The sequence below is a fragment of the Tachysurus vachellii genome, chromosome 6 (genome assembly GCF_030014155.1).
Source record: "Tachysurus vachellii isolate PV-2020 chromosome 6, HZAU_Pvac_v1, whole genome shotgun sequence".
Taxonomy (NCBI): domain Eukaryota; kingdom Metazoa; phylum Chordata; class Actinopteri; order Siluriformes; family Bagridae; genus Tachysurus; species Tachysurus vachellii.
The window spans coordinates 11,297,145-11,353,954 of record NC_083465.1 but is presented as its reverse complement, the minus strand read 5'-3'; the positions used below and the strand labels follow the sequence as shown (position 1 = coordinate 11,353,954).

Below are 56,810 nucleotides of genomic sequence, written 5' to 3'. Positions count from 1 at the left end.
TTATCTTTATGAGTACTTTTATGGCTAAAATGGATCCGATTCAAGCTGATATTAAACGCAAACCAAAAGTTAACTCAAATTAACTTTATTAACTAAACTAACTAACTTCTTAATGACCTTTAATCAAGTTTAATGATGTATACATTTAAAAAGACACAATTTTGCTGCTAATAAATGACATGGAACCATCACAGTGGTTATTAATTAATTTGACTGCCCTACTATGACCACTCTGTTCACATAAAAGTTAGGAACGCAGCTCCCATGTCCAAGAAATTACCCACATACCCCTGCAGCTTCCTGTCTCAAAGGCTCAAGAGGGATTTTGGATTATCCTGCTTGGATTTAGGGATTGGAGTCATATTGTGCTGGATGACAAAAAATTATAATTCTACATGGTAAATATATTACTGGCCATGTATGGGGGCTGACAGCATGTTAATGAATTGGGATGTGTGGGTGTGTTTGCATATGTTTCTTTTTCCTCTTTGCTTAGTCACAGTGAGGCAGTGAGACTGAAGGGAGAAAGAAAAGACAGGAGAAAAGAAGTAGGCATTAGACAGCATGCTAGAAGCATAGCGCTCTTGTGTTTGCTTGCTGTTAGAAATCAGCGCCTTTGGCCATCTCTGTTTCGGACGATTCCTGGCGAACATTCTGGGAACTCATACTTTCTTGTAGAAATCATCAAAGGGTTTTATCCATTTAAACTCACAGGACCAGTAACTACATTTCTTTCTTAAGTGCAGTTACTGAATAATTCATAAGAGTTACTGAATAATAATTCAGGGGCCAAAGTGGAGACTGATAGAAATGGAAACAGCAGGTGTTTTTTGTTACTTAGTCATATTTTATTATACATGACTTAGTCATAATAATCAGAAAAAGATGGTCCCTGAACTATGACTAAAAAAGATGTCATAGTAAACGTTAGATAGTTGTGGTTGAATGTGTATAAAATGAACCTGGATTCTCCAGAGAGAATCTCAAATCTTAATATTCACAAATCCTATGTACCAACAACTAATAATAATGAACTAGTGCCAATGTCTGCCATATGCATTGAGTGAATAGCATGGCAAAGATTAGACAGGCAATATTGTCAGCCTACACCACAGCCTGTCATCTTTCAATCACACAAAGGTCTGTCAGATAACCAACAGCTCTTGATCTACTGTATAAGAAGCATGCTTGCAACAACACATCTATTCCGAAGAGCTACCTTTAAAAAAACAATAGCCCTCCCCCAAACAACTATCCAAGTCAGAAAAGAAGGTTGCATACAGTTGCAGACATGGTTTAATAATGCATGTTAAAGGAGGGGAGAGCTCATAGCAAATTCTCTTTAATCTGATCAGCTGTCACATGTGACACTTCATTCAGCCCAGAGAAGGACTAGAAGTCTGAAGAAGGACTTATTTATTGTGTAAATTTGGGCTACAGTGTACTGGACAGCAAAGAGACATCCATTGCCTGTGATGGCAGAAACAGTCCAAAAGGCCCTGCAGTTGTTCTACCAATACATATACACATTTATCTTTTTCTCATGCTCTTGATAGTACATCTACGCTCAAGCATGGAACGAACACAAATAACAGGCAACAGTTTATATAGTTTGATCTGTACTCAGGGTAGGAGAGGTTTTAGGAGTCTTAACAGACATTATCTGTTCTCTCTAGCCCTTGTGAAATATGACCAGCAATCACATGCAAAGAGGAGCCTTGCTGTGTTTTGCAATCAATCCTTCTGGAAGCCAGAGTCCTCCCACGGGCTGTAGTCGGTCTGCTTGAGCAGCCAGCACGATTAGCATCATGGGACAGTAGAGCTATGAAAAACAAACCCATTGTGGAATACTTAGAGCATATGGCGTGTCCACCCACAGCAAGCAGAAAGGAGACAAAAAGAAAAAAAGACTATGAATATTTGTTCAGATTGCTAATTGGTCACAATGTGTTGGGGTATTGTGTGTGTGTGTGTGCACTGAGTGCAGATGCGAAGGGCAGTGGGAGGAGAAGGGCAGGAACGTTACACTCCATAAATAAATGATGAGCTACTCTTGGAGACTGATGACTTTCCCTTTCTCCATCTTCCTAGTGCTGCCTCTCTCCCACCCCCAAAATTCCACGGTGCTGTAAAAGGGCTGTGTTCCATGACATGACATATCACAACCTGTAACTGTCAAGCCACATCTAAAACCGACAGCAGAGAAGAGCTACAACAGGACTGTAAGATTTGAGATGACCCGCTGCCGTTATTGTGGTGCATCTTGATTCAGTATGATGAAGGTATGATGGCAAACAAGGGCTGTGTATTTTTGTTGTACAGGAAGGCCAGATATACGTCACAGCTCATGAAGCTCAAAGAACATTAACTATATATTCTCAAAGCCATAAACAAATGATTAAATGGCCTGGCAAATGATTAACTGTTTCTCAAACATAACCCCCAACCTGTTGTATTGAATCAAGGCTTTGGTGAGATCAACAACTCACTGAGTATATGGTTAATTTGAGTATATGGTTCATTTTATATGTAGTAGAAATAATTTATATGTAGTAGAAATATGTCTTGCATTAAGAATTAAGAATTTTAACAGCAAACATTTCATTGTCTATTCTAAAACAGCTAATATAAGTTGACCTATGAATATTTCTGTTGTAGTCAAGGAGATACCGCAAGATTAAAGTGAGTCTTATGAGTTTAAAGTGCAGATAGACAGATAAAGACATTATTATGGAAAAAAAAAGCTTTCTTGAGGTAGGCAGCATATTTGCTTATAGGACGACGAACAAAATAATCGGCATACACATTCAACAATAGCAGTGAATTTCTGGACAATGGCAATAGGTTGAGCACCTGGATGAAGGTAACTCATGTAACAGCAGAGGATCAGCTTGTTGTCCAGACTCTGAGGCAGGATTTTATGCTTTGTGTCAAAGCTGAGCAACACTGACAGTTCCACCGTCCAGGATGATAACTGTATGAAACAGAGAGCAAAAATGGTCTGTCGACTCGTTCAATAAGCTTGATAGAACGCTGGGATATTATAGAAATTCTAAATTTGGGATGATTTGGAACAGCAAGTGAAACACAAAGTTACACATCATTCTTTGAATTGGAATAAAAATGGGATACATTTCACAGGAACTCACAGGATCTTAAGACAGAAGTTGCTTCCTACCAGATAATACTGCAGCTGTTATTAACGGGAGTAGAGTATATTAAGTTTATGCTAATTAATATACGACACTTTAACCAATTTTGTCTAGGGAGTTTCTCCTTCTTCTTATTGTTATTATTATTATTATTTATTTATTAGATTTTGTGAAAATAACTACACTGAACCAATCAACCAGTCACCCACAAATACTATATAGATGGAGCTGTACATCCCGTGTCCTTATCTATTCCATCATTATATCAGAGCTAGAAACCGTATTCATTTCTGTACATCAGACCCATTAAAAACACACAAACCTGACTCCATTAACTGCTCTTTATTTATTTATTTTTTTTAGATTAGAGCCACACTTTTGTGTTGCACAAAATATGTACAAAAAGACTGTATGTGTTTTAAAACATTTAATACTCTTTTGAAGCACAATGAAGCAAATTATAGAGGTTCAGTAGTCCATTTTTTTGGGTACAAAATATGTGGGGAAAAATGTCAATAACTGTTTTCTATTCAGGTTCAGCGTAAAACCTTAGAGTTCATGGAAAATCTTTCTGGACTGCTTCAAGTTCCAAACAGGAAGTCAACAGATTTTCAGCATGTTCCTGACAATCAGCACTGTGCAGTGATCACACAAACCCACTGGGTTCCACTGGAGCTGACAACAGTTTCAAAGAGGAAGGATACCACATCTGTATAATTGATCAATGATTAAATATTGAGTGTGTTTGCTGATCGTCGTGAACATGCCTTTCTTGTGCTTTGATTCAGGAAGGTTCCATACTTGACAGAAAGCAAAATCCAGGAAAAATTGGTTTAGGTGCAGTTATTAATTAAGTTTCAGAGAAGTCTAGGAAAGACACGTGGAATATGTGAGAGGTTCTCATGGAGGCTTCCAGGATTCGAATTGCTATTCGAATTGAATTCTTCTTGGGTGATTCTTCCACTAAGATTAAGACACTAATGCCAGTCAAACCATAAGAAATGCTAATATGTAATTGTAAACATGATACTAGATCCTGTCACCTTTTAGGCATTTACATAAAAGCTCAATCCCAGCTTGTCCCATGTTAAACATGGTTTTAACCTTGGGCAATCAGCCACACAGTCATGGTTAATCTTTTTACCTCTTTCCTATAATAGACCGCAACCCTTTTCAACCTTTACCAACCCTTTCTCTTAACAGAAATAAAAGTACTTTTAAGCATCATATAGATGCAGTCAATGGTTGTTTCCCCCAGTTACATAGAGAATTACAGACCAAATTTATGATAAAAAAGATGCCACCTCCTTCTCCCCAGACACACTAAAGGCTGGAAGATGGGACAGAGGAAGCTGGGCTTGTGCAAAGCTTAATATTATCTGCTTTGGGTCAGCAGCATCTACAATTATCCAAGGCCTGTTCTCAATTTTAAAAGGACAGCCACAAATTCCATTTTCCCTTCAAAAGACTGTACAGTGGCAGACAGCGATTTTATAGCCTTGAGAAAGAAGATATGTGGCTGGGAGGGCCACAAGGCTTACCTTGACTAATATAAAATGAGACAAAGTGCCATTTGAATGCAATGGTTGTTGAGAGAAAATAAACAGAGAGAAAGCAAAAAGAAAAGAAGCAAGAGAAAGAAAGAAGGAATGGATAAAGAACGGTTAACTGGTGACATAGTGTTTAGTAGAAGGTTCTCCATAGAGGCTGTAGAAGTCGGGGTGCCTATGGCTCTGTGAGGTGCCAATCCAGTTCCCACGCACTGAGATGTTCTGTATTGGCTGGGACATGGAGGGAGCTGGGGGGGGCATTGGGTGTGAGAACTCCTGAGCCCAGGCGAAAGAAGGTGAGCGCGAGTAGGAAGGGTGGCCATGGTGTCCAGACACAGAGGGCATGCTGGAGCAGTAGCAGTTGTCCACTGTACACATGAGAATCTTACGGCCATTGTACTGTGGCAGCATAGCCTGTTGTGTGGAACCCGCGTTGGGGTAGTGGGCAGGACTGAACACTGAGCTGGAATGATGGACAGGCTGAGCATCGCTCACTTCTACGCCACTCACGATGTGTCGAGCAGAGCTGCAGGAAGCCACAGATGGCCCTTCGTCGGAGCTGGTACTTGGAGCCAGGAACTGCTGCTTGTTCACAGGACCTGATGCGGATTCCATGAAGTTTGTACTGCTCTCAGGAAATGCAGTCGAGTGCTTGCGCTTTTCTGATCCTGAACTGCTCACTCTGCATTGGTACACAGGAACACTCTGGAAAAAGTGTGCAGGAGCGGCGAAGGGTGCTGGACACAGGACATACAAAGTCAGAACAGAACAGGTCAAAGGGGTTTCTAAAACAGTTGACTTGCAGCAGCGATATACCTTCCAGCATTTTGCGTAGGTTCTTCTCCTTTTTAGAAATTTCAGCAAGAAAGACTTTAGAGTTAAGGTGACCTGCATTGTAGGGAGGTAGTGCACTGTCTATAGATGTCTGAGATCTGAAAAGAGAAAGCGTTCAAACATTCAGCCTCATGTTTTAAACACATGAATCTTAGCATTTTAAAATGCATTACCTAGTGAATATCTTACCTATCTAGGAGGATTTTTATAGGTTTTGTGTTCTGGAAACAGAAAGAAACAGAAAGAAACATTAAAGGAAAATAGCCTGTAAGCTGTTTTCTTACTGCCTTATTGTCTACGAGCATGGAAAAATCTGGAAGCTCAGATATTTTGACAAACACACTGAACTATTTCTCACAGGTATGGCCACATTCACACTGTGCATTTATGTGACTAAATGTGAGAATGTGGGCGTTGGCGTCTGCGGGGGAGATTTACAGCACTGAGCAAACAAGAGACACAGATAAAGGGAAAAAAAGAAGGTGGGGGCTGAGGGAAAGAGAAGAAAGATGCCTGACCTTCATAAAGTTGATATTTTCTGCCTTGTCAAACAAGACCTGGACAGAGCTGAGCATCTTCTTGGCCTCCTGGCGCCGCTCATTGAGCTGCAGGACCTGTCTGGAGTTTTCCTGGCAGAACTTCGACCATGACTTCTCCAGCACATTCAGAGCCTTTCCCAGGTCCTCCTCTAGGAGCTGTTGCATTTTCTGATATTGCAGGCGCACCTCTTGTTTCAGCTGATCCACCTTATCCTGCACACAACATACACAAAAGGCTTTAACAAAACAAACGTGCAGTACTTTACAAAACTATTTTTTAAAATTTATTCATTAAGTTTTGTTCAGTCTTTATTATCTTTTTGTAAAACTGCATGAAAACCTATGACGGTCTGTATGCATGCATGCAACTCTGAATAGGAGACCTTTTGTTTGAACCCAAAAATATATCCATGATTATGTAACTGACAGGTGTTACTTGTCCAGGTGTGCCATGCTAGATCGATTGGTTAAACAATGAATACTTTTGGGTTGAGCCCTGAGTTTCTCCTGTGAAGGCTGCATTTGTTGGTAACAGAAAGGATAAACCAGAATGAAGACCAGTAAACAAACCATTTTGAAGCTGAGAAAAGAGGAAAAATCCATCAGAGCCATTGCACAAGCATTGGATATCATTTGGAAAGCAACCACTGGGGTACTAACAACCAGACGTTAAACAAGTCGGCCAAGGAAAATAACAGCAGTTGATGACAAAAAAAAAAAACTGTGTGAGAGCTGTGAAGGAAAACCAATCGTCAGTAAAACCACCAACAGCAAGGCAGAGCGAAACGTGATGGAAAGGCCAAAATATAAACAGATTTGCTCATGATCCAAAACATACGAGCTCATCTGTGAAACATAGTGACGGTAGCGTCATGGCTTGGGCTTGCAGGTCTACTTCTGGAACGCTCAAGAATCTTTAATGATGATGTAACTCCTGATGGTTGCAGCAGAATAAATACAGGCAAATGCATGCCAATCTAACTGCAGGAGGAACTTCAACATACAGCAAAACAATGACCCAAAAATCACACTGCCCACACAACAAAGCACTTCATCAGGGGGAAAAATTGGAAATTGATGTCAGTGGGTTGATGCATTGATGCAGTTACTGCAAGCAAGGGATATAAAATATACTGAATATTAAATGTTATTTACTTTAATACTTTAAAACACTAAAATCTGTTTCGGTAGTTTTGCTCAACAGGAAATTGGTGGTATGTCACTAAAAGTGCCATGTTTTGATCATGATGCCATGTGCCATAGCTTGACTTGAATTGATGTTCTAAAGCATTTTTTTAAACTCAGGGAATATCCAGATTTGGCCAAAACTCTCTTTTGTGCACAGGTACTTTGATTTAGAACTTTCAAGTCAAGTCAACTCAAGAAACTTTTATTGTCCTTTCAACCATATATAGCTGTTGCAGTACACAGTGAAATGAGGCAACGTTTCTCCAGGACCAGGGTGCTACATAAAACAAAGACAGAGCTAAGGACATAAGTTAGTCCTAGCCATATAAAGTGCATCTGTAAACATTGCAAGACAAAATACAAAAAGACAGTGCAGGACAAAAAGTCAGTTCAAACAAAAAATACAAGACATTACACAAAAGCAGTACATACTGTGTGTTCTATATTGCATGAGCAGAAATACTGGAATTGTAATGTATTGTGCAAAACAGCAATCGACTGAAATGTGAAAGATAGCATGGGCAAAGAGAAAAATCAGTGTACAAAACAGCATGTAAACAGTTTGATATAGTGGTGCTGTGTACATGAATGTATACTGGAAGAGTGTGTATTTGGTGTAGGTTAGTGCAGTCCATACAGTTGTGTGTGTGTGTGTGTGTGTGTGTGTGTGTGTGTGTCATGTGCTGAACAGTTCCGTTCAGTATTGAGGAGTCTGATGGCTTCATAAAAAATCATAAAAAAGCAGCATGCACATACTGATATTTTTCCCTAAGCTGGGCAGAAATAAACATAACAAATCCCAAAAGGCAAAAAGCTCTACCATTGGCTGATCACGATATACAGAAAATGTATTACATGAGACATGTGGGATGTGAGGGAACAAAGGGAGAAGGGAGATTGTGTGTGGGTGTATCTATATATCTTATATCATTACCTCCACCTGCCGTTTGTCTGACTCGAGCTTGTACAACAGCTCTTCGATGTCCTGCACTCGATCATCAATTCGATCCTGTTGCTTCATCAGCATGTGCTGAAAGACAATGAGAAATCCAACATTTTATTTCCCCTGTCACAAAGAGACTGGATAACTCTGTTATTAATAACAGACACTTATATTTTAAAACAGTAGGTGCATATGACTTCATATGGGAATGAAGTAAACAGCATATTTAGTCTGGACAAATTCTGAAGGCATTTTAATGGGGAAGAATCCAAAGCGGAAATAACATGCACGGAAATCAGAAAGTATAAGGGTCAGTTCTCAAGAGAAGACCTGCAGAAAGAACCAAACATAAACACAGTATATTCAGTCACCCCTGCAGAGCAACCTCCAATATCCTACTGCCTGTTTCAGCATCTCTATGACAACCAATCCAAGCAAGCATATTAAAGCAAATGAGGAAAACAAAAGCTGCCAACAATGAGACTAATTAATCCAAAAATACTGTTTTTTAAGCATGCAAGCACACTTGTCCATCTGATTCTGCCTCTTATCATTAGGTGTCTGGACGAGTTCTAAATTGGATCTGGAAGAAGGCACTAACCCCCAAACATTCCCCATCCCCCAGCCAAATCAAAGCATGTCAAAGCCTGGCTTTTATAATCCTCTCCATTCTCTCTCACTCTTGCCAGCATGAGTGAGGGAGAAAACACAGCACCTAAACACCACACAGAATTCACAAAATACAACACAAAATGTTCCAATTCAGTTTCGGTCTGATAACAGTATACGCCATACGGGAGTTGTGCCATGGAAAAATGGAAGGTAGCTTGTCATGACAGCTCACGTGTGCTCACGTGTGTTTACATTAATCAGCTTGAACAGACAGACAGACAGACAGAAAAAAAAGCATGGTTGTCTTTTTGTTTGTGCTCATCTCAGTGTTAGTAACAGACTGTTGGTTGTGCAGACTGTACGAGCCCTGGGCTCTGTGCTATAGCTAGTGTGTGTGTGTGAGAGAGATGGCTGTAGGGTCACTGCTTTGTGAGAGAACACAAATTCTTTAGGCCTCCAGCAACTCAGCCTGTGAAAACCTCAGCAGTCCCTAAGATAGACTTTTTACAAAAACACAAAAATATTTTGAAGAAAATGAGGCAGATTATTTTAATGTTTAGTAACCTAAACCTCTGTAGTCCTTTAACTAAGGGCTGAGCCTGGTGTCGTGTGTGGTATCAGAACTAGAATTAGTCAACAGGGTTACTCAATAACCATAAAAAAGAGCACAGGAAATCATATATCAAGAGTTCAACAAAGGCCAAACCCCACAACATGACAAGTACGCTCTGATTGTGACGGGAAGTACTGCAAATGACTGCTCTCCTGTTAACACACATAGCAGCATGCTTCTAAAAGAAGTCTGAATATTATTGTACAGTTAGAATAGGCTGTAAGTATTGAGAGTGTATCCATATACCATATTTCCATCTGTCCCACTTTCTCCTGTTTCAAAACCTCACAGATGTGCAGATATTCTCTAAGCACTCCTTTTGTTCACATGGCTGAAGGTAACATCCAAAGACTATTTAAAGCATCCAAGAGTAAAAGCTGTTTTTATGATAAAGATAAGCTTTTTAATTGCAGTGATGCAATGAAAAGGCTTTTTGTAGTGTTTTTAAGCTCTTAAAGCTGAAGTACATGGAAATTCAGGCACAGACCAGAATAATCTGGTTGCTATGAGTGTTTGAGGGGTGCCTGTGAATTTCACACTTAAATGCTGAGAGAGGAGGGTTGATTTATTTCTATAATTTGTCAGAGAGTGCCCTGTGACTCAAAACAGCCCCCTTACATTGCGGACAAAGACAAAAGGTCACGCATCAATACAGTGAAAAGCTCTGAAGAAGGAGAGCGAGTATACAGTAGGACTGAACACTTTTACTGTACACTCTATAGTGTCTTCAGTCATAAGGTGTTCCTGGACATGAGAGATTAGATACTTTATGACTGTTCTCTAATAAATAGCGTCCATGACTCTCTGCACAAAACATGTCCAGAGCCCAGTGCGGAATCAAAGGAAAGGTCAACACATTTCAGGCTCTTCCTCCTCACAGCAGGCCTGTGGGAAGAATCCCATCGATCAGTGAGCTCAACTGACTGCATTCTTTGACAGGCATGCTGTGTATTCATTGCTTTACAAAAGCTTTTAGAGTAGAATCAAAATGGAAAGTTCTACTATTTCATCACTGATTGGATTTTCAATCAGGTTGCTCCTGTCCGTGAGATCACACCGAATCAACCGAACCGACGTGTGGCTACTGAGATGAAGGTGACATGATCACAGGCAAAAGAACTGACCACGTTCATTAAACCAGAAAATATAGGCCATGCTAAAAATACAGCATTGCATTTAGCGCTGATTGACACTCTTATAAGATTAGAATGGATGTGCCCAATGAGTAGGTTAAGCAATGAACATCTAAGCTCTCCTCACTTACTGATACACTGTATAGTACATGAAGGTCCAGACAATAAATATACAGTCAGGTCCATGTTTATTTGGACACTCACAAAGTTATTTTAAATGCCTACCGCAGTATTATATGTATTATACTGTATATATTTAATATGAACTAAAATAAAACCCTTTAGCTTTAGTTTTAGGTATTCAGTTCTGCATTAGGTGAATGCTGTGGGAATTACAGTGATTTTTATTTTTGGTCCAAACCTTTTTAAAAGACCAAAAGTAAGTGGACAATTAAGTGCCCAGCATTTTAGTCAACATCAATAACCAAGTATTAAAAATGACTTATTTTGTCCAGTTTACATTTGGTCCATTAAAAAAAGTGTTGTCAATGCTTATATCCGGTAAACAGCTATAACAACAATAACGTTGTCATTGTAGTAGTAGCCTTTATTGTCACTGTTCACAGGTACCAGCGAAATTAGCCATCAACCTGTCCATACATACAATACATACAATATGACAAGGGGGGACAGGACAGGAAGACAGAGGATTGAAAAGAAATACAGCATAACATGAAGGAAGGGAAATATGTACATATTTATGGCTGATGAGCTTGTATGCATGTTCATTTCTCCTGCATCATCCTTATTTTCCTCTATGAGTCTGCAGTATTTTACTTTGCGTTCCAAGGAAACAAATAGAAAAGTGAAAGAATCCTTATTAGTTTCCAAATCAAGGCTCGCTTGCCCCTGGATATGACAAACTGCAGAGGAAGATGATACCCCTCTCATATTCTTTGTAATAGAAAACTGTAAACTATGGTATACTATATTATATTATATTATATTATATATACGATATAGTAAACTATATTATCTGTGAATCTTGTACAGATGTGAGTTCACTGCAGATGTGAGTTCAAAATGTTCTTTATATGTATTTATATTAAAGATGAAAAAATGGAAGCGATCTAATCTTGATCCTTATCCATGTAGAATAATAATATATTGTTCATAAAATAATAATAATAACATTGATTCAAAATCATAACATGCAATAAAAGCACAATAGTTATTTTTTTAAATGGCTGAACAAAATAACTGTTAAACTTTAAACTGGTATTAAAAAGAATACTAAAAAGGTATCAACAATGGAAAATTTTATACCAAGGAAATGCAAGGTGCAAAGTGCAGCATGCTTAACCTTCCCACACCCAACACCTAAGCACTATCTTTTATTTATGAATAAAAAGCTTACCTCAGTCTTACTTTTTGAGGTATCTGAAATCTTTTCAATATTGCATAGTGCTTACCAGGACAAGTGCAATGCTGTTTGGACTTGTTTGACTGTAGATTTCATTAATTCCACTGAAACAATCCTGTGAAGCATAAATCATGTTTCTCAAGCTATTGGAAATCCTATTAAAATATGATAACGGCTCAGCTGACAAATGATCGAACTGATGCAGAACTGGCTACCCACCAGCATCAGAAATGTCTTATAGTACCATGTATTTCAAATGTCTATGTTAAGGGTTAAAAGTCAACATCTTCCACAAGGTTTTAAATCATCTTTCCTGTTATTCCGACAGACTTCCTACTGCAGCCGCATGCAAAACAAGTAGAATTGAAAAACAAGAAGATGGGTCACAAAGAAATATGACAAGGGCAAGGGTTCAGCAACATAAACCCCACTTCCTCCAGGGTCTCTCGTGTGATGTCATCCTTAACAGGAATGAGAAGGCACTTGTGTTTGAGAGAGGAACTTCCTGCCTCTGCCTGGAACTCACACTCTTATCCCCCACCACTGTACAACTACTTGGGTTTCTCTCTCCACACACACACACATATGTACGCATGTATGTACGTATGCACGTATGTACTGTATAGATAGATAGATAGATAGATAGATAGATAGAGGTTAACGAAGACAGAACAGAGGGATGTGTGTGCCTTCCAACAGCAGCTGTGAGTAGCACAACTTCGCCCCCCTAACTCACCCCACCCCACCCCAATTTGCTGAGTCTTGGCTGCCTTAGGACGCATGACACATCGCCCATCTGAAAAGCATTCCTCCACACATCCAGGAGTCACGCCTGCCAAGTCCGGCAGCAGCTCACCTCACAATAGCTCATTATTCTTTGTAAAGCAGCTGCTGAACCACCATGAAGTCTTCCTCATACACCTTAGCGTGTGTGTTAGCTACTTTTCACCACTACACATCTGTCACACGACTGGATAAGTGAACACTAAGAAATTTTATGTGTTTAACCCGACTTCAATTTTCATTAGAACTACAGTATGTGATTCTACAACTTCAGGCACAATTCAATATAGGTGTATCATTACATAGGATACTGGTTTGTGATCTCCAGTTTATTCAGTATTTAATAACTCTCTGTAAAGCACTGAGATAGAAGGGGCTAGTATGTACCGTGCTGTTCATACTTGTTTTTTGTTTTTATTTTTTTAAATACATTAGCAGAAGCAGGCCCATTAAATATACAGGATATATATGGCTTTTTTTATTTAATACCTGATTGTATAGCGTAAGAAGTAATTAGAGATTCAGACATAAATAGAAACAGTAAATATGTTATCGTTGTTGTTGTTGTTAATGATGACGTGTTGACAAAGAGGAAGCATGGAAGGTCACACAAGCCAACAATGATTAAAAAAGTGCCAAAACTACTTCTGCACTATATTTCTCCAGTTATTAGTAAAAATATGTTTATTGTAATCATTTCCCTTATAATTATAAAAACAGAGTAAAGATTATTAGACAGGTACCACAGTACTGAAGTGGGTAGCCTTGTTGCCTCACAGCTCCAAGTTTCTGAACTTGTGTAAAACTAGAGTTATTAATTTCTGTATATGTGCTACCTGTCAGCAAGAGTTTCTTCCTGCTTCTCTAGTTTCCCTCCCACTTCCCAAAAACCTGTCAGTAGGTGTATTGGCTACACTAAATCGCCCCAATGTGTAAACTGATGTGTGTATGAAGGCCTGTGAAGGACAGACATCCTATTCTGGGTGATTCGATGTTCCCACATGTCCTGTGATCTAGGCAAAGCTACTGCCCTGGCTTACTTTAACATAGTTCTTTTTTTATTATTATTTCTCAGAAGACTAAAGAATTAGAAGTATTTAGCTTGGCAGTGCTTGTGTGTCAGTGCTTGTGTGTCAGTGCCTGTGTGTCAGTACCTGTGTGTCAGTGCCTGTGTGTCAGTGCCTGTGTGTCAGTGCCTGTGTGTCAGTGCCTGTGTGGGAGTGCCTGTGTGTCAGTGCCTGTGTGGGAGTGCCTGTGTGTCAGTGCCTTTGTGTCAGTGCTTGTGTGTCAGTGCTTGTGTGTCAGTGCCTGTGTGTCAGTGCCTGTGTGTCAGTGCTTGTGTGGGAGTGCCTGTGTGTCAGTGCCTGTGTGTCAGTGCCTGTGTGTCAGTGCTTGTGTGTCAGTGCCTGTGTGGGAGTGCCTGTGTGTCAGTGCTTGTGTGGGAGTGCCTGTGTGTCAGTGCCTTTGTGTCAGTGCTTGTGTGTCAGTGCTTGTGTGTCAGTTCCTGTGTGTCAGTGCTTGTGTGGGAGTGCCTGTGTGTCAGTGCCTGTGTGTCAGTGCTTGTGTGTCAGTGCTTGTGTGTCAGTGCCTGTGTGTCAGTGCTTGTGTGGGAGTGCCTCTGTGTCAGTGCCTGTGTGTCAGTGCTTGTGTGGGAGTGCCTGTGTGTCAGTGCCTGTGTGTCAGTGCCTGTGTGTCAGTGCTTGTGTGGGAGTGCCTGTGTGTCAGTGCCTGTGTGTCAGTGCTTGTGTGTCAGTGCCTGTGTGTCAGTGCCTGTGTGTCAGTGCTTGTGTGGGAGTGCCTGTGTGTCAGTGCCTGTGTGTCAGTGCCTGTGTGTCAGTGCTTGTGTGTCAGTGCCTGTGTGTCAGTGCCTGTGTGTCAGTGCTTGTGTGGGAGTGCCTGTGTGTCAGTGCTTGTGTGTCAGTGCTTGTGTGTCAGTGCCTGTGTGTCAGTGCCTGTGTGTCATTGCCTGTGTGTCATTGCCTGTGTGTCAGTGCTTGTGTGGGAGTGCCTGTGTGTCAGTGCTTGTGTGTCAGTGCTTGTGTGTCAGTGCTTGATCAGAAAATGTGCCCTCTTTCCGTGAACTCACAGCTCAAGCCAACATTTTGGTTGGGCAGTTATGGAAATGCCTGCATGTAAGCCAGACCATATTCAGAGAAGTGAGACGGACGACTTCAACTCACCCTTATATCATTCTGACGCAGTTCCACGTCGCAGATGCCATGTCCATGGCCGACTGCACATCTAGAGAAGCAGCAGTAACGACACACGGCCACCTGCTCGGTCTCGCAGTGATACAGTCTGTATTCATCATGTTGGGGGCAACTCCAGGCCCGCACATCTTCGACATCTACCAGCAGGTGCCCGGCATTTGAAGAAGGTTGCTGAAGGTGTGTTTGAATGTGCGATTGGCAGCAGGGCGCGTTGCAGCGTAGGCAAACCTTCTGCGCGGGAAGCCCGGGTCCCCGTCTGCACAGTATGCACTGCAGCACGGTCGGCTCTTTCTCTGTGTTCAGGGCGTTGAACTTCTCCACGATATTGATTAGCTTGATGTTCTTGTCGAGACTGGGCTTCTGTTTGTAGGGCTGATTGCACTCCGGGCATCGCAGGATGCCCACGTCTTTGGCCCAAGCCTCGCTGATGCAGCCGTGGCAGAAGTTGTGCTTGCATGGCAGCTGCACGGGGTCTACGAACACATGCAGACATATGGGGCAGATGAGCTCTTCCTCGAGACAGTTCTTCCAGGCCTCAGCCATCTCAGCTGCTTGGGTAGAAGACATGCAGGCCGGTTTTAAGTTGAGAGCCTGTTAAACTATTTAAAATAAGTCGGGCATTCTCGTTCCCCTTTTATAAAACTAAGCGTATGACTCTGCTTGTCCACACAGGCATACAAGTCTGCACAAACAGCTGTTGATAAGTCTCCATGAAAGGTCCAGGGAGCGCCTCTTCCGCCCCTGTTCAAGTTCCGCAGCTGAGACACAAATCAGGGATCTGAATGTTGCAATCGGATCACGACGGACATGAAAACCTTCTAGGCTTAAAACAGACCAAACCGAAGTCGTACAGCTCTTCAGGCTGAGACGCTCCTCTCCTTGCTTCTTTTAGAAGAATGAATGTGCCCAGATTATTACACTGATTCCAATCAGTTATACAGATAGTCAGAAGTTTGTAGTTTGCGCCTGAAAACCTTTATAGCTGAACTGAACTGTGCTTCAGGATGCAGGGAGAAGAACAAGGGGCATCTCTGCTGGGTGACTTGTACATACTGATGTGCGCTGGAAGTTGCAGACTGATGATAAATAGCTACACAGTCCATAAAAACAGGGCATTAAATGTAAGCCATGCATCCAGTCATCAGTAAAGTTTAACACACACGTGAGGCGAGTTTGTGTCCTGCGCAGTAAACGTGTATAAGCGCTATGACACTTACCTCAGCAGTACAACAGGCCTCTTGTACAGTGTGAGTGTCGCACAAAGTGCCCAAAATATTACTTTACAAGAATCAGAACGAGAAAAAGACGGTGTTTTAGTGTAAAATCTAACTAGGTCTAATATAGAAGCAGTTGTACAAGTCGTTCGGTAAAAAAAAACGGGAAAGAAAACCGAATCTGTGGTCCGACACGGGACAATTTACAGCAAGCAACAAAAAGCGTTTAAGTGAATTAATGTGCGTTATGAAACATTTCCAGAGCTCTCTCTCTCTCTCTCTCTCTCTCTCTCTCTGTCCGTCTCTCTCTCTCTCTCTCTCTCTCTCTCACGCTCTCTCTGTGTCGCTCGCGCTCTCGCTCTCTCTACCGCTCTCACGCGCGCTCGCGCAAATCTCTTGATCAAACTCTCTCTCTCTCTCTCTCTCTCCCCTGTAAATGTATTCTCTCGCTATCTACAGTCGTTAAATGTTAAAGTGTTTTCCGAGCTGTCCTGCCTGTCCATGTCGACCTGCTCGCAGCTGATTGCGGCCGTCTCGCGATCCTTTCACTTAAAAATAGCAAACAGTGTAACAGTGTCAAGCCTTTTATTTCTTCCAGCTCTTAAATATTGATGTATTTCAGACACAGTTCTTGTTCTTAAAGGGGACACCGGCGTGTTGCCCTTGTTATGGTTTACTGTCACCAGCCATCTTGTTTTCCTGCTTTTAAAGCGCATTTAAAGCAGCGTATCTGTTTATTTCTCTTCTCATGTCTACACTCCTTTATTAAGCTCCATCCGTCCGAGCCACAAATACCCCAATTACTGAGCGCTGGACTGCAAACAACACCATCAGCCTTTAAAGTGATATTCCGTCAGCGATCCGGATGATTTCCGCCGTATTCCAGTCTGTGTCCGTGTTATTATTTATGATTTTTTTCCCCCTCTTAAGCAGATCCTTGATGAGGAATGCAGACACAGGACTGCAACTCAGGATACAGTTCACATTTACACCCCCTCCTTTCCCTGGTCACGTGATCCGTCAGGGACGCGATTCATAGAAAGGGGCGGGACGTATGGGTGGTAGGCGGAGCCTAATTTAAAACGGCAACGTCTCTTGATAACTTCGAGGTCTGTTCAGAAATATCCGGCTTTTCGAGAGTTAAAAGTCGTAAACGGAGCAAAAAGCCGACGTGAGCTAGTTATATTAAATTCCGTGAGTTTTTAGTGTTCATTTAGATGCTATTGAACTCTTTTATAAAACGTTAGGAACGATAACAAGGACGCTGTTCGGTGTAAACTGTCTGTGGGCCCCACCAGAGCTACACTGAGCTACACCGAGCTTTGTGTGTATACAATACACACTCACCGTCCATAAGCATTGACTGCTTTACATTGTTGTTTAAATATTTCATCAACTGCTGATCTCCTTCACAGTTCACATACAACAGTCACTAGAGATTACACACAGCAGGGTTAAAAACTAAAACAAAAAAAACTGGAATGAAAATCTTGAGAGAGTTCAGAAGAGAATGACCAGGAAGTCTGTAGTAAGCACTAAAAAATAACCAGTGTTTACATCCATGGTGAGCAGAAAAGCATTGGTCCAACAGTCCAGTTTGTGAGCCCATGATACCCCTGATAGCACCTAATGTGGCCTTTTGGAGTTGTAGATCAAACATATCAAGGTTTGATGTTTTGTGCTGAGATGCTTTTCTGCTCACCACGGTTATAAAGAGTGATTATGAGCTTTCGTATCCTTCCTGCTAGCTCAAACCTATCTGGACATTTTCTTTTCTCTGAAATCTTTTATCATTAAGGCTTTTCCACACACAGAACTGTCACTCAATGAGTGGTTTACTCAAACCAGCCCATCTGGTACTAACAATCATGCCATGGTTAAAGTCACACAGAACACATTTTCCAGTACAGCTTCATTCTGATGTATGATGCAAACTTTAACTAAAATTTTTGACCAGTATCTGCATGATTCACATGATTGGCTGATTGAAAACTACTTAAATCAGCAAATATTCTATTAAAGTCTATTAAAAAAAATAAAGTGGACAATGAGTGTAAATATTAATTGCATACAGTAATTACATATTTGTAAGATTAGTAATTACATATTGTAATTACATTTTTCTCTAAATTGGAGAAACTCCTTACAATTACATTGAAAAATTTTTTTTACATGAAGTTCTTTAAATAATAGTTGTTTTTTTTAATACACATGGGACAAAATGATTGACCATATAAAACAATATTGACTAATTAATATCAAAACCTGCCCAAAGCCTGACTACCCCTGCCAAAAGGTTTAGAATTGAAAGGGAGCCTGACACATTATACATAGCATATATTCAGTTCTGCTCGTCATTACAGTCTAAAACATATTTTTATTTAAATTAGCACTCTGTGCAAGGGTTTACAATGAAAGCATTTTACTACATACTTCTTTCTATATTAAAGGCTGGGCCTAAATCTTTGGAATATTCTTTTTTTTTTAGTTCAACTGACACCAGGGATTTAATGGCCTGTTTAACAAAACACCTACCACCAGGTTTCCTTTTTCACATTGTAGATGCAAAACTGATAACAATCTATAAACAGATGTATTCCTTGGCTTTATTTATAAAGTTTGAATTCGTTTTATTGCAACTTTGCTGTTAGTAATGCCACAATTTCTGTATCTGAATATAATTTAATCTTGAAATATTCTAGGTAAGAGAGCCAATAATCACCAAAGGCTTATGGACTATAGCAGGGCTGTGGGACAGCACAGGTTGCTCTGCAAGTGGTGTTTTGCATCAGTGATGCTGTGCACACTTGTTAAGTGGACATCTGTGCTCCCTATAAAGTGCACCCTATAAACCTGCCTACCAAGGGTTATATTTCATTATTTAAATGGGTGGGTTTGAAAATCAATGAAATTGTCACTGGAAAGTGAGATTAAAGTGATGAGATCCAACTGAAGCCTACTGCTTTGCATTTGATTCTATAACCAAGGTGTGACTATTTCAACATAGTCAATGCATAATCTTGCATGGCAGTGTATCGCTGTTCTCATCCGATACAAACACGACATGTGCTGAAACATGGATACAGGTTTGGCACTTACAAAGAAATCACAAAATTCAAGTTATTGAGTCCTAAAGAATGAAAAGAAAAATAAAGGCCTGGCATAAAAATGTGTGCTTGATACATAGCACATCATCTTCAAATTTGATCTAGTTGTGGTTTACATACAGCTTAAAATGGCGATATGAATATACAGTACAATATTTATGTAAAACTTTAATGCACTTTAATGGTAAAAACAGGCAGTTTAGATTTGGAAGAATATAAAATAAAGACACACTACATAAACCGCTTTCTTGAAAAAAAAAAAAACAAAACACTCAAACTTGTGGTTTAGTATGCATTTTGTGTATTAAAATAGTGAATTAATGCAATTTGAACATACTGCTTTCCTTTTAACTTCCAACCATAAAATAACATGAAACGTAACAGAAACGATGAGTGGAAATGTTAACCATTGTACTTTAATGGTTAAAGAAAGGAGGACATAACATGAGCTTTTAATCTCCTACATCCAGTACACGAGAATGCAAATTGAATACTGGCTTTGGTATAGATTAGCAATTTGCATCAAGATAGTGTTGATCACAGTTTTAAAAAGGCACTAGTGTATTTAATTTGAGAGCTAGCTATAAACACTTCACTAGCTCATGATATAAAAGGTGGATTCAATACAGCGTGACTGCACGAGAAGCAGTTTGTTACAGTTTTGCTGGTAAAAAGTTTACTCTAGCTAGTAAAAAATCTTAACAAGACTTAGTGATGAATGTGCACATTTTTGAATAATGCATTAAAGTACTAACAACAAGACAATTTCATGTTAAGGGCAGTATAGCTCTTATTTAGCTCTTTCTAGAGCTACAAATGATTTGATTTTTCAGGAAATAACCTTTGGTATAATCAATATTTTTGTACACAATGAACATTTAAAACAATGCTTTCTTATTCAAAGCAACTGTTAAGCATCTACTTCCTTGTGGCAGAGAAAACATTTGGGGATGCTATGAATTTGCTATGCCCAACTTTTAAAATGTGTAACAATGGTTTCAGCCAACCCCTTATAAAAAACTATCATTTTCTGTCCCCATTAATATAAAATAATAACAATAATAAAATATGTTTTTAGCTCTTCCATGTTTGTTCTCCCATAAATGCAGCTAGCATTGTTTAGATTTAGGATAGTCATTCTTCAACATGATGTAAACATCAGTCTGGGTTACTGCACATCATAGCATTACAGAAAGCCCTTTTATGTTGAATATTTAAAAAAAACAAAAAAAACAAAAGAAAACAAGTATTCAAAAACTTTTTTTCCTACTCATGCTGCAGGTACACAGGCAGACTTTGGAAAATGAACATTTAGAGGAATTTGGACAAAATTAATTCAGCAGAAATATCTGAAGGTTAAAATGTAAGGACGGAGTTAATACTTGGTGAAAAAAAGGCATATTCAGTGTCTTGTGCCAACAGCTGTCTGAGAGGGAGTCAAGTGTCTACGTGTCCATTTCCTCCAACTGTGTATAAGCATGAGTCTCTATGGAGCCCGGGCGGCTCTGCACTCCTCTAGAGACGTGGGGGAAGATGCAGCTTCTCAGTCTTATTGCAGCGGACTGTCAAACACTGTATCTGGCAGGATAGAAATCTTTAGCTTCTTATCAGGCCAGCTGTATTCCTTTGGTAGCTTGAACTGAAGGAGGAAGAGAGGAAAAATAAATAAATAAACAGATGCGTTTAAGAACAGAGATTCATGAATTCCTTTTAAAGCAGGTCATTGTGCATTCGGGGCCCATCTACCTCGTCACGAATACTCAGATCTTGAAGGTCGCCTAGCATGTGCTCCACAAACTCTTCAGTGAGAAGGATCTAAACAAAAGAAGCAAACATTAATACCAATTGAGTATGCCATTCAGATATAGTACTGGATATTCCTTACCTGTAGCCACGGCCCATGAGCAGCATAGGGGTGCTCTTCTGTTGCGAAAGCACCCTCTACTCCAGTGGATACAAAAGTGATTGCTGTGTCACCATTGATACTTTTATATGTGAAGTGCCGCCCATGGAGGATACGTCCTCTATGGAAGACAGAGAAGAGTAAAAAAGGCTTTGATTCCATCTATACAAAATGAGTTTACACTTCAACCTCTGATCTTATAATAAAACCTTTTAATGCCAGCACTTGGGATTGTTGGAACTGGCCAACTAAAAGATTTGCTGGCTAAGGACGTCAGTAACATGTTAACAGCTATGCTATTTTTAGAATACAAATGTAGGGGTAAAGGAACATCTGTTCTCAAAACAACAGGAGTTTAAATAAAGTGCATTTCCTTAGACATCAGTCATTCCCAATGAGAAAGGCCCAAGTTTACTGAACTGCAGCAGGCACGAGTGTGTGAGGTCGGAAAGAAAGCATGCCAGCAATAGAGACTGGAATGTCTGTACATTACCTGAGGCACAGTGGGAGCAGAGTTCCAGACTCCTGATTGAACTTGAGGTGCACACTCTCCAGCTGTCGTGTCCTCACCAGCTCATGGGGAACAATAGCAGATGAGCTCTCACTTTCCAGACTGTCCTTACGGCTTCTGATGAGAGTGGAAAGAGGGGCACGTGCAGGGGCAAAGCAGGGAGAGGAAGAGAGATAAAGGAGAAGGAATGAATAATTTTGCATATTTAATTTGCTCCTATTTTCTGCTGTCACAAAGATAGACTGCTCCAAAGATCCCTAGACATAAAGCAACAGTCCCTCTTTTTTTTTTTGCTTACCCAGAAGATCAACTGATTAATACTCATACATTTGCATGAAAGCATGGTCAGTCATCTGCCAGTTGCCAAAATGCACACATTTAGTCTACAGATTATTAAAATAGCTGCATATTTGGCACCACATTAGAAGTCCAGATCATGTAAACAGCATTAATTTCATCATAAAATCAAGGTTACTTTAAAGTTCTTTTCATGACAAATTACGTCACACGTATACACACAGAGCGAGACAGGCAGACAGACAGATGTGTGACAACCCTAATGTCACAGTGCCTATAAAGCACATTATAATCACAGTGTGAGATTCATATATAGCACTGTACTTTTGAAATGGTGAATTGTTTGTACTGCATCACTTTTGTGTCCTTAATGGCTTTTAAACATCAGTTAGCCAAGCAAACCAAGCTTTAGAGCAAATCAGATGTCATGGTGTAGGGAAACTGCCAGTGCCATAGCGGCACATTCATTATCCTAAGTAATTCAGACGTAGTCTTTAGAGCAGAGAACATTTTAATTATTCAGATTTAGGGTAGGCCGAATAAAAGGGAACTGCTGCCTTGCTACAGAAATTGCTCTTTTAACATTTCAAATATTTGTTCACTGCAACAAACAAATCTACTGTGCCACAGACCACTACAGTGTGTGCACCTTCTTTTTTGGAACAAAATGTAATCTGCGCATACTGACCGTTTATTTTAGCACCGTTTAACCAATTTCCCCATGGGGCTTAATGAAGTATTTTGATCACTTGATGAAAAACTCCACTAAGGAACATTTTGTTCATTACTGTTTTTTTTTTTTAAAACTCTCTCTATTGTTTGCCTCTTACCTTGAGTTCTGCTTGCTCTGCAAATGTCCGACTGATTGTCTAAAGAGAAATTAGGGGTAAATTTGTACCACAGCGAAGAGAAATTAATGCATTTACCATTACTGTTGAGAGGAAAATCAATTTCCTTTTATTTAAATAAATAAATAAATAAATAGATTATATTATATATATATAAAAACCCACTAAAACAGACAACCATTCCCCTATTTTATTTTTTCTAAGGGAAGATATGCTTTCAACACCTTTAAAACCATTCTAATATTAAAGGTTTGATTGTTGGGGTCACATCTGGTCAGTCATTGAACAAGATAATGCTTTCTGGATGAATTTTAAAACACACACTCCCCTAAATTTCCCCATAAGATGCTTTTTTCCATCAGGCACTGAACACTCGAGTTAGTTTTGCTGCATTTCAAAATCTACTAAACATTCAGTCATCAGTTTTCTTGATTCTTGCTGCAAAAACAGCAAGACTTAGATACATTTTTAAGGTTATTATAAAAATAGGCTGACAGTGAATGTCAATCTATCCAGACCTTCCAATGTCAGATTAATGCAAACACAAACATTTCTAGTATAATATAATGCAAATATCTACATAAATTTAGATGGAGATGTATTTCTTCCTACATGGTACTATAGATTCTGTATAGGTATATTACAGATGCCAGAACATTCTTCTGGAGTATGTATTAGATAGATTAAATTCACGCTTTGTAGTTCCTTCTGGCAAAACTCTAGCTACTATTTTTTTCCCCCTAAGATTATTTAATGATAAATAATACCAGTCAGCTACAGGACGTGTATGCTTGGCATGGCTAATGAAAGACACTGCACAACCTCAGCTTATGGCCAGGGGGCAAGGTGAGCAGGATGAGATGTGGAGGACAGAATAGGAGGCTGAGATTACCCCAACCCCCTGCTGTGTGAGGTGTTGAACGAAGCATCGAACGACTGCACTGAGATCAATGAGATGAGAATAGACTGTCAAACAACTCAGTTCACCCACAAGGAGAATCAACACACAATACACAGATATTAGAAAAGCTTTGAAGACATTTTCATAACAGCCTTTGGATTGACAGACAGAAGTGAATGCTTATCAGTAGTGTGTTTAAAAAAAAAACAAAAAAAACACACCTCACTTAAAGGTCAAAATCTACAACTCTGCTTGCATGATTTGATAAATGATAAAACAAAACCTCATAATTACCTTTTCTATCATGCAGCCATCCCCTCATTCCTAAAGAGTCTCACACTAACCAAAAGCTGCAACTAATAGTCACTGTACAGACATATACATTCAGGTACATTTCCAAGTTACTGGCATTGTTCAGTGTTTTCTAAAAACACAGCACAGTGAACACTGATGATATATCTTTCTGGAGCCTGTAGCACAAATGCTCTGCACAGAACAAACTAAATACACTTGCTTAGATCAATTTTAATTATGTTCATTTCCCATTAAAATATTCCAAGAAACGAAATATAAGATTCTCGTATTTTTATTTGTTATAAGCTTCAAATTTTCTTGGTCTGCTTGCTATTCCTCTCATTTTCCACAATCATTTCCAAGAAATAAACAAAATTATCTCCCTAAAGGATAAGCAAATGGAAAACTTACTAAGATGTCACTAACAGTGTGTTCATTTTATTAATGGTAATTTACTCACTGTATACCAGGTGTATGGGCAGGAGAGGTTATACTCAATATTACTCATGCAAAAATGGAATAAGGAAATTCACTTTGACAATTATCTTGATCAGTATGTTAACTAAAAAAAACCTTTCTATTAAGGAAAATGGACAAAAATTCAACAAGGTTAAAGATGGATTCTGATGACAGGCCTGTACCACCTCCATTTTTGGAAACTGGCTAATGTGTATTGTGTGTTTCCAAAAGGGAACTGATTTAACCAAAAACAAAATCTGATCGATTCAAATAATACCAAACGATGAATTATCTTGCTAGTGAATCACCAAAAAACCCTAAATAGGCAAGTATAGACCATGCAAAGCAGCGATATCTGATTAATATTTGTGAGCAAAGCTTTAAACAGACCTGGAGGGATCCTTGCTGCTTCTGTAAAAAGTCTTTATACTTTAATCAATACATGACAACAGCTGACTAACAACACTGCTGTAAATTTATAAGGAATTTCTGAGGAAGCTGTAATATCTTGGAAAATGATAAACAGGTTCAAACTTGTATCAGACCGGTTCACTTTAAATCAACATGTAAATGCCAGCAACCATGTTGTCAAGATGCCCATTAATTATAATACATGCATTTTAATGAACGTGGAGATAAATTTTAATGATTATCCATTTTAAGATAACAGCAATGGCAAAGAGCCAAAATAGATTTTTCCCCCTTATTCTAAAACCAGCACACAGTGATGACTCATAACAAAGTTTGCTTCTAGAAATATTAATTTCCGCTGACATTTGTGGTTATTGTAAGCAAAACATCTCGTTTAACAGCGATACATCTGATTTATGTTCAAATGTTTGATTTGAAATGTATTCTATGAATAATGAGTCACCATCAGAAACCTTTACCATAAAGCAAGCAACAGCAATTTGGGCAACATTAGGAGGAGATTAAAATAATAATAATAATAATAATAATAATAATAATAATAAAATTTAAATCTCCACTTCAGGGCACAGTTTCATTAATACAGAAGAAACTGGTAGAGTTACACTAAAATATTTAAACAAACATAGAAGTATTCAAATAATTAAATGAGCAAATCAAAGTAATACAGTCTTTGTCACTTCTGGGAAAAGTCCCCTGACAATTTCACTGTACATCCACCAGGTTACCCCAAGAAATACTTCTTCCCTTTACATCAGTCTGATATCGTCACTGATGGACAACCAACACTGCCACCCCACACACCCACCTCATCCACACGACTAATCAAAGTCAGCAGATTTATACTGACTTAATTTGGGACCGACTTCTCCAAATTCACTGTAAAGAAATTCCAAAAATACTTACAGTGGCCGGTCTTGGTGATGTCTCTGACTGTTAATGGGAGGTAAGATTGACTTGCTGTTAATCTCCAGTCCTTTCCTCAGGGCTTCCCTGATCTGTTCAGTGTCTGCAAATAAAATACAAAGAAATCTTATCTGTTCTTTAAAGTATGATGCCACTTAGTTAAAAAAAAAAAAAAAAGTAAAAAAAAATTACGCATTAGAAGCAATAAAAGATTATATTGTTTCTGACCATCGTCTCTTAGATTTTATTCATTACTTCCCTATATTAAATGGCTCACCTTTCTCAGACAGCCTGCGTGGCTGCGATCCAATGCAGATGCTGCGGCTGTCATCCTCATCCTCGGGAGGTCGGCTCAGGTCATCCCATGCACACTTGGCACTGACTCCGCTCAGGTTGGAGCCGTCTGTTTCGATGCCTTTATCCACCCTCTCCTGCTTGGATTGAATAATTCACATACACATAAAACACCACATCAAATAAAGATGGGCAGGCAAAAAAGTGCACATATATGGTTGGAAGTCTATCTACTGAAAAATGGCAACCTAAATGCGATGGTCGTAGTGGATATTTATTTTATAATCAAATGGTTTGGTCTACTGCAGTGTAGAGCTGCAAAATGCCTCTTTACTGATATTAAAATAAATACATCTGTTGGAAAATAAAGACGAACATTAAATAAACACTGCATAAATTTCCCCACATCAAACTATGAAGTATAATGTAAAATGTCTCAATTTGAAACTTATGAACTGACAGGTATTCTGTTAACCATTAATGTTCAGATTCCTCAAACCATCCTTCTCTATCAGGAAAGCAATATCTTGTGCTACTTTGGCCAATGAAATAGGAAATGACTAAAACGAATGATTAATTTACCAAAACAAAGTTAGCACTGGCTGTGTTTCTTTTCAGTTTTTGCATACTGTATTCTAAACTAATATACTATATTAATGGGTTTATATGGATTAGAATGTGCATTATGGCAATGTCAGGCAGTAGTGTTGCCACAAGCAAAAGTATTTAAACAACTAAAAAGTAGTTAAACCCGTCTTTCAAGCCAGTGATGCTGATAAGCACAACATTGCTTACCATATATTGTGACTACGCAAGTACAGGAAGAGCAATTACTTTTGATTTTTTTTTTTCTATAGACTGAAGACATTTGGGTTTGAGCTCACAATCTGTCCAGATCATTTTTAAAAGTATTTGAACAGTATTGGAGTTTTACAATAAAAAGTAAACATCCATTGCTTTCAATAACTATCAATCCAGTGACGTCACCAAAATGTTTCAAAATGTTCTTTCAATTTTTGTATATATGGGGGTTTCACTCCTTATCTTCAGCACATGAAAGTCTTCTGATTGACTTGGCCAGTCTAAAACTCCACTGATTAAATGCTTTGTTGTGTTTTGAGTCATTTTCTTGCTCTATGATGATCTTTTTCATATTTAGACCGGATGCATTTCTCTGCAAATCGTCAGACCGAATGTTTCTGTAGACTTCTGAACTCATTTTGCTCTGATTGTAGAGTTATATCATGAATAAAAATTAGTGAGTCTGTAACAGAGACATGGAACCCTAATCCATGATGCTACTTCCACCGTGCTTGACTGATGAGCTTGTAGGTTTTGGATCAGGAGCAGAGAATTTCTTTCTTTCTCCACACATTAGTCTTCCTGTACCTGTTCAGATTGCTGGTGATGCCACGTGACGTTTTCTTCACAGCTTTCACAATGTTTGTCAACAACTGCTGTTGTTTTCTTTGGCTGAACTGTTTGACAGCTGGATGTCAGCACATCAGTGTGTTTGTTTGTTTTTTCAGGACATTCTTAAATTGTACTGGCTATACCCAACGATTGTGCACATGGTCAACATAATTAGCTTTTCTCCAAAAGACAGCTCCCTGGTCTTCATGTAAGTTTATCTATTTTAACCAAGAGTAGACAGAGTCATTCATTGTTTAACCTATTAGTCTAACATGGTACACCTGGGCAACAGAAAACCTGTCAGTTATATGTTCCAATCATTTAAAAAAATGTGTGGGTTCAAACAACAAAATGAAGTCAGCGTCAGAGGGTTTCAGATAGGGAGATAAATTCTGGGTAATACACTTTATTATTATTATTTTTTTTAAATTGACTGCTTGTAAATGATACAGATTAACATGACAAACTAATTTGATGTTGGAAAAAAGTGGTCAAAGAGCAATAAGATGAATTAAAGTTAATAAGATTCTCATGCTATAACTAAATATTTAATGTTTTAAAATATATATAGTTTGCTATTTTCTTACAGCTTTAAAATAAATCAAATAATCAGGAAATAAATTCAGAATATCAGAATAACCTTTAGACCTAGCCACAATGCAGAACAGTATTTCCAACACCAACTAGAACGGAAATGCCACACTGACAAACTAATAGCACTATTTACGTCATGCATACTGGCAGTGCCAATGTGTGACAATCCCTATCATCAACCAAATTTGACATATTCCCATTAACTGACTGCCCACACGAGATGCAGATGATGTGTTTGCTGACTGAATAGAACCATTTTAATGTAGTAGGAGTTAAAAGTAGTTGTTTTCATACGTTGGCAAAAAAAAAAAAAAAAAAAAAAGCTTTTGAGCCTCTCCTGTGGACATAGTCTGGATCTACAGCGTAATAACCACGGTCACGTTCATTTTCTTTCTCTGTTGCTATTTTTGAATTCCACAAATTCTTTCATCGGTGATTTTTTCATCAATTCTTTCATTCAGTGATCGAACAGATTTGCAACCTGCTGCTTAGCTGATCCAGCTCCACGTGGTCATGCAGCAAGGATTGGACCTTAAACACCCCCCTTCATGACCAAATGAAAAAACTTACAATCATATAAATTATAATGAATCATTTTATATATTAATTCTAATTGAGTCATATGAGGAACTGCACACAGGGGAAATTAACAAGTGTTCTACCGGACTTCAATTAACCAACATGGAAAAGCTCTTAAAGACTCTCAGTAAAGTGTTTTCTTTTCAGAATAAGGTCTTTTCAGGGTCACCACAGCGGATTATCAGGTCCGCGTATTTGATTTGGCACAGGTTTTACGACGGATGTCATTCCTGACGCAATACTCCCATTTGATCCAAGCTTAGAACTGACACAGAGTTAGCGCTTCAGTGGCTGGGTTAGCTCCATGCCCGGGAATTGAACCCAAGCCATGGTAATGTGACTGAAAGATCCTGCTGTTGGACCACCAGGAGGCTAAGAACATTCCACATGTAAAATCTAATACATTATCCACAACAAAGAAGAAGAAATAAATAATAAAGCCTTACTTGTAAGTGAGGATCAATGTCAAATATAGTCTCCCCTCTCCTCATGTCAGTGATTAACCACGGACCTCCGGCACTGCAAACAGAGCAGGAGGCAGGACAAGCCCATTTTAAAAACAAGGTCAAACAAAGCTTTTCAGGGTCAGTGACCCATCTAACTCGAGAAAAAGCTAAACATTGTAAACACTACACCAAAGTCTGAAATCAAGCCAACAACAATTCCAGTGTATGCAACATTTTTCCAGGAGGCATAACATTTGTAGTCACATTTCTCGAAGAACACATTAAATTGGAATTGCACATTCCAAAACAAGGGCTGTCCCAACTTTTCTCTGAGCCTGGTTTACAACTATACTCACACACGCACTCCACGCAGCAGGTCCAAAATGCCCTGACCATTCCACTGCTGTGCTGCCTGCAGCTCTTCTGTGCATACCCCAACAATCTTCAAAGCACAAAAGAACAACACACAGTTAATATTTCTACACAAAAACATTGACACTAAACAAACAGGTACACAAACTCTCTATTCCAGGATATATAAATTTATATTCCTGCCTTGTGCACAGTGTTACTGAGATTCACCACCTTCTTGGCCAGGATAAAACAGTTACCAAAGATGAATAAATGTGGTACAGTGATGCCTCGAGATACGAGTGCTCTGACATATAAATTTTTTGAGATACGAGCTGTGATTCGACCAAATTTTTGGCTTGAGATACGAGCAAATTTTTGAGATACGAGCATCCGAGCCGCCGCCACCGAAACAAAAATCCCCAACAACCACTTGTGCTCCGTTTCCCCCGCCTCAGCTTCCCGCGTCTCACTCGGGTAATGCCGCCTTTCCACTGCACACGACAAACGACGGCCGATAAACAGGAAGTCAATCATTTCCTATGGAGAGTTGCAAAGGACTGCGTGAGGTGCCGACCATCTGCGGATCCGTAATTTTCAGATCCGTTAAAAAATTTGAACTTGTGCAAACTACACAGCATCTGATATGGTTCTGTTCTGGGCAAGAATCCACGCGCCCGTCCGTGTGCATAGACAGAGCAGAGAAAGCAGCGCTTTTAGACCCCCCGTATAACAGAACCACTAATCATGCATAGTATTAGATATGCTCGCTTACGTGTTTTTGGAAAGTAATAAATGAATGAATTGATAAATAAATAATTAAATAATTAGAAAGAGAGTGAGAGAGAGAAAAATATGTGGAGATTTATGACGTAAACTGGTCCAACGAACACAGGTTCCGGCATGGTGGAGTCGGGGTTGGAGGAGGGAGTTCAAATCGCAGCAGCAGTGAAGCGCTAGAAAGCGGCTCAATGAATGGGAATTTAAATGGTCGGGTAATATGGATGTCGTAACCGGATTGGTGCGCGTCGTGGACAGGTGATTAACGGCTGATGCACGCTTGACGACGTGGCCTGCCAGAACTAACGCGATGCTTGACTTAAGTTCGTTAATTTTAGTGAAGTTTAGTTAAGTTCCATTTAAGTTTAAAGTAGCAGTAAGAGTGTACAGAAGCGAGTAAGTGAACGAAAGCGAAAGTGTACGTACGAGACAAAATTCCTCCTGTTTACTCCTCCCTCAACCTCCATGCGCATCTTCCGTAAAGTAAAACCAGTTTATTTTTTAACATTCTCTTTTATTACTGTATGTTTTTATACAATATTTGTCATTTATAAATACAGGTACTGTACATTTTTCATATTCAAAACACAAACAAAACAACTGGAGTGGAATTTTTCGAGCTGGAACGGATTAATGGGATTTCAATTCATTTAAATTGTTTTGAGATACGAGCAATTTGAGATACGAGCAAGGTCACGGAACGAATTAAACTCGTATCTTGAGGCATCACTGTACATAAAAAAAATATATAGCAATAATAATGTTGGTTGTTTTAATATAATAAACATCTGCATGGTCATCTGTTAAGTTAGATTGATGGTGGTAAAAAAGCAAGCCCTCCTAATGCAAGTTTAGCTCCCTTAATAATCCCATACTCAATTTCGCAGAAGACAGAAATCCATGTACTGGAAACATATTAGATAATATTAGTTCAAACTAACCACATTAATATACTACCTTGGACAAACACACGTACAAAACTAAGATTTTTACCAAACCAGGAAAAAAAAAATACATCACAGGTTGATCATTAGATTAAGCTTTGGAAACTGGAGTCTATATAAAAGTTTACTTTAAAGTAATCCAGAAAAAGGTTTTATCCTCTCATCTTTGACAGACAGCTTGGAGAAAACAGTTAGGTAAGAGTTAGTATTACAGTATTTTGCTATTGAATAGGTGTAAATAATTATATTTACATTTACTAAGGCATCATATTGTTGCACAGCACATAGCACAACAGCATAGAACCAGTATACAAGAACAATGAAAGGACAATTTAATCATGTTAATTTGTTGTGCCTTACTTGAAGGAAGCTGACCAGACCAAATGGTGTTTGTACAGGTTGCATCTGGGGGTCCTCTGTGAGCAGCATGTGCTGGATTCTGGACTCGCTGTTATCTAATGGGCTGTGCCATGAAATGTGGTCACCGCTGCAAAATGTGTTTTCTATATCCCAAAATAAAGACAACACGTTTAAATGGTTTGGATTTCTCTCAAATGTGCCAGAAGGTGATGCCATCCTCACCTTCTGCATTATTGCCTTTCTAAAAGAATAATACATATGCTTGATCTTGTATATAAGGGTCAGAAATTACTGCCTTCAACAGAGTGTTTAAAGCCAATAAGATAGGATTATTATTAAAAAATAATATTCAAGTAATGCAGTGGCCAGTCCTTTACAGAATTTACACATATGTGAATCGAGATCAAATGAATATGAAAGTCTCAATTCTGCTCAATTTCTCCTCACAACTTGCTTTTGTTTTGCTGTGACCATGTCTTCTAGGTAGATTTTAAATACTTTAAGTACAATACGTTCCTCTAATTGTTGTTTTAAAATACGAATAAATCTTTAAACAAATTTATAGTGATATATCACTTTGAGCTATCCTTCCGGCTACGTGCATGACAGCAGACGTACGATTTAGCCCTCGGTCCCCCGGATTCAGTACAATTAGTTGGAACTGGCTGCATTTACAAAGAAAATTATGCAATCGGTGCCAAACCTGTTTCATACCTGATTGAAAGACGTATCGAGCCAAACCTTGCATAAGCTCAGCTGGCCAGGTTGGAGGAGCGGTCTCTCCTGCCTCCCTCTTTAACCTAAATGTAAGCTCAAAACCAAACCCACTTGGACCTTCTTGACCAGTGAATCTAAAAATAATAATAAAAATGAAACACTGTCAACACTTAAAAATAATGCATCTCTGTATACTTTTATAATCTACATAAACTTAGACATGTTTACAGATCATTATATGGAGCCAAAAAATGCAGACTGTATAATGACCCTGAAAGTTAAGTGTGTGTGTTTTTTTTTTATATCCATTATGGTGTATTATCTGAAATATACATGGAGATTTGATGACCCTGAAAGTTAAATATGTGTTTTGTTTTGTTTGTTTTTTTAATATAGAGCCAAAATGCAGACTGTATAAAGACCCTGAAAGTTAAATATGTGTTTTGTTTTTTTTATATCAATGATGGTGTATTATATGAAATACACATGGAGATTAGATGAAGTTACACTTACTCGTGAACTCTGTTGTCTCCATACAGATCACTCAGGCCGAGACTCACATAATGCCAGTGTTCCTGTACATCCAGAGCAGGACATCCCACGTTCCTGTACATACTTATGTAGTCTAAAGGATCTGGTCCCCCTAACCTGTGTTTACATAATGAGAGGGTAAAACAAGGCGAACTAAACAGCCGTGTATAACGCTACTTGAACAATGTTCTGAACAGCACAGAGCTTTTCTTACACCAGTACGAGCAGATAAACACCTTAAAAGATTTTCTTTTTACATCCAAACACGACTGAACATTTAAAACAAACCTCTGCTCACATATTCGGATGTAGCTGCTAGCCGTTTTTAGCTCTCTAGCTACAACAATCCTTGATTAAATCAGGAGTAAAGATTTGCTGCTAATTTCATATTTATTTGCATTACACACGATTTTAAACCGCGTTTCAACGTGCAGTGAAATCACTTACCAGTACTTAACGATGGCAGTGACTTGAAGCGGGTTTGGCTGATCGGGATACAGGCGCCGACACTCCGCGTAAATAGCCTGCAGACCCGGCGGAAAGAGCGAGGCGAGCCCGAGGTGGCCACCCGCTCCGCCGCTAGGCCGCATTTTATCCATCCTTCACCACGACACCCAAAAAAAAAGAATAAAAAACAACTCAGAAAAAACCGAAATCCTGAATCCTACTTGACGACAGTACGAACAACTCTATCAAGCGATAATCCACTTTGAAAAAGTTAATTTTATTCCAGCGTATGTATCTTTTATAAACCCTGAATCCTCTCGTCTCCCCCCAGGGTTTGTGGGGTCAGCGGGAGGCGTGTACTCTTACTTTGACTGACAAGTGTTCTGTTCAATCAGAACAGCGTTGTCGAAAGAGACGCAACGTGATTGGATACAGCATATGAAGCGTAAGGAATACATAGTCTTCTGCTATTTCATACACTTTTTTTTTGTTTAAAGTTCTCTCTCTCTTATATTTATTCATTTTTTTTAGATCTTTACATGAGTGACGGAATGCAAGACTATTTAAAACTAACCACATTGAATTAAGCAATTCAATCCTAAATGAACTTGCTGTACTTATAGGCGCCACCTACTGTTTATTTATACAGTTATAATTGAGATACATTTCTTTTAATTAAAATAAAGTAATGAAATCATTTCAGAAGGGATCTTGACTTTTGAGGAAGAGTCACTAACTGTACAGGATAGTAATAACAGAAAAACCTGGTTAAAGTCAAAGTAATGTGCTAATGTGGCTTAATACTGTCAGTGAAATCATTTGACATATTATTTAGAATACATAGTGTGCAGTTGAATGTTCTCCCTGTGCCTCGGGGGTTTCCTCCGGGTACTCCGGTTTCCTCCCCCGTTCCAAAGACATGCATGGTAGGTTGATTGGCATCTCTGGAAAATTGTCCGTAGTGTGTGATTGTGTGAGTGAATGAGAGTGTGTGTGTGTGCCCTGCGATGGGTTGGCACTCCGTCCAGGGTGTATCCTGCCTTGATGCCCGATGACGCCTGAGATAGGCACAGGCTCCCCGAGTGTGCAGTTGACAACATATCTAAGAAGTGCAATTCTTAATTTATCTTGTCACCAACAGACTGGCTTGCCTGGTGCTTGGATAAAAGAGTCATGCATGGCCTTTCTGCATACTGACAGATGAAACGTAACAACTTTGGAAAGATTTTGAGGGCTTTGGATATGGGTACCTGTATTGGCATTTTTGGTTATTTTTTTTTAATTTGCTGTATCGTTTATGAGTTTAATATTGATATACTGTGATTGAGTGATTTATCTGATGCAGAGAAGATTTGTATGATCTGAAGCAGCTGAGCTTGGCCTGTTGTAAATCAAATCGGTGATAGTTATCTCTTTATATATATATATATATATATATATATATATATATATATATATATATATATATATATATATATACATACTGCCTTTTGTTCACTTTCAATTACTAATTACTACGTTTTTAATTACTAAAACGATTCAAAATTATATTATAGTGACCCAATGTACATTTTAAATACCCAACTTTGCATATTTTTCCACATATGCATGCTTACATTCGTGCCTTTGGATTAGCCTTGATTACATTCCTTTCACGCATATAGTGACCCGTGTCCAGACAGTCAGATCTGTCTGGGAGAGTATGGCCACCTTCTACATCCCATCTACTGTTCCCCTTAATATACAAACTTTCAGAACCAAATTACACAGCCAGAGTAACACCACTACTATCATTCCATTTCTTCTAACTAAGCCTTGGGTCTGGTTTTACCAACATCAAACCCCTTTCAGACCCTCTGGTAAATGTAGCAACCCTGAAATCACTAGTTCAGGTGGCCAGAATGATTCACCCTGAGAAGTGAGCTACACTGGAGTAAGCTGGAGCAGGTGTTTGGCACAAGCCAGGAGCTTCCGGATTCTGTTAGAGTAGATTTCGGCTGGTGTATGGAACCTACCCAAGCACTGCTGTAAACATCATTAATCACAGAGAGGAATTTGGGGTGTGTGTAAAACCATGGGTTGGGGAGCAGAAGTATTGAACAGGGAAGAGGTTTGTTCGACAAACTGAGGGTTGTCACCATGAGGACAAAACAGAAAATGGAAAGATTTCTTCTTTACAAAGTAAAGAAATTGATTGAATTTCATTTCATGATTTATTTTTTGCCATCGTAGTCTCTAATGCACATCTGGTATGAAAGTGTGTACAAAGTTGTGTCTTTTGTGTGTCATACATCAAGCATTCTACTGTCAAAGTACAAGAGTGCAGCCTGCACTTGGCTTTCCTTTGTTTCCTATAAAGGAAATGTGTTAATAATGTGTTATCACATTATATGTATTATATCTCATTATATGTATTATATGTATTATATTTTATTTTACACAACGTTTATAAGAATGAAATGGATATCAGCAGTGGTTGTGCTTGCTAATTGTTCTCGGTAGGGTGTCCATGACTTTCGGTTTCCATGGAATGATCCTGAGTCATCTACCAGGAGCAGGAGATAAGGCATATTTGTGGTCAGTGTGTGGGTGGACACACATTTTCATACTTAAACTCACATATCATCGGTGTAGATCTCGACTTATTGTACGCTCCTATATGTTCTACTTTGTAGATTCATAGCATGTTCAGACGATACAATTCAATGCATATGTGAAAGCATCATACAGTCTAGCATTTAAAATAGTATAAATGATTCTCTGCATATATTACAGACAAACCTTTAAGTAGTTTCTAATTAAATGAGAACACTGAATAAAAACCTGTGATAGAAGTTAAGGGGTAAATGATTCTAAAGCCATTTGATTAGTTCACCCACTCGTGGTGTTAAATAAACACAAAGAGCCTCTCTCACATGCAGTGCATATAAAATTTAAAAAAAAATGAGTATGAGTACATGAATAGTTTGCACTTGATTTATAACATATAATCGAATTTCATTTTTACAGGCATTTAAATGTAAACAAAGAATTTTAAATTACTGAAGGGAAAAACAGGATTTATTTTTTTTTAACCATTAATAAAACAAATACACCGTCTCTAGAGTGTTTGGGTTGTTATGCAGATAAAGAGCACATTGCCAAAAGAACTGAGTCCATAGATGAGCTCCTCATAACCACCATCTATGGAATTCAGTTCTCAGGGCCAAGTGCTCAGAAGAGCCATATACTGTTCTTATTGTATATGAAACTGGATGCTGAGACTCACATGGCCCATGAGATTGAGGCTGCTCCACCAAGACACAGCTCTATAGAGCCATTAGCGGAACCACATTCGCTGAAATCAGATCTTATAAGAGTTCAGGGAAATACAGTTCAAAAGTTTTAACGCAGAGGCTCATCAGCACTAAGTAAAGCCTTGTCAACCTGTTAATAATTCCTGCTCAACCTTATAAAGGTCTAACTACCAAAACAAGTGAAAGGACTTAGCTACGTTTATTTTCTCAATGTTATCTCATTCTCATATTTGTTCAATGTTTGATCATTACTGAATTCCTGAGACAGGCACATTGCACTTCATGTCCTCAGTTCTGACCACACCTGAAGAGTTTCAGGAAATTTACTTTCCATTGAATCAGACTAAAACCAGTTGAACGGCCTTAATGACCGAACAGTTAAAAGTCTCCATAAACTCCAAACAAGATGCATTACATGTGTTACAACAGATTGTACAGAGTACACTATATGACATGTTTTTAATGAAAAATGCCATTCATAAAATCCTGCAAAAAAAAAAAAACCCATCCTAAAAATATTACAATGAAAAAGTATTAAAGAATTAAATTAAACAATTAAAGAATTTAAGGTTCAATTCATGAAAGTAAGTAAAAAACATTTTATACTATATTTTATTTCAATTTTAGAAAAACTACTCTCTAGTAATTCCAATACACTTTTGTTCTTTTTGTCCTTAAATACACAGAACCTGTAAATATTTTATTACCTTACATGTTTCCAAATAATAATTCTGTGTACCTGATACTCACCTATTAGAGAGAGAAAAAATGTGTCTATAAGTAATATGTCTCATTCCTGGAGAAAGTTCCTCCTTCAGTATCCGCCATCTTCTCGTAGTTGATGAATTTCCAGAGCTAGAACACATCCAACCTCTCCATTAGAGTTACAAGGACTTATATATAAACTGTACATTCTTCAGCTTAAATACCTATGTATGTCTGTGTTACTGCCTCACTCATGGACACACTCACTCACTCATGGTCTATGAGTACGGTAAGCCCGGCAGTCACTTCCCAGTAAGAAGGAAGCAGTGGGAGGGAGTCTCCCGCCCCCTCGTAATGAATCAATACACAGCGCTTCTGAGGAAAAATATCTCACTGGTTCAGCCCTCAGTTCCCATAAAACAAAAAACGGGAAAAGGGGAGAGGAAAAAAAACTACTTGTCTCAGTAGAAACCAGGAATTCCCCTATTGCAAAAACATGGTTCCATGCAAGGATAGGTGACACAGCACATACAGAGAGAAACTAACTGTCTGAAAGTTTGTTTTTGCATTTCCAAAAAGGAAATGGAAATCCTACATGTTGAACACTCATTTTTAGAGTCATGTTTACTGTTAGTGCTTCGGTACAAAAAAACAAAAAGAATGATCAGTTCAAGTTTCCTCATATGGAAGTTTCTGCTGATTAATACATGTAAGTTGCATAATACTGAGGTGTGGTATTAAAAGCGTGAATACAGTTCTTCCACCTTCCCACTCTACTTCCATGTTAACACTTACTGTAAGGTGAAGTCATGGAGTATTCGCAAATTCAACCTACAAAATTAGGTTTTTATAAAAATGGCTAGCCTTTCGAATTGTATTTTAAGATATGACTAATGTCTCAAAATAGGTTCTCAAAATAGGTCCGATATTGCAATGTGGAATATGATTAATTTCAGTCATATGACATTGTTACCCACACTGAGAATACCTCTTGAATATACTCATGATATTTAAGGTCAAATGTGTGCTCATAAAAAGATAATAATTATACCGCAACAGGCAGAAAAAAGAGAAATTTAACATTTTTTAAGAATGGTAATCTGATAGCTGTTTTCATATAAATAAATAAATAAATAAATAGATAGATAAATAAATAAATAAATAAATACATTTATATTTCTTGGATTCCAATTTGAGGTTATTCATTCTTCGTTTGAGCGTGTGATTTGTTCTTTTATATCATACAATTACAGCTTTAATAGGTCTCTATACTGCTGATAAAATTTAACATATGAGTAGAAATTACATTTATAGTATTACTTTTTTTTACAGTCAGATATGGTGTAAGTTACAGTTATTACCAACTTCGCTACTTTAACAAGAAGTCAATAAAAATTCATAAAATAGCAATTTCTCAATATCCGTTTGGTCATCCTGGAAGTCGTGCAAGTTTGTCATGGTGATAAGTCTACACAATTTCACCATATATCTTTCTACATACTTTGACTTTTGCCTGCTGAAGCTGAAACCTCTACCCAGTTCTTAGAAAGTGCACAGTATTAGAAGAAGCTGGGGGTCAAGCTATCCATGTGCAGTGACTTAAAAGCTGAGGGCAACAATAAGGGAATCTACTTTCAGAGAAAATCCTTCTGCTGGTAGGATAAGTTGCAACTGACATTTTGAACAGGACTTCAGAAACAGACACGGCTTTCATGCTGCTGTTTGAACACGGGGGAAATTGGCTGCAAAGGTCACTGAGCCCATTTCCTTTCCCCTATGCTCACTGAGATAGACCTTTACAGCACCCATTCTTTTTTTTATGTGCACTTTAACCAATAGTCATCATATTCAAATGCTCTATATGTCCGTAAGGGTGTGGGTTACCAAAGAGTGCGGAGAGGATTTTCCTTCCTTGCTTGTTAAGCTGACCTCGGTGGTATCAGTCTCTTTCCCAAAACCTTGATTTTTGCTTTGAGAAGGATGACTAAGCAGTAAAAAAAATCTCCCTTTTGTTTTTAAACCAGCCATGGTGGGCTCATGCTTTCAAAGTAAACCAATTAGTCTGCAAGCATTAAAGTTGGTGTAGAAATTAGACACTAATAACCCGTAACCCACACAACTACATCAACTATACTATTTTAATGTTATACCTGGTTCATATATATACATAATAAATATTATGTGACTGTTGGTTTATTTGGTTACTGTTAAATATTCTTGAAAAGTATGCAAAAGTAAAGTATAGCCATCTCAAAAACAGATGTGATTCTAGGCCTAAATAAAATACTTTTCCAACAAATAAGAAATACTAGGTTTATTACAACATTTCTTGTCTTTTTTTTTGCCACAATTCTTCAAGTTTTCCAATATCTAAACATTTGACTTTCAACAGTCTATGTTCTTTCTTTTGCTTAAATGAATTCCCATCATTTCATGTTACAAAATTACCAGCAGTGTGAAACTGACCAATACAGAACAGGAACTTTTTTTTTCTACCACCACTAAATAAGCTTTCCCAGGCTCTCAGTCTACCACATGGAACATATTTATTCTGTTAACATTACTTTGCATTAATCAGAAGGTCTGTACCACCAGAAATAAATCAATGAAATATTATGAGCGTAAAAGTCTAGTGTATATTATAACAATAACAATGCATTTTGATTGAGTTATTGAATTGTTGGTATTCTGTTGCCAAACATGTGGACTAAATTTCTATTTAAAGTTATAGGGGAAATAGATATTTCTCAATATAATTTGTGGTCACAAGTTTTTGGTCACAAGTTTTTTGTCATGCCAACATGTGTAGGATGCGTCAGCATATTTCATTATAGCCTACCTTCCATGTGCATTGCATTCATGTGTTTCACCTTTGCTTGTTTTTACCTTTTCAGATTCATATTGGAGCTAAAATTAAACGAGTTGTATGACTCAAGAAGAGGGTAGATTAAAGATTAGCTTTAATGTCAGGTGTAGGCTGATTTTACAAACACAGTAAGAGGGTGACAGGTAAAACAGGACTAAAAATATCTTGTGTGAAAACAGAATAAGGTTAAAGGATACGCATTTATTCAGAGCATGTAGAATAGACCAATTTAATAGATTACTATTTAGTAGAATAGACATATTTAAGTATGTGACCAAAAAAAAAAAAATCTCATTATTTTAACTATAATCAATTCAAAACACAAATGCAAATGTACATGGTTTGAAAATTTACTCTTAATTAATTAATATATAGATAATAATAAGAATAAAAATAAGAATAATAGATTGCTGTTTTCTCCCTAGGATAACATTGTAAATCATATTTCATCTGGTATACTTTAAAAAAAATCTGTTTTTCGAAAATGTCAACTTAATTTCGTGACAAAAACAAATTGGTGAAATATGAAATATATTTATCTTACTACTGAAAGGTAGCAACCAAAAAGCCCTTACTCACTTCCTCTAGTGCCCTTTTCTCACTGTTGTCGTCATAGAAACTCTAACAGACCTGTTTCTTCAAGTAATTGGTTTAATAGTGCGGTTTCTGAGTTGTTTACCGCTAGCAAGCATTAGAAATAAAAACCTGTACGCTCTTTAATTTGGATTATTCCAGGTACAAGACTATAAGAAGTGAACGAGTGTTTTTTGAGACTGAATCGGACGTGATTCATTTCCGCTTTTACAGGAAGAAGACGCGTTTACATGTCAGAGCTGTTGTGGATGTTCATACGTTAGCGACATCATATATATATGCATATGTGTATATACATATATACATATATTATCTATTTATTTATTAATTTTGCAAAAAAAAAAGTAGAGTGTTTGTTGCAGTTTGAATAACTAGCATGTAGCTTGTCATGTTGCTAATGTTAACTTGACGATTTACCTGTAAGTAAACAAACCATAGCTTTAGTGTGGAGACCGAAAGCTTTTAGCTTACAAGGCTTTAAGCGTCGTCGTTATTCACATGCCGTAAATGTCTCATTTTAATCATCGTTAACGCTTAAATGAACGCAAGCCAAAACTGACCACCGCTAGTGTGAAATAACAGACTATTCGCTGGATTTTATGTTTGGCTTAAATGCTGAATTAGCATGAAATAACCAAGCACATGGATGAAGTGTTTACACGGAGACGTTACTGTATTCGGTTCATGAGGTGACACGGTGTCGTCCATTAAGTTAGTATTAAGATGCTGCGATTAGAGGACGTGGCTAATGTGTTGCTCAGGGTCCCCAGTCTTTTAGTCCTGGACCTGCTCTACAAATGCGACATCGACAGCTTCACCTATCATCTCAGGGCGAGCAGCGAGGACATGCTCTTCAAATACAAATACGTCCTCTGGAACATTTATTACTTAGGTACTGTTTACACTCTTCCTTTAAATGCTTATTGGATTTATTCAATTCAGTTCAATATATAATTTTAACAATTGACATTGTCTCAAAGCAGCTTTACAGAACATAAACACAGAACAAAAGGTTCATGTAAAGATGAATACAAAAATTCATAATAGATATTAATATTAGATATATTTAAATGTGTATGTATTTATCGCCGATGAGGAAGTCTGAGGTGACTCAGGTGACTGTGGTGAGGAAAAAGTCCCTTGGATGGTGAAGGAATAAACCTTGAGAGGAACCAGACTCAAAGGGGAACCTCATCCTCATATGGGTGACACCGGAGGGTGTGATTATAAATATACAGTCTGATAAATGTTGTATTGATTAGGAAGTTGTTGTCCTCAAAGACCACATGGAGTTGGCATCTCCTCTTCAGTATAGAGTCCAACTGGAGCTTGTAGATATCTAGATGCTTCAGGATTCCTCACAGAGTCAACCTCATCTCAGTGGAGGTCCAAAAGCTTCATCGCACGGAAGACAATCAGAGCTGGTACAATTTCTGGATGCTTCGGGATGGTTAGAAAGAGTAAAGCAGTTTGAGAGGAATTAACGTAGCTGCTGTTCATAATATTAGCAAGCACTAGATGATAATGTGCATTTTGGTTAGACGTGTTAGAGCACAAGATTTATTTAAACTGCCTTCATGTGCTCTATGTTCACAGGTCACGTTGTGAGCACGGTTGTGCTGTTATTGCCTCTCGGACACATAGTTCAACTTTACCTGCATGTTCTCACTGCGCTTCTGCTCTACATGGGACATCAGATGTCCAGGTGAGCACTTCTCCTATTACACATAAGTGAGCAATGTCCAGACAAGTGCATTTTATTCACATTTACATTCACTCATTTGTCAGGAAACTATCCAAGAACATATTCACAATTACAATAAACATATTATATCATTTAAAAACAATGAATACGTTAGTGTCTTTTACAATATGAACTTCACTCAAATGACGATTGCACTTTACCTGTAGCTAGTAGATCTTGTCATCTGACATTGATCAGTACCCTGATCTGCAATCCTTAACTGATTATAAACAGCAAGAGCTTACAAATTGCCCACTTTTCTTTGGAAATGTATGTGTTAAGAGTTCCAATCAGACAAGTGCTTATTCTAGACATTGGCTTTGTTTTCCTTTACAACCTCTTTTTCAGACTTGTATGTTCACAATTTGTCAGCATTCCTTAAATGTTTAGGCAGATGATGTGCTCTTTGCCATCATTTACCATGTTTCCTTCAAGGGTTTATAGAGGCTGTTCGAACAAGTCCCTGTTTATTTACTTATATTTTTTTGCTTTAACAGGGAATATGTTGTAGGAGAGAGTCAATACGCGTATGATGGAACACTCTTCCTGCCTCCACCAGCCTTGAACCGTTTTGTAAGGGCACTTACATGTAGGTACAAAACCTCCACCTAAGTAAATTTTCTACATTAAATAAACATGCCCTTACATCAGGTTTCCATTAAGATGATCATATTGTACTTTTGCTGTCATGTATAGAAAAGTAGTTTCACTTTTAATATGAATTCAATAGCATTTAATTCTCATTAATCTTTTTTTTTCTTTCTTTTTATTTAACAGTTAACATTAAATCTTTGTATACCTCACTATGGCTGAGTTTGCTACCTGCTTACCTTGCTATTCTTAGTACCTACACAGTTTCCTTGAATAAAGCCTTCAACTGCGTGACAGCTTCCTGTTTTAGATACATGCAAAGCACAGCGATAACTATTAATTGATGAGTTCTGGATAGCTGTCTACCAGATATTGTTCATTTTTTCTAAGAAATTCAATATTAATGACTAGAATGTAATCAACGTATTTGCTATAATCATGAGAAAGGTCACATGCTCACAGGACTTACTGGGTCTTCTGTAGAGAAGACTAATTAAGACAGGTTGAAGAGCAATCAATTATATTAACCTTTTCTGGTAATACTGTCTCCAACAGTGATTGCACTGATTTTATCCTCATTCCTGGGTAGAGTTGAATAGCTGTAGATTGTAAAGATTTAAAGCGTTTATTGTCATATGCACATTAAGGAAACAGGTTTCCAAGTACAATGAAATACTTTCTTTGCTGTCCACAGTAAATGCCCGACAAATAAAAAAAAAAAATTAAATTAAATAAACATCACACACACATGAATATAACCTAGTTATAACCTAGTAGAAACTATGCAGTAGATAGACTATGTAAATATAGACTGTTAAATGTATGTACAAGTGTACAATATTGACTTAAAAAAAAAATATATATATATAATGTGCAAAATAATATTAATGTAATATGTGCAGAAATTGAATACCACTGTAGATGGTTATAGCAGTAGCAGTAATATTAACAGTGTGCAAATTGAATGCATCTATATGCAATAGATATGGCATTAAAATGAACAGTATGCAGTGAGATGCAGCTACTTGATATAACAGCAGTAATATTAACACGTGCAAAATGAGTAGGAGCAATTAAGGACTAGAGGAGTGAGTAAATTGTGGTCATCTTTTTGAGAGAGACAGAATAGCACCCTACATTTGTAACAGGAATTGTGTATAGGTAAACGTTGGGCATTATACGTATTAATTTTGATGTTTGTACATGTATGCTTCTATATTAACAGGTCAGATTATTGTTGCCACATTGTGTGCGTTCCTCATGCGCACTCGCCGTGTATGGCTGTTCTCTGCACACCTGCTCCCACTGTTTGGACGGGTGTGTTTAGTTTCTCAAGACAATGCCCTGACACTCACTACTGTTTCCATGGGGATAACTGCAGCAGAGGTTGCCATCTTCCTCCTTATGAACCTTTTTGTGCCATATAGATTGGCCAAGGCCACATATCAGCAAATTGTACAAACAGAGGTAAACCTACATGTTTTTGCACTCATAAGTATGTTTAACTGTTTATTACAAATAAACAAACCGTTGTAACACAAAACACACATCTGCATACAGTGTACTCTCAAATTACCCAGCTCTGTATCTCCCCATTGTCTTTTGTCTGCAGGTGACTGATTTGTACCGGCTGTTGGCAGTGGGCATGTCTCTCTGGCATCATTTTGCTGTGCCTGTGTTATTCGGTGCATTCTGGTTTGTACTGTTTGGAGTTCAGCTTGTCTCCAATGTTGGCAGCTCCACTGCCATCCAAGAGGGGCTGCTGTTCTACCTTCTCACCAGGTAAACAATCAAAGCACTTTTTTTCCTTCCTTTTTTCTGTTTTTTTTTTGTGTGTGTATTTGATAGTACCCGTTGACTTCATGGCTATTGTATTCTGGTAAAATATTTTTGCACTGAACTACAGTTAGAGTTAAATGGATTTTTTTCTCATATTTTTATTCTGCTTGGAACAGTAACCCAATTCAGACACATTTGTTTGACAAATTGCTCATTTGTTAAATTTGTGCTGCTGTTCTTGTGTGTGTGTGTCTGTGTGCAAGTGTGTCTGAGTGCTGTGCTAGTCCTTATTCTCTGCTGGGTTTGACATTTGTGGTTTCTTATTTGGCATTGGGCCTCCTGAATCTCTGCAAGTTCTACCTGGGAGGATTCACAGCACTGCAGAACCACAATGTCATGCACAGGTATGTGTGTAAATACACGTTTATTCTAGTGTGAATGTAGTAAATATAGGTCAATGTTTTATTGCTAAAATCTGTTGTGTATGCGTGTGTGTATATATTGCAGGGGTGTTACAGAAGGTGTGACTCTGTTGTTATTGGCCCTGCAGACTGGCTTGTTGGACTTGCCAGCCTTGCAGCGCTGCTTCCTCCTCTTCATCATACTCTTTATTGTCCTCACTTCCACACTACAGAGCATGAGTGAGATAACTGAGCCCATCATGCTAGGACTTGGGGCCAGTAGAAACAGGTAGGATATGGGGCCCCCTTATGGCTATCCTGGAGTATTTTTGCCTATTTAACATATTTATGCAACACTGATAGGTCTGACAGACACTCAGGCCAAGGTAACTTACAAACTCAATGGGAAAGAAGCATAGTGCCAGGCAATGGAATAATTAAATAATATTTAAATTTCTTTTTAAAATGACTGGAACCTCTGTGTCCATAGGTGTGTGTGGAAGCATGTGCGGGGCTTGAGCATGTGTGTGTTCTTGCTGTTATTTCCTGGTTTCATGGCTTTTAAGATATCCCAGTTCTTCCACATGGACTTCTGGCTTCTCATCCTGGTTTCCAGCTGTATGCTTACATCACTACAGGTATGATTGTACAATTCATAGCCACACAAATACTGAAAAACCAACAATAAACTGTTTTCATGCTCATTCAAAATGGTTAAAAACCACCGGAGACCTTAATTTGATGTGGTCTAATTTTATGAGCCTAATTTGTCATTTGGTATGTGTTCCAGGTTACAGGGACCCTACTAATCTACTGCCTGTTCATGTTGGAGGTGTGGCACGGTGCTGCCCTTCCTAGCCTCGACGAGTTTGTGTATTACGTGAACGCTGTGTGTCGGGCAATGGAGTTTGCTGTGGCAGTGTGTGTGGTTGCCTACGGTGCCTGGGAATCACTGTGGGGTGAGTGGAGCTGGATAGGGGCATCAGTTATCATCATCCACTCCTACTGCAACGTGTGGCTACGTGCCCAGGCTGGATGGAAGAGCTTCTTGCTTAGGCAGGAAGCTGCACGCAAGATCAACTCACTCCCACGGGCAAGTGCTGATCAGCTGCAGGAACATGGTGATGTCTGTGCCATCTGTTTTCAGGTCAGAATTGGGTTTGTATTGTCAATGTATTGGTTGTGTGTAGACAAGTGAGAAGCTGGATAAATGCGATACCAACCAAACTGACCAGGCTTCATTCTAGCTAGGGTTTTAATTCTGATTTTGATTCTGTCATAAAAATTGTTCCACAGAACACAGAACAATTTTATCCATCCTGAACTGATACAGAATATTAGCCTTTTACAACAAATTATAGAATAGTCACACTACAACTATACAAATCTTTAGACAGTTATCAATTATAATGTAAATGTTCAATTATCTTGCAAGTGCACTGATTTATCTTTACTTAAAGCCCTGAACTGATTAAACATGTACTGTATTTTCCTCACATTGTCCTTTTGTGACAGTAAAATCGTAACAATCCACTTCAATTACTGTGGCTGTGGTCCATTCTGAAGTGATGAACCCAAAGCCATTTGTACAGTCATGGCCATATGTGCTTGTTGAATATCCTATTCCAGATTTTAGAATAACCTCCACTCTTCTGGGAAGATTTTATTTTAGATTTTGGAATATTGCTGGAGGGATTTGCATCTGTTTAATTTTAATGTTGCTGGGCATGTAGTCAGCATTCCAGTTCATATCTAAGGGATCAAAAGGGATAATAATATAATGGCTCTGTGCAGGAAACTTGATTTCTTCCAAACCAACTTTGGCAGATCACTTCATTAACTTCATTATCCAGCTTGCGTTGTGCACAAGGGCAATGCCATACTGGAACATGTTTGGTCCTCTTAGTTCCAGTTAAGGTTTATTATTCATTGCTGCTATTACGATATTGGGATTTTGGGAGGAAGCATCTACAAACTTTACTTTTTTAACAATTTTAGCAAACCATCTTGCATACCAATTTAAATATTCATTATTCTTATTGTTTCTGTGTTTTGTAGGATATGACTTCTGCCGTGATAACGTACTGTGGTCATTTTTTCCATGAAAGCTGTCTTAGAAAGTGGCTGTATGTGCAGGAAACCTGCCCTATGTGTCACACTTCCATAAAACCATCCACATCCATCCCAAAACCTGCTGCTGGTGATGCCCAGTCAAACCCAGTACAGACCCAGCACCACCCACCTCAGCAAGAGCCAGCTGCTGAACACACTGACACTCACCAAGGGGAGCAAGACCCAGTGGAAGATGAAGTCCACTCACCAGATAAGAACTGTAGTGCCAGTGAAGACTCTGCTGGGCCTAGCTGCTCATTAGAAGCAAGTCCCTGCAATGAGAGGGACTGGGAAACAGAGCAGAGGACTAACCAGCCAAGTGAGACCAATTCAGCTCTGGACAGAGAACCATGACTTTGCCACTCTGTCTTTCAGTGGTAGTTATGGAGCCAACAAAACAGAAGGAAGATCATTAGAACACAATAGAGAGACAGTAGGTTACTGCCTCTGTGAAATCTGAGTAACGAAGATTACAACCTAGTTTTCTGTTGGAATGAAGCTACTTCCATTCCTCTTAAGCATGTGTTGGTATCTTCTCATCACAGCACTTCTTCAAGCAATATAAAATGTCATGTTTGTTACGGCTACAATTTTGTTGCACTGTTGCAAATGTTGTGAGGACGACTGTCCTTTAAAGAAGGGTAAAAATGAAGTTGATTATTTTTGCTGTCTCTTTTTAAAGCAATGTATAATAACTGGAGAATTGAGTTTAACCCTCTTTTAAGGAATTCCTTAAAAATGTGCTCTATTTCAATATGAATTCTAAATCTTCTATATGTCAAAAATGCAAGAAATGCTAGTAAAATGCTCATTTTGAGCATATTAAGCACACAAATATCAGAGAGTGCGTCATCATAGTTCTGTTTCACTCAGCCATCTTTTTCACCATGTCACTTTTTTCAAAGCATCATGAAATTAAGATTATATTTTTGTTTATTAAATAGTTGGTTAATTATTGCAACGTTTTCTACAAATTGTCTTTTAACTTGAACTCAACGAGATTATACCTAATGATATAATTTCCTGCTCTACTCATATTCTTAGGCTTTGATTCTACTTCTGTGACTACATATCTGTGAGCATGCACACTTGCATACAGGTATCTGCTGCCTACATATTTACATGTGACATGAGTTTTTACAGAGCACACTATAGAATGTAGCAAAACCTGAATTTACAGGAAATGGAACAAAGAAAATACAAGTAGAAAAGCCAAAAACGAAAGAGAGTTTGTTGTTTCAGTAGGCTGTCAGAAAAGAAACGATGCCAATTTAGATGCCGACTGTGTTTAAATCAGATTCTTGAGCTGCCAACAAGTATAGACTTTCTCATTACTAATGTTTATTGTATGCCTCAAATAACTTGAAGATCAGGAAGGAAGCTATTAAACATTCAATAAATGAAAATGAAAATAATAATACCATGTACAGGTGCATCTCAATAAATTAGAATGTTGTGGAAAGGTTCATTTATTTCAGTAATTCAACTCAAATCGTGAAACTTCTGTCATATATAAATTCATTAAACACAGACTGAAGTAATTTGAATCTTTAGTACTTTTAATTGTGATGATTTTGGCTCTCAAAAAATTTGAATATGGTGACATGCCAATTAGCTAATCAACTCAAAACACCTGCAAAGTTTTCCTGAGCCATCAAAATGGTCTCTCAATTTGGTTCACTAGGTTGCACAATCATGGGGAAGACTGCTGATCTGACAGTTGTCCAAAAGACGATTATTGACACCCTTCACGAGGAGGGTAAGCCACAAACATTCATTGTCAGATGAGCTGGCTCTTCAGAGTTCTGTATCCAAGCATATTAACAGAAAGTTGATTGGAAGGAAAAAGTGGAAGAAAAAGATGCACAACTAACTGAGAGAACCGCAGCCTTGAGAGACTTGTCAAGCAAAATCAATTCAAGAATTTGGGTGAACTTCATAAGGAATAGACTGAGGCTGGGATCAAGGCATCAAGAGCCACCACACACACACGTGTCAAGGCATTTGGCTAAAGTTGTCGTATTCCTCTTGTTAAGTCACTCCTGAACCATAGGCAATGTCAGCGGTGTCTTAGCTGGGATAAGGAGAAGAAGAACTGGACCAAAGTGGTCCAAAATCCTATTTTCAGATGAGAGCAAGTTTTGTATTTTATTTGGAAACCAAGGTCCTAGAGTCTGGAGGAAGGGTGGAGAAGCTCATAGCCCTAGTTGCTTGAAATCCAGCGCTAAGTTTCCACAGTCTGTTATGATTTGGGGTGCAATGTTATCTACTGGTGTTGGTCCACTGTGTTTTTGTCACTGCACCTGTTTACCAAAAATCATTTTACTGCACCTTCTGCTGACCAGCTTTTTAAAGATGGTGATTTTATTTTCCAGCAGGATTTGGCACCTGCCCAAACTGCCAAAAGTTGGTTAGATGACCATGGTGTAGGTGTGCTTGAATGTCCAGCAAACTCACTAGACTGTCAAGAGGAAAATAAGAAACAAGAGACCAAAACATTCAGATGAGCTGAAGGCCACTGTCAAAGAAGCCTGGGCTTCCATACCACCTCAGCAGTGCCACATGCTGATCACCTCCATGCCACACCACATTGAGGCAGTAATTAAAGCAAAAGGAGCCCCTACCAACTATTGAGTACATGTACAGTAAATGAACATACTTTCCAAAAGACCAACAATCCAAAAAAAACAAAATATTTTTTATTGCTCTTATGATGTATTCTATTTTCTTTGTGATAGCAAATTGGTGGGTTTTTGTTAAATGTGAGCCAAAATCACCACAATTAAAAGAACCAAAGACTTAAACTACTTCAGTCTGTGTGTACTGAATTTAGATAATACATGGGTTTCACTATTTGGGTTAAATTACTGAAATAAATGAACTTTTCCACGACAATCTAATTTATTAAGATGCACCTGTACATCCTGCAAATATTTATGATAAGGTAAAAAACAGTGGGGAGGGCATCAAAGTGGCTTACTGTAGAGCACGTTTGCCTCACAACTGTGTAATTTGAGGGTCCCCTGGTCAAAAGCGTCACAGAGTCTTCACTGCTGTTTGAATACATACACATCTGACCCAACCTACAATACCGGGAACAAGATAATTACTGACACACATCCAGGCTGAAGCACCATGTCGTTCAAAAGAAAAAACTGAATTCATACATACAAGTCTATGTTTACAACTTTGTTGTCTTACATGTTCAGGATGATGATTTACAACTTCTCTGATATATTAGCTACTTAGCTCAGGTGAAATGGGCATTGCACCATTTCCTCCCTAACTGCCTGTAACCACAGCCATCTTCCAATTCAATAATGTGGTAAAAACAAATGTTTATATACCTTTCTGTTTCTGACAACCAGCAGCACAAAAAAATCTGCCTTGTTCTTAAATATCACTATACTCTCCTGCTATGTTTTAAACCGTGAGGCATGGTTGACACCAGAGTGATGGGGCTCTATCGTGAAAAAACTTGACGTGGGAAATTCCATCTCAAAATGAAAGAAATAACAGGAAGGGAAGACTGACTCCAGTGCGAGTGAAGAGGGGAAAAAATACTTGACCTTGTTAGAGTATGGGAGATGTGGAGACAAAGCTAAGGGAATAACGTGTTCTTGGGAGAGAAAACTAGGAAAGTACCACTTACTGATCAGAGGGGGAAAATAACCCAGTAAAAGATAGGTGTGTTCATAATGTCTAGGACCTATCAGCATGTGACGTCATGTTGACGACACAAATGATGCGCTAGGACTCACATTCATGGACTTACTAAACTCACTTGGGCTCAAACAAAACGTCACTAGAGCAACTCACCGTCGTAATCATACACTAGATTTAATAATATCACACAGAATAGATGTCACTGATATAGATATCATTCCTCAAAGTGATGATATCACAGACCATTATCTCATAATGTACACACTACCTGTAGAACAGGCTAACTGCGTTTCACCACGTTATCGTCTCGGTAGAACTATTATTCCGACCACTAAAGACAGATTCACAAATAACCTGCCTGATCTGTCTGGACTTCTTGCTGCACCCTTAAACACAGACGACCTAGATGAAATTACTAACAGCATAGGCGCTATATTCACTAGCACACTAGACACTGTTGCCCCAATCAGATTACAGAAGGTTAGAGATAAAACGCTTGCACCATGGTATAATAGTCATACTCACACCCTCAAGAGAGAGACCCGTAACCTCGAGCGAAAGTGGAGAAAAACTAAATTAGAGGTTTTTAGAATTGCATATAAGGAAAGTATGTCTAGCTATAGACAGGCTCTAAAAGCAGCCAGGGCTGAGCACCTGAGCAAACTCATAGAAAATAACCAGAACAATCCCAGGTTTTTATTTAGCACAGTAGCTAGACTAACAAAAAACCAAAAATGAACACACAATTCCATCACAGTTCAGTAGTGACGATTTTATGAGATTCTTCACTGATAAAATCGAAAGTATCAGGAATAAAATAGGTGACGCTCAACACATAAGAGCAACTAGCATCCCGGTCTCACCTAAGGTTCTAAACACACAACTACATTGCTTTACAAGTACAGGTCAGGAAGAGTTAGTTAAACTTATTACTACAGCTAAATCAACAACTTGTTCACTAGACCCCATTCCAACTAAACTACTGAAAGAAGTGTTACATAAAGCCGGTGAGCCTCTTCTTAATATTATTAACTCCTCGTTATCTTTAGTTCACGTCCCTAAATCCTTCAAGTTGGCAGTTATTAGGCCACTCATTAAGAAACCTAATTTAGATCCTAATGGACTTTCAAATTACAGACCGATTTCACACCTTCCGTTTATGTCTAAAATACTAGAAAAGGTTGTGTCTGTTCAACTGAGCTCCTTCTTACAGGAGAACAATATCCTCGAAGAGTTTCAGTCAGGTTTCAGGCCCCATCATAGCACAGAAACTGCACTTGTTAAAGTTACAAATGACTTGTTCTTAGCTTCGGACAAAGACTGTATGTCACTATTAGTTCTACTTGACCTTAGTGCTGCATTCGACACTATAGATCACAACATTCTCCTAGATCGCTTACAAAATTACACAGGTATTCATGGACAGGCTTTAAGTTGGTTTAGATCCTACCTGTCTGATCGATACCATTTTGTAGAATTAAATGGTGAATCCTCCAGCTTATTACCAGTTAATTATGGGGTCCCTCAAGGATCAGTTCTAGGACCTCTGCTCTTCTCGATATACATGCTTCCATTAGGGAACATTATTAGAAGACATGGGATTAGCTTCCATTGCTATGCCGACGACACACAGTTATACATCTCCTCAAAACCAGATGAAATAACTAAATTGTCGAAATTAACTCAATGCCTTAGAGAGATAAAAGACTGGATGAGCTGTAACTTTCTGTTGTTAAACTCTGATAAGACAGAAACACTACTTATAGGCCCAAAAACTAGTACACAGAAACTCTCACAACTTAATTTCCAATTAGAGGGATGTACTGTTACTAGTAGCTCGACAGTGAAAGACCTGGGTGTTATATTAGACAGTAACTTGTCTTTTGAAAATCACGTCGCCCAAACCACAAAAACAGCCTTCTTCCACCTCAGAAATATTGCCAAGCTGAGAAACATCCTGTCTGTATCTGATGCTGAGAAGCTAGTTCACGCTTTCATGACCTCTAGACTGGACTATTGTAATGCATTACTAGGTGGTTGTCCTGCATCTTTAATAAATAGGCTACAGTTAGTCCAAAATGCAGCGGCCAGAGTTCTCACTAGGACAAGAAAGTATGACCATATAACCCCAATTTTATCATCTCTACACTGGCTACCTGTTAAGTTTAGAATTGATTACAAACTGCTGCTACTTACGTACAAGGCTCTTAATGGCTTAGCTCCCATGTATCTAACTAGTCTTCTAACACGTTACAATCCTTCACGCTCTCTGAGATCACAAAACTCAGGACTCCTGGTAGTCCCCAGAATATCTAAGTCTACTAAAGGCGGAAGAGCGTTCTCTTATTTAGCTCCCAAACTTTGGAATAGTCTTCCTGATAGTGTTCGGGGCTCAGACACACTTTCACAGTTTAAATGTAGATTGAAAACTCATCTCTTTAGTCAGGCGTACACATAATACATCCCATAAATATTGTGCACTATCACACTAGACTTGCACATTCTTATGAACAGCAGATATGTTAATCCCTATGCACTGCTCTTCTCTTCTCTTTTTCTACCCATGCTGAGACACCCATGCTAAGATCGTCTTCCGTGCGTTGAAATTTCTGGACCTCCACTGAGACAAGGCTGACTCTGTGAGAACCCTGAGACATCTACAGATCTACCGGCTCCAGTTGGACTCTGTGATACTTGTATATTTGTAACCACACCATCTAGTGTCACCCATATGAGGATGGGTTCCCCTTGAGTCTGGTTCCTCTCAAGGTTTCTTCCTTTACCAATCTAAGGGAGTTTTTCCTTGCCACTGTTGCCTGAGCCCTCAGACTTGCTCATTGGGGACAAATACACATACACACATACATACATACACACTGTGAACTGTATATATCTTGAATTTTTATTATATTAATTCTTTATACTTCTCCTTATGTTTATCTTTTGTTTTATGTTTATGTTCTGTAAAGCTGCTTTGTGACAATGTCCATTGTAAAAAGCGCTATACAAATAAACTTGAATTGAATTGAATTGAATGTGACTCTCTGAAGGGCCAAAATAAATATCTACAGTGGGGCAAAAAAGTATTTAGTCAGCCACCAATTGTGCAAGTTCTCCCACTTAAAAAGATGAGAGAGGCCTGTAATTTTCATCATAGGTACACTTCAACTATGAGAGACAGAATGGGGGAAAGAATCCAGGAAATCACATTGTAATATTTTTAATGAATTAATTGGTAAATTCGGGGGCACGGTGGCTTAGTGGTTAGCACGTTCGCCTCACACCTCCAGGGTTGGGGTTTCGATTCCCGCCTCCACCTTGTGTGTGTGGAGTTTGCATGTTCTCCCGTGCCTCGGGGGTTTCCTCTGGGTACTCCGGTTTCCTCCCCCTGTCCAAAGACATGCATGGTAGGTTGATTGGAATCTCTGGAAAAATTGTCCCTAGTGTGTGATTGCGTGAGTGAATGAGAGTGTGTGTGTGTGTGTCCTGCGATGGGTTGGCACTCCGTCCAGGGTGTATCCTGCCTTGATGCCCAATGACGCCTGAGATAGGCACAGGCTCCCCGTGACCCGAGGTAGTTCGGATAAGCGGTAGAAGATGAATGAATAATTGGTAAATTCCTTGGTAAAATAGGTATTTGGTCACCTACAAAAAAGCAAGATTTCTGGCTCTCACAGACCTGTAACTACTTCTTTAAGAGGCTCCTCTGTTCTCCACTCGTTACCTGTATTAATGGCACCGGGTTGAACTCGTTATCAGTATAAAAGACACCTGTCCACAACCTCAAACAGTCAGACTCCAAACTCCATTATGGCCAAGACCAAAGAGCTGGTAAAGGACACCAGAAACAAAATTGTAGACCTGCACCAGGCTGGGAAGACTGAATCTGCAATAGGTAAGCAGCTTGGTGTGAAGAAATCAACTGTGGGAGTAATTATTAGAAAATGGAAGACAAACAAGACCTCTGATAATCTCCCTCGATCTGGGGCTCCATGAAAGATCTCACCCTGTGGGGTCAAAATGATCACAAGAACGGTGAGTAAAAATCCCAGAACTACATGGGGGGGACCTAGTGAATGACCTGCAGAGAGCTGGGACCAAAGTAACAAAGGCTACCATCTGTAACTACGCCGCCAGGGACTCAAATCCTGCAGTGCCAGACTTGTCCCCCTGCTTAAGCTAGTACATGGCCGGGCCCATCTGAAGTTTGCTAGAGAGCATTTGGATGATCCAGAAGAGGATTGGGAGAATGTCATATGGTCAGATGAAACCAAAATAGAACTTTTTGGTAAACTTGTCGTGTTTGGAGGAGAAAGAATGCTGTGTTGCATCCAAAGAACACCATACCTACTGTGAAGCATGGGGTGGAAACATCATGCTTTGGGGCTGTTTTTCTGCAAAGGGACCAGGACGACTGATCCGTGTAAAGGAAAGAATGAATGGGGCCATGTATCGTGAGATTTTGAGTGAAAACCTCCTTCCTTTCAGCATGACAATGATCCCAAACACACTGCCCGGGCAACAAAGGAGTGGCATCGTAAGAAGCATTTCAAGGTCCTGGAGTGGCCTAGCCAGTCTCCAGATCTCAACCCCATAGAAAAACCTTAGGAGGGAGTTGAAAATCCATGTTGCCCAGCAACAGCCCCAAAACATCACTGCTCTAGAGGAGATCTGCATGGAGGAATGGGCCAAACTACCAGCAACGGTGTGTAAAAACCTTGTGTAGACTTACAGAAAATGTTTGACCACTGTCATTTCCAACAAAGGGTATATAACAAAGTATTGAGATGAACTTTTGTTATTGACCAAATACTTATTTTACTTATCAGACGGTGATATTTTTTTTTTCTCATTTTGTCTCTTCAACTACAGTTGAAGTGTACCTATGATGAAAATTACAGGCCTTTCTCATCTTTTTAAGTGGGAGAACTTGCACAATTGGTGTCTGACTAAATACTTTTTGCCCCACTGCATCCATACAATGGATACAAGATGTCTACATGCCCATACGGATGTGTACTTTGGGTCATTGTCATGCACAAAGGTGAAATACCTTTTCATTTTAAGCTTTCTGAATTGTTTTTCAGCAGACACTTAAATATTTTGCAATAAAATCAACTTGTATTGGTAGCTGTTCATGATTCCCTTGTTGAAAGCCTCAGATTTAGGCTGATGCAAAGCAGCTGTAAAGCATGATGCTGCCACCACCATGCTGCACTGGTGTATTTGTTTTCCTTCAGTGATGCGCTTTACTTACTTTTTTTTTCACCAAACATACCTTTTGGAATTAATCTCAAGAGCATAACACATTTTGACACATTTTTTCATCTACCCCATAGCCAGACGTGAAGAATATGAAAGTCTGTTGTCACATGCAGAGTGTAAACTGTACTTTGTCAGATAATCCTGCAACCTCTTTAATGTTGCTGTGCATTTGAAGGAGCTTCCTTTTGTTTGTAATGTCACTGTGGTGCTCTGTGATTTTTGAAAGTGTCCTTTACTGTGCTCCATTGTACATCTAATGTTTCATTAATTTTCTACCGCTTATCCGAACTACCTCGGGTCACGGGGAGCCTGTGCCTATCTCAGGCGTCATTGGGCATCAAGGCAGGATACACCCTGGACGGAGTGCCAACCCATCGCAGGGCACACACACACACACACACACACACACACACACTCATTCACTCACACACACACACACTACGGACAATTTTCCAGAGATGCCAATCAACCTACCATGCATGTCTTTGGACCGGGGGAGGAAACCGGAGTACCCGGAGGAAACCCCAGAGGCACGGGGAGAACATG

At 38.8% G+C, this 56,810-nt stretch overlaps 3 protein-coding genes and 1 long non-coding RNA gene across 8 annotated transcripts; 1 reads left to right on the top strand and 3 right to left on the bottom strand.

Annotated features, from left to right (window-relative positions):
• Positions 1-3,479: 3,479 nt before the first annotated feature.
• Positions 3,480-17,132, bottom strand: trim8a (tripartite motif containing 8a). Its single transcript, XM_060872184.1, has 7 exons — positions 16,138-17,132; positions 14,891-16,010; positions 8,198-8,293; positions 6,055-6,288; positions 5,726-5,757; positions 5,519-5,634; positions 3,480-5,439 (listed from the first exon to the last, which is right to left on the bottom strand). The coding sequence occupies exons 2-7, from the start codon at positions 15,485-15,487 to the stop codon at positions 4,817-4,819; spliced, it is 1,698 nt and encodes a 565-aa protein (XP_060728167.1). The 5' UTR covers positions 15,488-16,010; positions 16,138-17,132; the 3' UTR covers positions 3,480-4,816.
• Positions 17,133-19,635: 2,503 nt separating this feature from the next.
• sufu (suppressor of fused homolog (Drosophila)) lies at positions 19,636-33,611 on the bottom strand. Of its 4 annotated transcripts, none has more exons than XM_060872180.1 (13): positions 33,246-33,611; positions 32,781-32,915; positions 32,265-32,401; positions 31,551-31,693; positions 29,472-29,557; positions 29,116-29,188; positions 26,067-26,223; positions 25,790-25,892; positions 22,783-22,821; positions 21,638-21,772; positions 21,127-21,265; positions 20,988-21,056; positions 19,636-20,880 (listed from the first exon to the last, which is right to left on the bottom strand). In XM_060872180.1, exons 1-13 carry the CDS (start codon positions 33,395-33,397, stop codon positions 20,791-20,793), a joined length of 1,458 nt encoding a protein of 485 aa, XP_060728163.1. In that variant the 5' UTR covers positions 33,398-33,611; the 3' UTR covers positions 19,636-20,790. The 4 variants fall into 4 exon arrangements, with proteins under 4 accessions (XP_060728163.1, XP_060728164.1, XP_060728165.1 ...); XM_060872181.1 differs by having other exon boundaries at positions 26,067-26,220; XM_060872182.1 differs by lacking the exon at positions 22,783-22,821.
• Positions 33,612-35,439: 1,828 nt separating this feature from the next.
• Positions 35,440-37,511, bottom strand: LOC132847162 (uncharacterized). The gene is made up of 2 exons (XR_009648605.1): positions 37,292-37,511; positions 35,440-35,790 (listed from the first exon to the last, which is right to left on the bottom strand). It is a non-coding gene; the product is annotated as an uncharacterized LOC132847162 (long non-coding RNA).
• Positions 37,512-40,814: 3,303 nt separating this feature from the next.
• zmp:0000000662 (RING finger protein 145) lies at positions 40,815-48,294 on the top strand. Of its 2 annotated transcripts, none has more exons than XM_060872177.1 (10): positions 40,815-41,598; positions 42,303-42,411; positions 42,948-43,039; positions 44,267-44,508; positions 44,654-44,823; positions 45,084-45,224; positions 45,328-45,510; positions 45,712-45,859; positions 46,012-46,368; positions 47,280-48,294. In XM_060872177.1, the coding sequence occupies exons 1-10, from the start codon at positions 41,430-41,432 to the stop codon at positions 47,685-47,687; spliced, it is 2,019 nt and encodes a 672-aa protein (XP_060728160.1). In that variant the 5' UTR covers positions 40,815-41,429; the 3' UTR covers positions 47,688-48,294. The 2 variants fall into 2 exon arrangements, with proteins under 2 accessions (XP_060728160.1, XP_060728161.1); XM_060872178.1 differs by lacking the exon at positions 40,815-41,598 and adding an exon at positions 41,731-42,130.
• The last annotated feature ends 8,516 nt before the right edge of the window (positions 48,295-56,810 follow it).

Coding starts and splice junctions, on each gene's coding strand:
- trim8a (XM_060872184.1), bottom strand. CDS start 15,487: ATGTCTTCTACCCAAGCAGCTGAGATGGCTGAGGCCTGGAAGAACTGT. Junction 5,758..6,054: donor AAAATATCAACTTTATGAAG/GTCAGGCATCTT, acceptor TTCTGTTTCCAG/AACACAAAACCTATAAAAAT. Junction 5,440..5,518: donor CCTACGCAAAATGCTGGAAG/GTATATCGCTGC, acceptor TCCTGTGTCCAG/CACCCTTCGCCGCTCCTGCA.
- sufu (XM_060872180.1), bottom strand. CDS start 33,397: ATGGATAAAATGCGGCCTAGCGGCGGAGCGGGTGGCCACCTCGGGCTC. Junction 21,773..22,782: donor CAGAGCAAGCAGAACTCAAG/GTAAGAGGCAAA, acceptor CACTCTCATCAG/AAGCCGTAAGGACAGTCTGG. Junction 20,881..20,987: donor ATCTGAGTATTCGTGACGAG/GTAGATGGGCCC, acceptor TTCCTCCTTCAG/TTCAAGCTACCAAAGGAATA.
- zmp:0000000662 (XM_060872177.1), top strand. CDS start 41,430: ATGCTGCGATTAGAGGACGTGGCTAATGTGTTGCTCAGGGTCCCCAGT. Junction 44,824..45,083: donor CTGTTCTACCTTCTCACCAG/GTAAACAATCAA, acceptor TCTGTGTGCAAG/TGTGTCTGAGTGCTGTGCTA. Junction 46,369..47,279: donor TCTGTGCCATCTGTTTTCAG/GTCAGAATTGGG, acceptor TGTGTTTTGTAG/GATATGACTTCTGCCGTGAT.